Source organism: Mixophyes fleayi, chromosome 4 (genome assembly GCF_038048845.1).
Source record: "Mixophyes fleayi isolate aMixFle1 chromosome 4, aMixFle1.hap1, whole genome shotgun sequence".
Lineage (NCBI taxonomy): Eukaryota > Metazoa > Chordata > Amphibia > Anura > Limnodynastidae > Mixophyes > Mixophyes fleayi.
In genome coordinates this window covers 8614183-8686271 of record NC_134405.1, presented here as the reverse complement: position 1 = coordinate 8686271, position 72089 = coordinate 8614183, and the positions used below count along the sequence as shown (strand labels likewise).

Genomic DNA, 72089 nt, shown 5'->3' with positions numbered 1-72089 from the left:
GTGAAGGCTTTCTCTGTACATCCTTACAAGACACAAAGCTGTGATATATCCGCACAGGAGAAAATTGCCTCATCACCTACTCACTACTAATAAAGCAGTTTACATATTTAGTTGTAGGTGGTGCTTCCATGGACAAAATAGTCAATAAGTACACTTAAGAGGGCACTCTGGAGTCACATAATATATTATTTTATATATAGTATAACTTATATTATATACTATGTATATATATATATATATATATATATATATATATATATATATAAATAATATGTGGTAATTCCGCAATATAATGTTTGGACTTTAGAGTACATAATCATCTCTATTAATAGACATATCATATTATAAAGACAATTGGGTGCATGGTTTATAGTGAAGCAATAATTAAGCTATTTGCTGACATTTATCATATGATGGCCCTATAATAATTTATCCAGTTAAGTTAACCATTGATTTTATATTTCTTTACTGTGATAATTCTAAAATGCTTCCTAGTATAGGCAGATCTGTCTGTTGTTACCATTATTCAATTTAAAGCAAATATGTATTATTCCCACATGATAAAGAAACTACATCGGTATAAATACCAATGAATTATCCCAGTTATTCTCATCCTTTTTCCTTATTTTATATGTTTCTCTATGAGGAGCTCTCCCAGTACAAAGTGTTACTATTACAGGGAGGAAAGATAAATGATCTCAGTATTGAAGACTCTCTCAGTCCTCACTAATGTTGTGACAAGAACAAATCGTTTAGAACAAATATTTATTTATATCTAGTTTTCCCAAACAATCTTTTACAATGAAAATGAAGTGTGATCAGTAGTAATAGAAGATATATGTGAGAATGTAACACAGGGGGAAGGACGTCTCCCCTTAGGTCATTGTTAACTAGTTAGTGTTCTATATTTTTTAAACAATGTTGTATTACATTTACCTTAGTGGTGCAGTGTCTCCCACCAATAATCTCTTATATAATTATAGGGTTCAGGTCACTTCTTACTTTATATCACATCTGACAGTTTATACTATAGTAAGTAGAATGATTTCCATTTATTCCATAATTCCATATAATTAGCACTAAGATAACAATTTTCAATACAGTGTAAAACACTTCTCTATATAGTGCAAAATAAAACACTTCTTGCTCAGTCTATTAATTTGGTCGCACTCGTGGCCCCTTATGGCTGATATGGGGATGGAATCACTGATACAAATACATAGAATGTGGAAGTGATAACTTGGTAACTACCTCAGATTGTAGTGATACATTTTTTAATACTACATAATTATATTTTGGACACCTGAAGGGATATAGTTTGGACACACACTAATATACATGACTGTCAATGGGAATTTTCTGAGAATCTATAGGAAGATAAGAATATATAAAACAAATCTTCAGAACATTATCTGAGAAATAGTATTTCCTGTTCATATTAATTACCTCTTGGAGAAAATACACTATCTGGAGTAATCATAATGTTATGATATACAGTATATATATTACACAAATTACACAAGAGTATTGGTAGATATATATATATATATATTACACACACACGATACCACAGTACTGATAGAGAATATAGAAAATATTACACACATGATACCACAGTACTGATAGAGAATATATAGATGTATTACACACATGATACCACAGTACTGATAGAGAATATATAGATATATTACACACATGATATCACAGTACTGATAGAGAATATATAGATATATTACACACATGATACCACAGTACTGATAGAGAGTATATAGCTATATTACACACATGATACCACAGTACTGATAGAGAATATATTGGCAATTGTTTTTATTCTTGTATATATTGCCACACAAACATATATACATAAAAAAACTGTGGAGACTTATCTGTATACTCACAGATGACAAAAAGCTGTGATACATCCCTATAGGAGATTAAGTACTCTCCACATACTCACTATTACATTAGAAGAAAAACAGATCAAAATGAGGAAAGAAATCTTGTTTTTCAATATTTACTAATGATAATACAAATTACAGAATATAAAAAGAAGAAATGATTACCCTATTAATTATAGTTCTGTTAGGTTGCAGTGCTAACAATACAAACATTGTAAAGACATAGATGCACCACACATGTATAACAATACAATGTCTACAACATAATATATATGCAATTGTGTTTATGTATCAATAAAATTACCTTACTCTGGTGATTTCTGCTTCTATCATTTTTTTCCTGATCTTTCTAACTATTCCATCCTTCCAGCTCTGCAGCCACCAAATCACTAACACTGGGCTGATACTGCCTATTTATAGTCATTCCTCCCCATCTCTCTGCAATAGGTCCCAGGATGACCAAAACATATTCTCAGACTGTTTCTTTCCAGGTCTCTCACTTTCTTGGCATGTAAATGATGTACACACATTTCTAAAATCAATTACGATAAAAGAAATTTCTAATTATACCTTGACTCATGGTAAAATCTTGCATTCTAATTAGATTATCATAGTATCTGACTTCCTGTTATGACAACAAATGGACCTTTTGTTTATTATGTATGTATTGTCTAGGCAGCCCTAACTCTGATTTCAATGTGATTCACTGTTAAAAATAAGCCATAATATAAAGTATTATGCAATAAATACACGTTATCCTCAAGATAAAGCCTCAGATCTTGTACATCTTCGACCAGCCAAGAACAGATTTACAAAATCAGATGAAGAACACTGAGTAAGTCACTAATAATATGGGAAAGATACCAAGGTATTAAAAGTAGAATTAAAATTACCTACATACATTCTAAATAAACACTGTGAAGGCTTTCTCTGTACATCCTTACAAGACACAAAGCTGTGATATATCCGCACAGGAGATAATGGGCTCATCACCTACTCACTATCTGGAGTATTCATAATGTTATGATATACAGTACATATATTAAACAAATTACACAAGAGTACTGGTAGATAATATATAAATATATTACACACATGATACTGCAGTTCTAATAGAATATATTATATATATATGTGATATCACATACTGATAGAAAACATATAGATATATTACACACATAATACCACAGTACTGATAGAGAATATATAGATATATTACACACATGATACCACAGTACTGCTAGAGAATATATAGATATATTAGACACATGATATCACAGTACTGATAGAGAATATATAGATATATTACACACATGATAGAATAGTACTGATAGAGAATATATAGATATATTACACACATGATATCCCAGTACTGATAGAGAATATATATATATATATATATATATATATATATATATATATATATATATATATATATTACACACATGATACCACAGTACTGATAGAGAATATATAGATATATTACACACATGATATCACAGTACTGATAGAGAATATATATATATATTACACACATGATACCACAGTACTGATAGAGAATATATATTATTGCCAAACCATACTTATTATCTTGTAATCAATGGTTGGCTCATAAAACTATTTGAACCATAATCTTAAGTAATTGTGCAACAATAGTTGACTTTTATAATTATGGGAGATCTAAATGTTCCCGTCCTTACATATATGACTCATACAATTTAGGTGAAAATCTAGAAATGTCCATAAATATGTTTATGTATATATTACATATATAATGGTTCATGTATATCTAACTACACTGCAACCATAGGAGAAAGCAGATACATATAATGTACAGTGTATTATCAGGATATTTAAAGTTTAACACATGTAACCCAGCTTTGTTTTACAATATAATATTTACTAATAGATAATACAATGTGCAGAATATACAATGTACAGTAGTGCACTCTAATAATTATAATGCTGTTAGATTGTAATAATAACTATATAAACATTGCTAAGACAAAAATACATCCCATATGTACAATACAATATCTATAATATAACACCTATAAATGTTTATGTCGATATCAGTATGTTCTTATACATAATATAATTACCTTACTCTGAAGATTTCTCCTTCTATCTCTTTCCCTCCTGATCATTCTTACTGTTCCATCCTTCCAGCTCTCCAGCCACCAACTCACTAACACTGGGCTGATACTGCCTATTTATAGTCATTCCTCCCCATCTCTCTTCAATAGTTCCCGGGATGACCAGAAGGTTCTCAGACTGTTTGTCTCCAGATCTCTCATGTAAATCTCATTGACATGTAAATGAGGTATAAACATACCTTAGGACAAATACTATAGATGAAAATTCTAATTAGACCTTGACACCTGGTAAAATCTTGAATTTTAATTAGATCATCACAGTCTCTGACATCCTGTTATGTCAACAAATGGACCTTTTGTTTATTATTCATCTATTATCTAGACAGAGAGAGTGAGCAAAAGACCTGTTCCAACACAAAGCTGTATATATGCACAGTAGATAATGGACTTTTCACCTACTCACTATTAATGAAGCACTTTACATATTTAGCTGTAGGTGGAGCTCCGATAAACAAAATAGACAATAAGTTTAGTTAAGAAGGTTCATCTAAAATATGAATATTTATTGTATACCCAATTAAATCTACATGTTTGTCACAGTAACCAGAGCAGAAAACTATAACATTAACAAGTGAAAATTGCGCCTGTGTTTTCAAATGCAAATTGTGTTTGAAAAAGCAGAGATGGCTGCAGTAGTACAAATAATATGGAATCCTATGGATTAAAACTCAATATACTTTTTGGACTTTAGAGAACATAATCATCTGTATTACTAAAATGTCATAGTTTAAATAAATTGTGTGTGTGATTTAGTACGAAGAAAAAGAAAAGCAAAAAAATGTCTCACAGCGCTTGGTGGTCTCCCAAAATTAGATTTATTCCAGGGAAAGGATAATGATAATTGTAAAACATATATTAATACACAACATATGAGACCGGTCTTAGGTTACAACATACTAAGACAATATAGTAAATAAAATTAAATCACAGTAAAAAGCACCAAAGTAGCTGCAATGGAGCTGTAATTGATAAAAAAAAACACACACTATAATATAGTGGTATTACGATGCATTGGATCAGCTGGATATACACCCAAAGTGGGAGGAGCCTATGTGTAGATAATTAATATGGAAGACTCCACAAGTGATTAGTAAAATGTCTGACAGAAAAAGAAGGCATTAGATTAATGATAAAGATATATATAGCTCAAAGTTTAAGATGTCAGTATTACACTTTATAAGTGTTCCATAGAGCACCAAACCAATAAAGTGGATAATACCGCTTTCATACTGCCGCCCCGGCAATATCCCATGTTTTTCAAGCCGGGTTTATGCAGGGGCTCGGAGCGTCCCAGCTCAGAAACACCATTCATACTGCACCTCAGACCCGGGAATTTCCTGGGTTGACCCCATTCATACTGCACAAGTCTGTGCCCTGGCAATTTGTGGGAGTCATCACCAGAGCAGTTTTCATTGGCTGAAAAATGTCATTGAAAGGTGACTGGTGCTGTTAATACACACTTTTTCAGTGAAATAAAAGCAATTTTCTCCAACAAACTCCGATTCTGCTTCAGCTTGATCTGCACTCCACCATCCACCATTTCTCCTAAACTCCTTCTCGAATCTTCCACGGGCTCCCACCGATGACATCATCCTCCAGAGACAGGCAGACAGCCAATCAGCTTGTTTTCTGTGCAACCCGGGTTGAAAAACCCGGGTTGCACCATTCATAGTGCAGGCAACCCGGGTCCAACCCGGGAATTACCCCTCGATAAATCCCGGGTTGAAGACCCGGGTTTTTAGACCCGGGATTTTTGACTTGTACCATTCATACTGCACCAAGACCCGGGTCGTTTGAGCTCGCCCCGGCAAAAACCCGGGATTTTGGTTGAGTATGAATGGGGTATAGATCCCGTTAGTTTCTCAGAAATGAACCGATGTTCTAATGTTACAATCAGGTATAATGCATTTACTGACTCGACAGATATAGCTGGAGTCTTACACAAGTGGATTCATTACTTGATAGTAGCATGAGTCTGAGTTGTTGCTCACTGTATTGTATCAAAAACTTTTGTGGATGGCACAGGATAACAAAAGGTCCGGATACTAACCCCGATATATGGGAATAGATAGTCTTACCGTGCCGGTAAGGTATTGCACAAGCGTACTTAAAGTGAAGATAGGGATCCGTAGCCTTGATGTGTCTCGACGTGCTGGGCACACCAGGTGCGCGATTAACTGAGGCACGATCCAATCACACAGGCAGGTTTTCCAGATTATGCAATGTATGCATCGATGGGTGATCTTCCAGACAAGAGTAGGCTATTGCAGATAGCCAGGAAACGGAGCTCTGTTTAAAAAATATATATTGAGTGTCCAATTCGATAGTAGGTGGTTCTCTATAACAGGGTCCTCACCATCTGACACATTTCGTTCAGCTCAGCTGAACTTTCTCAAAGATATGGTGAGAGGGGAAATTATATGATTATATAGGGACTATAAAATTGAATATCAATTACTCCAAGCTGATATGCATCTCAGTTAATTTCTCCATTTAGGGGAGAATATATACACAAGTGGTACGTGTGAGACATCTTAAAACCCTATTACAACATAACTCATTAAAACATATCTCAATCCTATTGAACAATGAATGGTATAAATGGATAACAAATAAATATAAACAGTAAAATTAATTGGTAATATAAATTATTAGTGTTCAGTGTGTTTTGTGATTTCACTGAAGGATATTCATATCAAACTTGAATGTTTTCAATATAGTAAATGATCATCACAGCACATAGAAAACACAATGCTATTCTACATAATGCAACATGCATCAATGCAATTGATGGAAAAAGGGTAGATGTTTGAAAAGTTGGGGGGAATAAGATGGAAAAACACCCCACTAACATACTCATAGACTCAAAAGAACTGTAGGTTCTTGAACGGAAAAAATGCATTTGGTATCAAAAAACTTAAACAAGACAAACTATGAATAAATAAAATATCTAGATAACCACCTATAGTCGCAGATACTATTATTAAAATGAATATGAATAAATATAAAGTGGAATAAAAGAAAATAAAAATAAATGTTTATGAAAACAAAAATAAAAATAAAAATAATAATGAAAAATAAAAAGCAAAAAGAAAAAGAGCAAGTTTATGTCTCCAGAAATTCTAAAGATTCATTAAGCCCATCTGGGACCAACATGTGAAGTTGGAAAATCCAGAAGGTTTCCACTTTACAAAGCTGGCGAAATCTGTCTCCACCTCTCAATGTCTTGTTGTTGACGTGTTCAATCCCATAAAGTTTTAAACCAGAGGTGTTTTTATTGTGAACCTGTAAAAAGTGTCTAGAAACACTATTTGTTAGTACTCCCAATGTGATACTGCTTTTATGTTCTCTGAAGCGAGTCATGAGGCTCCTCGTAGTTCTTCCTATATATTGTAGTCCAAAAGGACACTGCAACATGTAGACTACAAATTGTGTTTCACAGTTGATAAAATGATTAATAGAAAAACTTTTTTGAGACACTGTTGAAACGATCTTATTGGTTCTATTCATCATAAAGGTGCACGTGACGCAAACATTCTTATTGCATCTAAAACAGCCTAAAGGTTTTGGTGGTAACCAACAGGTGGAGTCTGGATTTTAAGTCTTTTTTGGATTGTAAAAGCAAGGTGCCAATATGTTTTTTAAATTTTTATTCTTTCTAAATATAACTTTCAGTTTATTCCCTAAGAGGGGTCCCACTAAAGAGTCTTGTTTGAGTAAAGTATAGTTCCCAACAATAATTTGCCTAATACGCGATGATTTGGTGTTAAATTTCGATATGAACAAAGGGACATCTGTTTGTTCTACACCCACAGTATCAGAATCTTTTTTGGTCATAAGTTGTAACATTATAGTCCTATCTAGTTGTGAGGCCTCGTCTCTTGCATCTTCCAGGAGAGAACTGCCCTCTTCCCTCTCTCCTTTTCTTTTGTGCCCTCTGGAACTCCAGGTCCATCTGCAACAAACTTTCCTCCATCCATGACCTCTTTATCTCCAACTCTCTTAATCTTCTTGCCATCACTGAAACCTGGCTTACTTCTTCTGACACCGTTTCACCCGCCGCTCTCTCCTACGGGGGCCTCTCCTTCACCCACCAGACCAGACGAGCGTCCAGGAGGTGGAGTGGGCCTCCTCCTATCCCCTAACTGCACTTGTCATTCCTACTTTACCTTCCCTCTCCTTCTCCTCCTTTGAAGTACACGCCATCCGTCTCTTCTCCCCCATTCACCTCCGTGTCTCCGTCATCTACCATCCCCCAGGCCCCTCCTCACTTTTCCTTGACAACTTCGCTGCCTGGCTCCCCCACTACCTTTCCTCTGACCTTCACTCCATCATGCTTGGCGACTTTAATATCCCTATTGACAACTGTTCTGACCCCGGCACCATTAAACTTCTCATCCTTTCCTCCTCCCTAGGCCTTACTCAGTGGACCTCTTCCCCCACCCACTGTCAGGTGACTTCCTTGACCTTGTCTTCTCTCATCTCTGTGATCTCTCTGACTTCTCCAACTCTCCCTTCCCACTATCTGACCACCACTTCCTCTCCTTCACTCTGTTCTCCTCCCCTGCCTCGCCCAAAGCCACCCTCACTAGACGTAACCTGGATGCTATTGACCCCACCTCCTTCTCCTCCTCTCTCGAAACTCTCCTTTCACCCCTTCCCTCCCTGGCCTGTCCCAACCAGGCCTCCTCTCTCTACAATCACTCCTTCACCACTGCCCTGGACGCTGTTGCCCCGGCCTCTTCTATCCGCCAATGCCACATTATTCCCCAACCCTGGCACTCAAAACTCACCCGCTTCCTCCAGAGATAGTCAGACATGAGTCTTAAGGAAAAGAGGGCTCTGCCCATGATAGGTTACATTTTAGAGAGAGGGAGTAATGACTCTGATATGGCGGAGCCTTCTACTGTTTGTTCACTCACACACATGGAACTCATATTTGTATTAATACTATCTGTATGCCAGCACATGAGTAGCCATGTACATGTTGTTGTACTTACTTGTATTTATGGATCAATTAATATGTGTATTATATTCATGTTTGTCATATCTGTAAGATGTATGTCATATTTCTAAGCTGATTGTCCGGTGCTATGGAATCTGTCTTGCACTATATTTAAACGATGATGATGAAGATGAGGAATGTTGTCAGAAGTGTTAAAATCAAAGAAGTCTTTGATGGAGGCTGTCACTAGCTGTGGCGGTACGCCGCATCCTGGCGTGATCTAGCAGCCGAGCACGTGCATTGTCTACAATGTACTGTTATTTTTCCTTGGGCTTATCTTTGTGGCATAGAGTAGGAGGGTGTAGGGACGTCCTCCAACACCAGGGAGAGCTCTCCTATGATTTAAATTGGTTCATTTATATATTTATACATGTTCCTGGTTTATGTTATTATCTATGCCAGTTCTAAGCTAGTAAATTAATTAGCCCGCTACTGAGGCTGTTTGTCAGCCCTGTCCTCATCTTTTAAGGCAGGGAAGGCTTAGCCTCACTGCCGGTTATAGCGTCCAGTTTCCTTTTAGCTAACCTGCTCCTGTACTGTGTTTGGTGATAGCCTTTTGGATTGACTTCTGTGTATGACCTCTCCCTGTTTCCTGGATTTTGATACTTGCTTGTTACCCTGATCTTCTGCCTGTACCCGGACTCTGAACCATTGCCTGTGACCCTGACCTCCTGCCTGTACCCGGACTCTAAACCAGTGCTTGTTACCCTGACCCTTCTGGTATCTGACTTCTCCACCAGTGCTCTGTCCAATCCACAGACCCCCTGGCCTGTCCTAGTCTGTGCATTACCTCCTGTATCTGTGCACCACCGTGCAAGCATAAACTTTACTACTCTGAGCGAAAGTCCCAGGGGCATCCGAGTACCTGTGAGCATAACCAGTCTCTACGGGAACGGCGGCTGCTAAAGGTGAAGACCTCTTCCCCTTGTTCTACAAGTTTATGCTGCACTGGTGACCATAACAGAGGCTTCAATATCAAGAGCTAAAGATCAAATTGAAAGCTGTGATTAATCCAACAGCATCCAGTATTGTTGTGGGGTGTTAATGAAATGAAATGATAAGAAAAACCCCCAAAATGTGTCCATAAAATGGGAATGATCTATGGGAAGGTTGTCTTCTGCATGAAAAGGGAGTCCATAAAGGACATATCTATATGGGACTAGACTTGGTGGGTACAGAATAGTTATTGTTCATTTTTACTTTTTTAATGCAAAAAATGAAATTCTAATAGGAAATAATTTTATGTGGGGTGCCTGGAGGTGTTCTGAGGGAATTGGAGGGTATTGGAGCTGACGGATATATATATATATATATATATATATATATATATATATATTGGAGAGATGTTAGTTTATTTTTTTGGATGAGCCACCCTTACACATTACACAGTGAGTAGTTGTTCCTCTGGAGGACAGGAGACAAGGACAGACAGCAGCTATCAGCGAATACTATGTATCTTTCCTTCTACTCAGCAATTACTGATTGACAGTAAGACCATGGGTCTGATTCATCAAGTCATGCTTACTGAGAGTAATGTGGTTTTATTCTATATATATTTTTTTTCCAAATAAAATACATTTTTTAGGATGTTCTTAATGTTTAATGAACATAAAACACATGTTATATCATGCACATGAAACTGTCATCACTAGTAATCAGGACTTAAACTAGCCCTGTAGCTGGAGCAAGAGATACAGCTAAAAAACAAGCACCTGAGAGATGCCAAAAGCATAAATCAGACGTGGCTCCGTACGCTCATGTTTGGCACGTCCCTTATTGTACATAGAATAAAGGCAAACACTCCTTCTCCGTCCTGTTCTATGCCTGAAATCACAAACTGTTGTAAGTGTCATTTGACTAAGAAGATGATTTGAACATTGCTAAATTTAGTTGAGTTTGGTCCGGTTCTGGGCATGCAGAGATTAAATTTGCAGATTATACGCAAAAAAGTTACATTTATGTTCCTTGATGAGTCAGACCCCTGTGTTTATATTTCAGTTTAGGCAAAAAAAACCAGATAGATAATACATTTGCTATATGTTACTAATGTGTCCTTGTTGTGTTTTCATTATTGGTTGTCATACTGTCAGCATGGATGACCACCTAATTATCACCCCTGGTTCCATCATATAAAATGTTGCAGAGTGTATAATATTCATTACTACTGAAACAATCAAAAGCAGAATCTCCATGTTTATCAATATCAGATTTTATTAAACATCAAGGGCTAGATTTACAAAACTGCGGGTTTGGAAAAGTGGAGATGTTGCCTATAGCAACCAATTAGATTCTAGCTTTCATTTATTTTGTGCATTCTACAAAATGACAGCTAGAATATGATTGGATGCTATAGGCAACATCTCCACTTTTGCAAACCCGCAGTTTAGTAAATATACCCCCAAGTGTGATACATACAGTCAGTAACATAAATGGTAATTACAGATATTGTGTGAACATGGTCCTTCAGTCTATATACAGGTCAGTGCTGTCTGATGACGATCACTATAGAGTATAAAATAAATATTTTGAAGGTCCTTTACAGGTACCCTGGGAAACAATGTGTCCTCCTTGGGACTTATTTAATAACATGGTGTGAAGAACTGGGATATGCTGTAACACATAGCAACCAGATATCAGCTAAAGGCAACTGTGATTATCTGATTGGTTGTTATGGGATACAGCAACAGTTTGTTGAATTCATCATTTACCAAAAAAAACTTTCTGAACATATATTTATCAGAGGAAGATAAGACAATAATAAAAAAGTATGAGGTAAAGAACACAGAGGCTATAACATAGACCAATAGGAGCACATGTAGTGTAAAACAGGGCAGTGCGCAATGTACTTATAGGAATATTCAGCACTGATAGCTCTGTCTGTCATAGAAGTAATCCCAGTACTGAGAAGAGCTGCTGTAACTCTCTACTGGAAAGTTATTTTATATACTAGTCCCAGCACCTGCATGAGCAGAACAGCAGTATATTACAGAGCTCAGCAAGGGCTGCCACATCATCATTGTCTAGCTCTAGTTATATATAGCTCCCGTTAATATCAGGGAAATCAGGACAGTTGGGAAAATGCCCCCAAGCCCAGTTAACAGGCTGCTGTAGTCTTTTATATTTTATATCTCGTGTGAATCTTCTGATGTGCAGCAAGATTTGATTTATTGGCGAAACATTTGCTACATTCAGAGCATTTAAATGGTTTCTCTCCTGTGTGGATCCTGTGATGTCTAACAAGTTCTGATTTTTGGATAAAACACATGCTACATTCTGAACATTTAAATGGTTTCTCTCCTGTGTGAATCCTGTAATGTACAACAAGACTTGATTTCTGGGTAAAACATTTGCTACATTCAGAACATTTAAATGGTTTCTCTCCTGTGTGAATCATCTGATGTTTTACAAAAGTTGACTTGTGGGTAAAACATTCACTACATTCAGGACATTTAAATGGTTTTTCTCCTGTGTGAATCCTCTGATGTTCAACAATTTCTGACTTTTGGCTAAAACATTTGTTACATTCTGAACATTTAAATGGTTTCTCTCCTGTGTGAATCCTGTGATGTACAACAAGCTTTGAATTTTGGGAATAACATTTGCTACATTCAGAACATTTAAATGGTTTCTCTCCTGTGTGAATCCTCTGATGTTCAACAATTTCTGACTTTTGGCTAAAACATTTGTTACATTCTGAACATTTAAATGGTTTCTCTCCTGTGTGAATCCTGTGATGTACAACAAGCTTTGAATTCTGGGTAAAACTTTTGCTACACTCAGAGCAATTAAATGGTTTCTCTCCTGTGTGAGTCATCTGATGTCTAACAAGGTCTGAATTTTGGGAATAACATTTGCTACATTCAGAACATTTAAACGGTTTCTCTCCTGTGTGAATCCTGTGATGGACAATAAGCTTTGATTTACATGAAAATATTTTGTCACATTCAGAGCACAGATAGGGCTTCTCTTCTTTGAGATTCATCATGTGTTTGACAACAAATTAGTTTAAGAAAGTTTCTCCTAGCTGCTATAAAGAATAATTGAACAGTGTAGATGAGATGACGTGTAGGTGAGTCTTTTGGAACACTCAGATGCTCAGAGAACAAGGACCTTTCCAAGATGTCTTCTGTTATTAATGGGAATCCTGCTAATTAATTCACCTGTAAGCAAAAAGAATGTTAAGATTTAGCAGCCTAATCATTACATTAATGAAACTACTTGAACAATATTATTATTATATTGGATGAGGAATACAAAAATGTTTTATACAATAACAACTAAGACTCAGACATTGACCATTGTTTTTATTTTTGTGTACAGCGATAAGAAAACATTCTACTTAAATGAAAACTGTGAAGGCCTATCTGTACACTCAAACAAGCCAAAAAAATGTGTGATATATACAAAGGAGATAACGGACTCACCACAGACTCACGATTAATTAACAGTTTACATCTTTAGATGTAGGTGTTTCTCCTGTTAATAAAATTCACAACAAGAACACTAACGAAGAAAAACTGTTAAAAACTAGACTCTCTGTAATAATGTAATATATAGTCAGTAATTCTTGCAGCAGCAACCTAAATTGGAGTCCTACCCAGTATTAGAAAGGTTTATCTAAAAAAGTGACCACTGAGTGCTTATCTTTATATCTTTACAAGAATAAACTTTGTGGCGCTAACTGATTACACAATATTAGTGAAAACAAATAAAAATCAAATAAATTAACACCATACAGGAGGCTGCACTTTCCTTGACACCTGTTCCAGATATACATCTACTAAGAATCACAACAGAGAAAGCACCAAACAGGGTAGCAATATTTAACAAATTTAAATAAACAGTGATGTGCTCTAATCAATATCCAGTATACCAAAGGACATTAGATATAATTCTTATCTGAGATATCTGTTTGGATAAAGAATCTTTTCAAAAAGTTTTACTTAAACAAAGATAGGGATAATCATAGCACTGGTTTTGGCAATTTACATTGTGTGATTCTTACATATATATATATATATATATATATATGTATATATATGATATATAGATATGTATATAATTTTGTTTTTGATAGAATAATTGTACACATATATACAATTATTGGCTCATGAGAATATCTGGACCTTAGTCTTAAATGTAAAACAAATTTTAGCTTACACGATTATGGGAGAACACACTGATAGCAAACCAATATCTACAACATAATATCTACAAACATTTGTGTATCAGTATATTCTTATGTATAATATAATTACCTTACTCTGAAGATTTCTCCTTCTATCTCTTTCCCTCCTGATCATTCTTACTGTTCCATCCTTCCAGCTCTCCAGCCACCAACTCACTAACACTGGGCTGATACTGCCTATTTATAGTCATTCCTCCCCATCTCTCTTCAATAGTTCCCGGGATGACCAGAAGGTTCTCAGACTGTTTGTCTCCAGGTCTCTCATGTAAATATACTTGACATGTAAATAAGATATAAACATTCCTAAGGCCAATTACTACAATGGAAAATATGAATTGGACCTCAGCAAGAGGTAAAATCTACTAATTAGATCAGCACAGTTCCTGACATCCTGTTATGTCAACAAATGGACCTTTTGTTTGGGATTTGTCTATTGTGTAGGCAGAGTGTGAGCAGAAAGACCTGTTCTACATATCAGCAGTAACTCTGATATCAGTTTAATTCATTGTCAAAAATAAACTATAACAAAATATATAAGTAAACTATTTATAATAAATTACTTTGTTAAGGCAGATTATTAATGATATTTATCTAAATTAAGACAAAATGATACATATCGCAGAACCGCATTTAAAACTATTAAATCTATTTACTACACAATAAAATACTCCTTTTCAATTGTTAAAAAGCAGGTGATAGTAACCTTAGGAACATGATTCAAAGATTTATGTATACAATTATTAGATCTAGCCATTAATAATGATCACATAACTTAATGTCACCCGAGTTCACTGTGCAATGTCAATCATTCATAGAATCTGGGACCGTAAGCAGACAATCAGTTTAAAGATGAGCAACATCAGGCTGCTGACTACACAATAGAATGATGACCAAGGCTGAATAATTGTATTAGGACATAAGGATGCTGCAAACACAACCTTAGTATAGTAACAGAATGTAACAGTCTGCATACACTCACTAATAACTATGTACATTTTACCATCTTAGATATAACATTACACAACTAATAACTGTACTCACAGTCTGCCATTTGACTTACACATAACAGTTATTGAATACACATTGCCAACATGTTACATGTCACCCACATGGCGTATCTTAAACATTATGGGGCCTGATTCAACTAGGAATGAAATGTGAACGCAATTTACGTATTTAAAAGCTAAAACGTATCCTGTACATACACACGCCGATATTCAAAGACAAACGGATCTCAAGATACGTTTAAATACAATTAGATACAATTTAAATCTAAGTATAAGCACACTATGTCTAAACAGTACTTGTATGTTATACAGATAGAATACACTGCAGGATACACACATGTATATGTGCAACATAAAGTCCCATCAGAACACATGCAAAAAAATGTGATATAATAAATGTATAACACTTAATGTTATAATTATTAGTAAAAATGAATTAAAATAAGAATGAATTGCCTGCAATTGTGTTCATTGTTATAAGTCTCATCCAGACACATGCACAGAACAATTTTACACAAGATACGGTCCACAAATAGACCTGTGTTCCTGGATGAGTCAGACCCTACATCTCTATATAAAATAAATCATAAATAATATCACAACATGTAATATGACAGCCACACAATGCATAATAATAACGTATCAACCCTGTGACAGCACCAGCCGTGTCCTTTAATGGTTACAGGTATATTGGTGCAAGAGCCTAACATTGGGTAATGTTCATAGCAGATGTATAATGACTTCTAATTACTGGGTCCTTATGATCCTGCTCTCCTCACATATAGATATATTACACACATGATATCACAGTACTGATAGAGAATATATAGATACATTACACAGATGATACCACAGTACTGATAGAGAATATATAGCTATATTACACACATGATATCACTGTACTGATAGAGAATATATAGATATAATACACACATGATACCACAGTACTGATAGAGAATATATAGATATATTACACACATGATATCACAGTACTGATAGAGAATATATAGATATATTACACACATGATACCACAGTACTGATAGAGAATATATAGATATATTATACATGATACCACTGTACTGATAGAGAATATATAGATATATTACACACATTATACCACAGTACTGATAGAGAATATATAGATATATTACACACATTAAACCACAGTACTGATAGAGAATATATAGATATATTACACACATTATACCACAGTACTGATAGAGAATATATAGATATATTACACACATGATATCACAGTACTGATAGAGAATATATAGATATATTACACACATGATATCACAGTACTGATAGAGAATATATAGATATATTACACACATGATATCACTGTACTGATAGAGAATATATAGATATATTACACACATGATACCACAGTACTGATAGAGAATATATAGATATAATACACACATGATACCACAGTACTGATAGAGAATATATAGATACATTACACACATGATATCACAGTACTGATAGAGAATATATAGATATATTACACACATGATACCAGAATACTGATAGAGAATATATAGATATATTACACACATGATACCACAGTACTGATAGAGAATATATAGATATATTACACACATGATATCACTGTACTGATAGAGAATATATTGATATAATACACACATGATACCACAGTACTGATAGAGAATATATAGAAATATTACACACATGATATCACAGTACTGATAGAGAATATATAGATATATTACACACATGATACCACAGTACTGATAGAGAATATATAGATATATTACACACATGATATCACTGTACTGATAGAGAATATATAGATATATTACACACATGATACCACAGTACTGATAGAGAATATATAGATATATTACACACATGATATCACTGTACTGATAGAGAATATATTGATATAATACACACATGATATCACAGTACTGAGAGAGAATATATAGATATATTACACACATTATACCACAGTACTGATAGAGAATATATAGATATATTACACACATGATACCACAGTACTGATAGAGAATATATAGATATATTATACACATGATACCAGAGTGCTGATAGAGAATATATAGATATATTACACACATGATACCACAGTACTGATAGAGAATATATAGATATATTACACACATGATACCACATTACTGATAGAGAATATATAGATATATTACACACATGATACCACAGTACTGATAGAGAATATATAGATATATTACACACATGATACCACAGTACTGATATAGAATATATAGATATATTGCACACATTATACCACAGTACTGATAGAGAATATATAGATATATTACACACATGATACCACAGTACTGATAGAGAATATATAGATATATTACACACATGATACCACAGTACTGATAGAGAATATATAGATATATTACACACATGATACCACAGTACTGATAGAGAATATATAGATATATTACACACATGATATCACAGTACTGATAGAGAATATATAGATATATTACACACATGATACCACAGTACTGATAGAGAATATATAGATATATTACACACATGATATCACAGTACTGATAGAGAATATATAGATATATTACACACATGATACCACAGTACTGATAGAGAATATATAGATATATTACACACATGGTACCACAGTACTGATAGAGAATATATAGATATATTACACACATGATACTACAGTACTGATATAGAATATATAGATATATTACACACATGATACCACAGTACTGATAGAGAATATATAGATATATTACACACATGATATCACAGTACTGATAGAGAATATATAGATATAATACACACATGATACCACAGTACTGATAGAGAATATATAGATATAATACACACATGATACTACAGTACTGATAGTGAATATATAGATATATTATACACATGATACTACAGTTCTGATAGAGAATATATATTATTGCCAAACTATACTTATTATCATGTATACAATGGTTGGCTCATAAAACTATTTGGGCCTTAATCTTAACTAATTGTGCAACAAAAGTTGACTTTTATGATTATGGGAGAACTAAATTATTCCTGTCCTTTCATATATGACGCATACATTTTAGGTGTAAATCTAGAAATGTCTGTAAATATGATTTTGAATATATTACAAATGTACAATAATATTTGTAATGGTTCATGTATATCTAACTACACTGCAACCATAGGAGAATTCAGATAAATATAATGTACAGTGTATTATCAGGATATGTAAAATGCAACACATGTAAACCCAATACAATACTCACTAATATTCACTAATAGATAATACAATGTACAGAATATATATAATGCACAGTAGTGTACTCTAATAATTATAATGGTGTTAGATTGCAATAATAACTATATAAACATTGTTAAGACAAAAACACATCCCATATTTATTACAATACAATATCTATAGCCTAATATCTTGAACCTAATCTTAATTGTACAACAACATTTTGCTTATAACATTATGGAAGCACACATTTATAACAATACAATATCTACAACATAATATACACAAATGTGTGTGTATATATCAGTATATTCTTATGTATAATATAATTACCTTACTCTGAAGATTTCTCCTTCTATCTCTTTCCCTCCTGATCATTCTTACTGTTCCATCCTTCCAGCTCTCCAGCCACCAACTCACTAACACTGGGCTGATACTGCCTATTTATAGTCATTCCTTCCCATCTCTCTTCAGTAGTTCCCGGGATGACCAGAAGGTTCTCAGACTGTTTGTCTCCAGGTCTCTCATGTAAATATCACTGACATGTAAATGAGGTATAAACATTCCTAAGGCCACTTACTGCAAAGGAAAATTCTAATTAGATCTTGGCAGGTGGTAAAATCTTGCATCCTAATTAGATTATCCCAGTCTCTGACATCCTGTTATGAACTTTTTGTTTAGGACTTGTCTATTGTTTTGGCAGAGAGTGTGAGCAGAAAGACCTGTTCTAAGTTTCATCAGTAACTATGATATCAATGTTATTCATAATTAAAAATAAACTATAGCAATATATATAAGTAAATTATATATAACAAATTCATTTATAAAGGCAGATTATTAAGGATATTCATCTAAATTAAGCCAGAATGATAGATATAGCAGAACCTCATTTAAAACTATCAAATCTATTTTATACAATAAAAAACTAATTTTCAATTGTTATAAAACAGATGATAGCACCCTCATGAACATGATTAAAAAATGTATGTATACAATTGTCAGATCAAGCCAATAATAATGATAATGTATAAGATAAGTTAATGTCCCCTAAGTCCTTTTGCAATGTCATTCATGGGATCCGGGATCGTAAGGAGACAGTCAGTATAAAGGTGAGTAATGTTTCAAACCCTTCAATTACCAGTGTTCTGCCTTAAAATAACAGGGAAAAATAGTCTCACCATACATATCAAATTCCTCAGATCTTATGTCCCTCCTGGTACCGTGAGCTGACACAGCTCAAATGCTGAAAGCAGAGATCTACTTCTGAAAATAATGTGATCAATTGTTCCTTATGGAGACTGTAGTAAGAACCTGACACGTTTCTGTGCTGTTAGACCTCCAGCAGAGGGATGAATCCAGATATAACAGTCTAATGGGCATATTCACTTGACGGCGGGATCGCCGAAAATCCTGCGCTCAAAAAATATTATCGCTATTACGGTAATCCTGCGCAGGGAAAACCGTTAATACAGTAATTTACTCGCTGGATTTCAGCTAGCAGCTAAGGGAGCTGCGAGCTGAAATCCAGCGAGATATTACCGTATTAACAGTAATATTTTTTGAGCGCAGGTTTTTTGGCAATCCTGCCGTCAATTGAATATGCCCCTAAGTATTTATATGTGATGTATTCAATCACAACTGATCACTAATCACCTGTACAAACAGAAAGATTAATGTCCAAATATGTAAGGATTACTATAAGCCTCTATGATATTTAAGATATAAAATTTAGAACATATATTAGTATTAGATTTTTTTTTCTATATACAGTATGTATCAATGTATCTGACTTGTTTCTACCATCAAAGTATCAGCACTATCATGGAGTGAGATTGCAGTCACTCACACAATACAGACATTGTATGTCATCACATCCTGTGGTTAGCTGCAGATTCAGCACTATCATGGAGTCAGATTGCTGTAACTCACACAATACAGACATGGTATGTCATCACATCCTGTGGTTAGCTGCAGATTCAGCACTATCATGGAGTTAGATTGCTGTCACTCACACAATACAGACATGGTATGTCATCACATCCTGTGGTTAGCTGCAGATTCAGCACTATCATGGAGTCAGATTGCTGTAACTCACACAATACAGACATGGTGTCATCACATCCTGTGGTTAGCTGCAGATTCAGCACTATCATGGAGTCAGATTGCTGTCACTCACACAATACAGACATGGTATGTCATCACATCCTGTGGTTAGCTGCAGATTCAGCACTATCATGGAGTGAGATTGCAGTCACTCACACAATACAGACATTGTATGTCATCACATCCTGTGGTTAGCTGCAGATTCAGCACTATCATGGAGTCAGATTGCTGTCACTCACACAATACAGACATGGTATGTCATCACATCCTGTGGTTAGCTGCAGATTCAGCACTATCATGGAGTCAGATTGCTGTCACTCACACAATACAGACATGGTATGTCATCACATCCTGTGGTTAGCTGCAGATTCAGCACTATCATGGAGTCAGATTGCTGTCATTCACAAAATGGTGGAGCTGCTAATTCACAGATTTGTGTGATCACTGGAATACACACATACAGTACTATTACATTATCTTAGTTTAGCTTTTTCGTAGTTTAGGGCCTGGGTGTTTTAGAAAGAGACAATACAGCAACTTCATACTTCAGACTTATCTGCATAGCTACACTGCAGATGTCCGATTGCATTAGGATGTTGACTTGAAGTAAGTTCGACTATTGACATGTCAGTAGATTTTAACGTCGGCGCGACCTGTCTGACTTGTAATTTAAAGCAACAATGTCGGGTTAAGTGTTTAAACACTTAACCTGTGTGCTTTAAATTACAAGTCAGATAGGTTGTGCTGACGTTAGAATCTACAGACTGACATAGTCAAAATTTCACAGGTCAACATTATGTATATGTAGATAATAGTTATGTTAACATTAAAAGAGTGTAAACATTATGAATGTGTCAACAATGTTATGTGTCAACAGTTTAGGTGTCAACATTTTAAATGTAAAGACATTTTTACGATGTTGACATAATTTTGTACGTAGACATTATCTCAGTTGACATTATGGTTTAGACATTTTACATTTCAAAATTTCTACAGTTTCATTGTAGACATTTCTACTACATCCCTCTAATTCATTTGCTGTATGTTAATAATGATAACTGGTCTTTGCAGTGTTTTCATCATTGGTTTTCATATTGTCAGTATCACACAACCCCCTGGGATCCATCTTCTAAAATGTAGCAGAGTGAACAATATTTATTGATACTGAAAAAACATCTTAGTTCCACAATCAAACACAGAGTCTTCACATGTATCATAATCAGTTTGTATTGAACATCAAGTGTTATAGAAACAGCTGCCAGTAACATACATGGTAATTACAGATATTGTGTGAACATGGTCCTTCAGTCTATATACAGGTCAGCACTATTTGATTTGGATTCCTAAGAAATACATATGAAGGACCTCTACAAGTAGGTTGGGGAGCAATGTCTCCTTCTTGAGGCTTATTTAATAACATGGTGTTAAGAACAAGGCTGTGCTATAACAAATAGAAACCAGATATCAGCTATTAGCAGTCTGATGTCATCAAAACAACAAATGTGATGATCTGATTGGTTGATATAGGATACAGCAACAAAGCCAGCAGTAGAAAGGTGTGAGGGAAACAATAAGGAGATGTAACAGAGACCAATAGGAGCACATGTATTGTGGAACAGGGCAGTGTGCAGTGTTAGTTTAGATATGTTCGGTAGTCATAGCTCTGCCTGTCATATAAGTAATCCCAGTACTGAGAAGAGCTGCTGGAACTCTCTTCTGTATAGAACGTTCTTTATTCTACTAGTCCCTGTACCTGCATGAGAGAGCAGCTGTATATTACGAGCTCAGCAAGGGCTGCTTCATTGTCATTGTGTGATTGTGTACTGCAGCTCTAGATCATAACAGTTAGACAATCCCAGATGGAAAATGCCCCCAAGTCCCCTTGCCGGACCACTCTAGTCTTCTCTGACATATAAGATGGACTTGGTGTTATATATAACACTTTTCAGATAAAAAAAAAACTGCATATCCTCTGTATGGATATTATGATAATACAAAAAGATAACTTGTTTATGATACATATGCTACATTCAGATCCCCATGGTGACTCTTGTGTATAATGCTTCTGGTGAGTGACAAGTGCTTTTTTTTCAATTTAACACTTGCTGCATTAAGACCATTTAAATGTTTTCTCTCCTGTGGGAATCATCTGATGTTGCATAAGAGCTGGCTTGTGGGTAAAACTCTTGCTACATTCAGAGTGTTTAAATAGTTTGTCTCCTGTGTGTATCTTCTTATGTGCAACAAGAGTTGAATTGTCACTAAAACACTTAGTACATTCAGAGCATTTAAATGGTTTCTCTCCTGTGTGAATCCTCTCATGTCTTACACGATTTGAATTCTTGGTAAAACACTTGCTACATTCAGAGCATTTAAATGGTTTCTCTCCTGTGTGAGTCCTGTGATGTGCAACAAGAGTTGATTTGTCACTAAAACACTTACTACATTCAGAGCATTCAAATGGTTTCTCTCCTGTGTGAATCATGTGATGATTTACAAGATGTGAATTTTGCGCAAAACACTTGCTACATTCAGAGCATTTAAATGGTTTCTCTCCTGTGTGAATCCTCTGATGTGCAAAAAGATGTGAATTCTCATTAAAACACTTGCTACATTCAGAGCATTTAAATGGTTTCTCTCCTGTGTGAATCCTCTGATGTGCAACAAGAAATGAATTGTCACTAAAACACTTCCTACATTCAGAGCATTTAAATGGTTTCTCTCCTGTGTGAATCCTGTGATGTGCAACAAGAGTTGAATTGTCACTAAAACACTTCCTACATTCAGAGCATTTAAATGGTTTCTCTCCTGTGTGAATCATGTAATGATTTACAAGATGTGAATTTTGGGCAAAACACTTGCTACATTCAGAGCATTTAAATGGTTTCTCTCCTGTGTGAATCCTCTGATGTGCAACCAGATTTGACTTTTTGGTAAAACACTTGTAGCATTCAGAGCATTTGTATGGCTTCATTCTTGTGTGAATCCACTGATGTAGTTGTGATTTACAAGCAAAAACTTGTTTTCAGAGCAGAGATAGGACTTCTAGCGTATTAGTTACCAGCAACTTATTTGTAGAAGGTTTCTTTTTTAAAAAAATAAAATAAGATTGTGAGAATTTCGAAAGAGTTTATGAAGAACTGATGTTTGTAGTCTGTATGACATGTAGATGAGACAACATCCTTTTTGAACACTTATGTTCAGAGTACAAAGTCCTTTCCCAAAATGTCTTCTGGTTTTAGTGTGATCCTGTTCATTAATTCACCCAAGAGAAAAAAGTGTGTTAATATTTATAAGCCTATTACATTAATTAATCTACTATAACAGAAGTAATGTTGTGTACAGAAGACAAATATATTTTATACACAAGCAAATATGACCCAACCATTGGCAATTGTTTTTGCTCTTCTGTATATTGCCACATATATACATAAAAAAAATGTGGAGACTTATCTGTATACTCACAGAAGACAATAAGCTGTGATACAACCCTATAGGAGATAAAGTACTCTCCACATACTCACTATTACAGTAGAAGAAAAACAGATCAAAATGAGGAAAGAAATCTTGTATTTAAATATTGAATAATGATAATACAAATTACAGAATATAAAAAGAACAAATGATTACCCTAATAATTATAATTCTGTTAGGTTGCAGTGCTAACAATACAAACATTGTAAAGACATAGACGCACCACACATGTATAACAATACAATATCTACAACATAATATATGCGCAATTGTGTTTATGTATCAATAAAATTACCTTACTCTGGTGATTTCTGCTTCTATCACTTTCTTTCCTGATCTTTCTAACTATTCCATCCTTCCAGCTCTGCAGCCACCAAATCACTAACACTGGGCTGATACTGCCTATTTATAGACATTCCTCCCCATCTCTCTGCAATAGGTCCCGGGATGACCAAAATATATTCTCAGACTGTTTCTTTCCAGGTCTCTCACTTTCTTGGCATGTAAATGATGTATACACATTTCTAAAATCAATTACTATAAAAGAAAATTCTAATTAGACCTTGACTCATGGTAAAATCTTGCATTTTAATTAGATTATCATAGTATCTGACTTCCTGTTATGTCAACAAATGGACCTTTTGTTTTTTATGTATGTATTGTCTAGACAGCACTAACTTTGACTTCAACGTGATTCACTGTTAAAAATAAGCCATAATATAAAGTATTATGCAATAAATACACGTTATCCTGAAGATAAAGATTCAGATCTTGTACATCTTCGACCAGCCAAGAACAGATTTACGAAATCAGATAAAGAACACTGAGTAAGGCGCTAATAATATGGGAAAGATACCAAGGTATTAAAAGTAGAATTAAAATTACATACATTCTAAATAAACACTGTGAAGGCTATCTCTGTATATCCTTACAAGACACAAAGCTGTGATATATCCGCACAGGAGATAATGGACTCATCACCTACTCACTATTAATGAAGCAGTTTACATATTTAGTTGTAGGTGGTGCTCCCGTGAACAAAATAGTCAATAAGTACACTTAAGAAGTCACTCTGGAGCCACACAATATATAATTTTATATATAGTATAACTTATATTATATACTATGTATATATATATATATATATATATATATATATATATATATATATATATATATAAATAATATGTGGTAATTCCGCAATATAATGTTTGGACTTTAGAGTACATAATCATCTCTATTAATAGACATATCATAGTATAAAGACAATTGGGTGCATGGTTTATAGTGAAGCAATAATTAAGCTATTTGCTGACATTTATCAAATGATGGCCCTATAATAATTTATCCAGTTAAGTTAACCATTGATTTTATATTTCTTTACTGTGATAATTCTAAAATGCTTCCTAGTATAGGCAGATCTGTCTGTTGTTACTATTATTCAATTTAAAGCAAATATGTATTATTCACACATGATAAAGAGATGACATCGGTATAAATACCAGTTATTATCCCATTTATTCTCATCCTTTTTCCTTAGTTTATATGTTTCTCTATGAGGAGCTCTCCCAGGATAAAGTGATACTATTACAGGGAGGAAAGATAAATGATCTCAGTATTGAAGACTCTCTCAGTCCTCACTAATGTTGTAACAAGAACAAATCGTTTAGAACAAATATTTATTTATATCTAGTTTTCCCAAATAATCTATTACAATGAAAATGAAGTGTGATCAGTAGTAATGGAAGATATATGTGAGAATGTAACACAGGGGGAAGGACGTCTCTCCTTAGGTCATTGTTAACTAATTAGTGTTCTACATTTTTTAAACAATGTTGTATTACATTTACCTTAGTGGTGCAGTGTCTCCCACCAATAATCTCTTATATAATTATAGGGTTCAGGTAACTTCTTACTTTATATCACATCTGAAAGCTTCTACTATAGTAAGTAGAATGATTTCCATTTATTCCATGTAACTAGCACTAAGATAACGATTTTCAATACAGTGTAAAACACTTCTCTATAGTGCAAAATAAAACACTTCTTGCTCAGTCTATTAATCTGGTCACACTCTTGGCCCCTTATGTCTGATATGGGGATGGAATCACTAATACAAATACATAGAATATGGAAGGGATAACTTGGTAACTCCCTCAGATTGTAGTGATACATTTTTTAATACTAAATAATTATATTTTGGACACCTGAAGGGATGTAGTTTGGACACACACTAATATACATGACTGTGAATAGGAATTTTCTGAGAATCTATAGGAAGATAAGAATATATAAAACAAATTTTCAGAACATTATCTGAGAAATAGGCTTTCCTGTTAATGTTAATTACCTCTTGGAGAAAATACATTATCTGGAGTAATCATAATGTTATGATATACAGTACATATATTACACAAATTACACAAGAGTACTGGTAGATATATATATATATATATATATATATATATATATATATTACACACACAATACCACAGTACTGATAGAGAATATATAGATATATTACACACATGATACCACAGTACTGATAGAGAATATATAGATATATTACACACATAATACCACAGTACTGATAGAGTGTATAACTCTGCCCAGCAGGTGGCGCTGCAGCTTGTTGTTTTTTTCCATACACGCCACTAGGCATTTATATAGTAGATTATACACACATGATACTACAGTACTGATAGAGAATATATAGATATATTACATACATGATACCACAGTACTGATAGAGAATATATAGATATATTACACACATGATACCACAGTACTGATAGAGAATATATAGATATATTACACACATGATACTACAGTACTGATAGAGAATATATAGATATATTATGAACATGATACCACAGTACTGATAGAGAATATATAGATATAATACACACATGATACTACAGTACTGATAGAGAATATATAGATATAGTACAGGCATGATACTACAGTTCTGATAGAGAATATATATTATTGCCAAACTATACTTATTATCATGTATACAATGGTTGACTCATAAAACTATTTGGCCTTAATCTTAACTAAATGTGCAACAAAAGTTGATTTTTAGGATTATGGGAGAACTAAATTATTCCTGTCCTTTCATATATGATGCATACAATTTAGGTGAAAATCTAGAAATGTCCATAAATATGCTTGTGTATATATTACAAACGTAATGGTTCATGTATATCTAACTACACTGAAACCATAGGAGAAAGCAGACACATATAATGTACAGTGTATTATCAGGATATTTAAAGTTCAACACATGTAACCCAGCTTTGTTTTACAATGTAATATTTACTAATAGATAATACAATGTGCAGAATATACAATGCACAGTAGTGTACTCTAATAATTATAATGCTGTTAGATTGTAATAATAACTATATAAACATTGCTAAGACAAAAACACATCCCATATGTACAATACAATATCTATAATATAACACTTATAAATGTTTGTGTATATATCAGTATATTCTTATGTATAATATAATTACTTTAGTCTGAAGATTTCCCTCCTTCCAGCTCTCCAGCCACCAACTCACTAACACTGGACTGATACTACCTATTTATAGTCATTCCTCCCCATCTCTCTTCAATAGTTCCCAGGATGACCAGAAGGTTCTCAGACTGTTTGTCTCCGGGTCTCTCATGTAAATCTCATTGACAAGTAAATGAGGTATAAACATTCCTAAGGTCACTGACTTCAAAGGAAAATACTAATTAGACCTTGGCAGGTGTTAAAATCTCACATTCTAATTAGATCAGCACAGTCTGGACCTTTCGTTTAGGATTTGTCTATTGTGTAGGCAGACAGTGTGAGCAGAATGTCCTATTGTACATATCAGCAGTAACTCTGATATTAATTTTATTCATTGTTAAAATTACACAATAACAAAAGATATAAGTAAATTATTTAATATAAATAAAATTGTAAATGCAGATTATTGAGGATATTCATCTAAATAAAGCCAGAATCATACATATAGCAGAACCTCATTTATAACTATCAAATCTATTTAATACACAATAAAGAAAACTCCTTTCAATTGTTATAAAGCAGATGATAGCACCCTCAGGAACATGATTGAAAGATTTATGTATACAATTATTAGAACTAGCTGTTAACAATGATCATATATCAGGTAACTTAATGTCACCTGGGTTCACTGTGCAATGTCATTCATGGAATCTGGGATTGAAAACAGACAGTCAGTCTACAGGTGATAAATGTTGAGATCTAAAACCCTTCAATTACCAGAGTTCTGCCTTAAAATAACAGGGAAAAATAGGCTCATCATAGATATCGAATTTCATAAATGCTGAAAGCAGAGATCTACTTCTGAGAATAATGTGACCAATCCTTATGGAGACTGTAGTAAGAACCTGACACGTTTCTGTGCTGTTGGACTTTCATCAGAAGGATGAATCCAGGTGACACAGTCTCAGTATTTATATGTGATGTATTCATCCCAACTGATCACTAATCACCTGTACAACGGAAAGACGAATGTCCAACTTTGTAAGGATTGCTGCAAACCTCTTTGATATTTAAGATATAAAATTCAGAACATATATAAGTATTAAAAGTTTTTTCTTTACATGTATTAATGGATCTGACTTCTTTCTACCAGCAAAATATCAGTAAAACAGATAATCACGTATGGAATAATAACAGCTCAGAGTAAAGAACAGATTATCAGAGTATGTACAAATTTGTGAGAACAGAGAAACTCTGATTAGAATAATCAACCAATGTAATTTAAACAAGAATAGACGAAACAACTGTGACAAGAGGCACAACTAAATGTATCACATATATGTGTCACAATAACCTAAGTGGAAGCAACAATGTGTCACATTACATCACATAAATACAATGGGAGCGTCGATGTATCACATGTGTCAGATGAACTAAATAAACACGTAAATCAGCGGCAGCAGATAAACAGATGATCCTCATTCAGCCACAAGTCTACATTGGTAAAAGGCAACAGTTAGAGATAAAAAAAACTAACTACCAGTTAAATAATCTAAAAGATCTAATAAAAAGTAAAAATATTTATTGCTAAGTAATGGTTTTTCATTGTAATATTCAGAACACATTAATTGTTTGACTTTTAATACAGTTTGCTATTAATTACACTGAGGCAGATAGTTTGCTATACAATTGCTATCAGGACTAGCGGACCTCCTGTGCAGGGCCGGATTTACCACTATGCAACTTAGGCACCTGCCTAGGGCCCAGCAGTCTCCTGGGGGTTCAGCGCAAGTCGCAGGGGGTGGGGGGCACCAGCCAAAAACAACAAAATTGCTGCGGGTGATTGAAAAAAAAATTACCTGATTGCGGTGTCGCCCGGCAGCCTCCTCCCCTTCTCTCCGCTCCATTGCATTCCACTGATTGTCGGGCGTGAGTTGTGACGTCCTCATGCCTGACAACAAGACTCACAGAGGAGAGGCACGTGTGACAGTGATGTCATCATACCTGACAACAAGACTCACAGAGGAGAGGAGCGTGTGACAGTGATGTCATCATACCTGACAACAAGACTCACAGAGGAGAGGAGCGTGTGACAGTGATGTCATCATACCTGACAACAAGACTCACAGAGGAGAAGAGCGTGTGACAGTGATGTCATCATACCTGACAACAAGACTCACAGAGGAGAAGAGCGTGTGACAGTGATGTCATCATACCTGACAACAAGACTCACAGAGGAGAGGCACGTGTGACAGTGACGTCATCATGCCCGACAACAAGACTCACAGAGGAGAGGCACGTGTGACAGTGATGTCATCATGCCCGACAACAAGACTCACAGAGGAGAGGCACGTGTGACAGTGATGTCATCATACCTGACAACAAGACTCACAGAGGAGAGGAGCGTGTGACAGTGATGTCATCATGCCCGACAACAAGACTCACAGAGGAGAGGCACGTGTGACAGTGATGTCATCATACCTGACAACAAGACTCACAGAGGAGAGGAGCGTGTGACAGTGATGTCATCATGCCCGACAACAAGACTCACAGAGGAGAGGAGCGTGTGACAGTGACGTCATCATGCCCGACAACAAGACTCACAGAGGAGAGGCACGTGTGACAGTGATGTCATCATACCTGACAACAAGACTCACAGAGGAGAGGAGCGTGTGACAGACAAGAAAGAAAATAGAACAGAAGATGAGAAAACAGAAAATAGAAAAGAGATAAACAGAAGAGAAGAACACAATACAAAGGTAAGTAAACTAACGGAGGCAGTGACACACTATGATAAAGGAGAGCACAGTGTGAGGTCAGGGTTATCATATTCCCTTGTTCAACCAACAAGGGGGATTTATATATTTCTGTAATATGTCTCCTGTCAGGGGAGAGGGTCCTGCAAACTAAATTGTGTATGTAGGGACCCCCCATGAGGGGATAGAAAATAGAGTAAAAAGTTTACTGTAGACACACACAGTTTTGTATTTATCACACAGTGAGAAAGATTATATACAGAATGTAGTTTAGTTTTTTTATAAGCCATCCGGTATCTTAAGGTTATAACAGCTATGAGGGTGACTCGCCAGGGTAGTAGGGCCAACACTGAGCATAGTAGTGTGTTCTGTAAGGTGGGCACCAATATAATTTATATGTTTGTATTCTTTTTTCTGACAATATTGCACTACATACTGATCTCTCATTCATACTTATGAGAAACGGTCACACTTGGATGTAGTTTCAGGTATGTGCCTGATCCTAAGATTATTTTCCTTTTTTAAGATCTGAGTTGTTTAGCTCTTAGAGTTCTCTGTTCAAATAATCTATGTCCCTATCTGTGTCTCGTTGAAACCGCTGCAAGTCTTCAAGGAGATTCTCCTCTGTTGACCTATGAAATTCAAGGACAGATATGTTTGGTTTGATTGATGTGACAATCTATTGTATTTCAGCTTCAAAAACAATTGCTTAAGGTCTGTTATTATGTAAAACCTTGTAAGGTTAAGATATCTATTGTTAAAGAAAGAGAAAGATAAATTAGTATACAGAGGGCACTCTTTTGTACAAATACTTGTTTGTTGTAGTCTTATAATGAATAATAAAATCAAAAACTCTATTGATAAATTATTAAAAATGCCAAAGCAAAATATTAAAAAATGATTGAAATGTTTGCGAACCTAATAATTAATCAGTTAAAAGGTAAAACTCTACCATGGTGGCTTGTTGTTCATAATATTGTTCCAATTCTTCTGATAAGATAAATTACATATATTATACTTGCAGAAAATACTATTCAGCATGTAGGAGATCCTGTACTTACTCCCTGAATAGATAATCGTATCAAGGGGGACAGGAAGGGATCCGTGTGGTATATTGATAAATTAAAGTAAGCAGAGGTGAATATTAAGTTACATGTGGTCTATATAATAAGGGGTGTAATTGGTGCATAGCCATTCTATTTGCTAAGGATTGTAATGTGCTTATTGTACGTAGTATCTAAACAGGTAAGTATTAGTCTGGTTATAGGATACAATATAGCACGCTAGAACAACTGCTCGTCCCTGTAATAGTATCTGTGAGCAGGTATCTAATAATGATATATCCGAGTGGCTGGTAGTATCGTATTACCCCTTAATAGACTCCCTCAGTGTTAAGAAATATTATTGACTGGATCCTGCTCTCCTAAGCTAATATACAATAACTATCAGCCTAATAAATAACATAATGGACATAGAACAGCAGGTTCAGCGTAACGCCGACGCGCGTTTCACTTTTGAGCTTTAACAAGGCAACCCGATGGTCGGTTGAGATTGGCTCTATAAAGGGGAAAGATCCACCGCTAATGTGACGTAATTGTATCAGCAGGATTAGGGATTCGGGTGCTCATTTCTATTAAAGCTTTGTAATTGGTCCTCCGTGTCACGTGATATGTCACGTGGTACCGTGACATAGTTTGTTAGTATCGTTGTGTACACGGGGGCTCATTTATATTAGAGTTGTTCGATTGGTCCTACCTATCTTTCATTGTAAAAGTGTCACGGGCACTAGGAGTCTTTACCCAGGGATCACCAGGTGATAGGCTTACCAGAGCAGTATAGGTGGTAATATGGTACTCTGGTAGCAGGGTGATCACGGAACAGGAAATAGCAGATGATGAGATGCTCAGGAAAGTCTATGACTAGCAGCACTGGCAATATGGAGGTAGTAATACACGAGGAACTGTATGGACAAAGGACACGTGAAGGTAGTCAGTGGTCTGCGGTAGCAAGTTGTACCACTGCTATAGTGAGGAGGAATGTCCAACAGAAACGAGGAGGTGATGAGAGTCAGCGGTCTGCGGATAGCAAGTTGTACCGCTGTCTGAGTGAAGGAATGGAATCCAAGTGGAGGTATCCGGGGAGTCAGTGGTCTGCGTTAGCAAGTTGTACCACTGCTATGTGAGAGGATACTGGAACAGGTGAAACTGTAAACAGGAGTCAGTGGTCTGCTACTAGCAAGTTGTACTACTGAATATATATGTGAGGAGGTGCACGGGGAGAGACTGCAACACAATATATACACGGGCACCTTGACTTTGATCCACAGTAATATGCACAATATAAATGTATAAATGACTGAACAACACTGCCAATATAGAAAGTCTCTTGAAGTAATCCGGCATGAGATAACACAGTCAATGATGGCAGTAGAGTCAGCAGATAGTACACTCCAGAGGAGAACCAACACAGTCAATGATGGCAATAGACTCAGCGGATAGTACACTCCAGAGGAGAACCAACACAGTCCAGCAAGGTATGCAATACACAGCACAGTCAATGGGAAGTATGCATACCGTGGTTCAGGAGAAGGCAGTCAGACAGGAGTGCAGAGATACCTGAAGGGCAGGAGGCCAGCAGGATACAAGTCCCTGGATGGGTGAAGCAGGGGTCTAGCAGGTGCAGCGCACAGGTAGGTAGACCAGCAGGGAACACAGGAAGGCGTGGAGAGCGGATCAGCAGTAGATGGATGAGTAGCGCTGAGAAGTAACAGCAGCGGGTCTCTGCGGGAACACGGAGGTAACCAATAGCAACTAGCAGGTGCAGTAACGATGGGACACCGGAGCAGAGTTGAACTGGAACAGATGATCACGGAGAGTAGCGGGTAGCAATAGTGGCAGCAGACTCAAGGAAACACGGTAGAGTAGACAAGGACTGAAGACTGAAGCGCACAGAGGCAGCGGATAGGAATCAGCTAAACAGTCACGATGAAACACAGACGGGTTGCAGGTTGAAGACTGTAGTGCACGGAGGCAGCGGGTAGGAATCAGCTAGCAGTCACGATGATGAAACACAGACGAGTTGCAGGTTGAAGACTGTAGTGCACGGAGGCAGCGGATAGGAATCAGCCAAACAGTCACGATGATGAAACACAGACGAGTTGCAGGTTGAAGCCTGTAGTGCACGGAGGCAGCGGATAGGAATCAGCTGGCAGTCACAATCATGAACAGGTGAGTGGATGTGGTTGAAGCCTGTAATGCACGGAGGCAGCGGATAGGCATCAGCTAACAGTCCCAATGATACATGGTAGAGTTGAAGTGATTAGAAGACTGTAGTGCACGGAGGCAGCGGATAGGAATCAGCTCACAGTCACGATGATACAGTAGATGGTAGAAGTGGTATGGGAACCACAGCAGCAGAAGTGGTTTGGAAACCACAGAGGTAGAAGTGGTTTGGAAACCACAGGAATCAGCAGGGCTGAATAAACAAGGAAACACAGGAACACCTTCAGAGACTCATGGGGAATGAGACTCCAAGATCAGGCAACGTGGTGTTGACCACAGGTGCTTAATATAGGGAGGTTGCCTGATCTGCCAATTAAGTTAAAGGAACATACACTGAAGGTTTGGAAAGGGCTGCGCATGCGCAGACCCTCAGGATGGAGGACGGCCACGGTTCCTAAATGTCCGAGAAGAGGCACTCACGGTCCGGTGAGTGACAGTACCCCCCCTTTTAAAGGTGGGCACAGAACGCCTGGAACCGGGCTTGTCCGGATTTTTGGAATAAAACTTCTTCAGAAGAGCAGGAGCATTAAGATCTTCAGCTTTGATCCATGAACGTTCTTCAGGACCAAAGCCCTTCCAATGAACGAGGAAACGGAGGATTCCTCGCGAAATTTTTGCATCCAATACCTCAGTAATCTCGAAATCCTCCTCCTGATGAACTTGAACTGGCTGCGGTGCTGAGGGAGGAGTCGAGAAGCGGTTGATAATGAGAGGTTTGAGTAAGGACACATGGAAGGCATTGGAAATCCGAAGATTCTTAGGAAGAAGAAGTTTAACGCATACTGGATTGATAACTTGAATGATCCTATATGGACCAATAAAACGAGGAGCGAATTTCATAGATGGAACCTTCAAACGAATATTTTTGGTAGATAACCAAACCCGATCTCCAATTTTTAGTGGTGGAATAGCCCGCCTCTTCTTATCTGCGAAAGACTTATATTTGTTAGATGTCTTCTTTAAACAGGTCTTGACCTGAGACCAGATATTTTTGAAGGTCTGACAAGTAGTCTCCACAGCAGGAACTTGGGTGGGTGGGAGGGCAGGAAATTCCGGAAAAGACGGATGGTGACCGTAGACCACAAAGAATGGAGTTTTGGATGATGACTCATGGTACATGTTGTTATGGGCGAATTCAGCCCAAGGGAGCAATTCTACCCAGTTGTCTTGGTTGGCTGAAGAAAACATCCTAATAAAAGTCTCAAGATCTTGATTGACTCGTTCCGTTTGTCCGTTAGATTGCGGATGGTAAGACGATGAGAGAGCTAATCGTATGCCCAAAGTTTTACAAAGGGCCCGCCAGAATCTGGAAACGAATTGTACTCCTCTATCTGACACAATCTCAGACGGACATCCATGGATGCGGAAGATTTCTTTAATGAAGTGTTCAGCCAAAGTAGACGAAGAAGGTAAACCGGACAGAGGGACGAAATGAGCCATCTTCGAAAATCTGTCTACCACTACCCAAATAGTATTGTGATTCTTACTTGGTGGCAAATCAGTAACGAAATCCATACTAATATGGGTCCAAGGCTTGGACGGAATGGGTAGTGGTCGCAGCAACCCTGCTGGAGTTCTGCGGGAGGATTTGAACTGAGAACATAAATCACAGGAAGCAATAAACTCTTTGACGTCTCTCCTCATTGAAGGCCACCAGTAACTTCGAGAGAGCATCTCAAAGGTCTTATGTTCACCGGCGTGTCCAGAAAAACGAGAGGCATGGTACCACGAAAGGATTTTCCTCCTCAGGGTAGGAGGCACGAGGGTCTTCCCAAATGGTAGCATTTTGGTGGATGAAGCAGCCAGAGAAATACATTTGGGGTCTAGAATAGCATGGTTGGGAACCTCTTCTACATCAGAGGACGTCACAAAAGCTCGAGATAGAGCGTCAGCTTTCTTGTTCTTAGCGGCTGGTTTGAAGGTTATAATTAATTCAAAACGGGAAAAGAAAAGAGACCATCTTGCTTGACGAGGGTTCAAGCATTGAGCAGATTGCAAATATGACAAGTTCTTATGATCTGTGAAGATCGTCACCGGATGACGAGCTCCTTCCAACAAGTATCTCCATTCCTCTAATGCAGCTTTGATGGCCAGCAACTCCTTGTCCCCGATAGTGTAATTTCTCTCGGCGGGCAGAAGACCCCGAGAGTAGAAGGCACAAGGATGTAATTTTTGTTGCTCCGAGCGTTGGGAGAGAATGGCTCCTAAGCCCACATTAGAGGCATCTACTTCTAGGAAGAAGGGAAGTGTCACATCAGGCTGTCGAAGAATGGGAGCAGACGAGAAGGACTCTTTGAGAATTTGGAAGGCTTGGAGAGCCTCAGATGACCATTGCTTAGTATTAGCCCCTTTACGAGTCAGGGCCACAATAGGAGATGCAATGGACGAGAAGTCTTGAATGAAGCGTCTATAGTAATTGGCAAAACCTAAAAAACGCTGGATGGCACGAAGAGTAGTTGGCTGAGGCCAATGTAGTACAGCATTTACTTTGTCTGGATCCATCTTCAGGCCAACTCCGGAAACTATATACCCCAAGAATGGAATCTGGGGTAATTCGAATGAACATTTTTCCAATTTACAGAACAATGAGTTTTTCCGCAGTCTGGAGAGGACCTCTGCCACATGTTGGTGATGAGAAGGCAGGTCCTGTGAGAAGATCAATATGTCGTCCAGGTAGACAACGACACATACATATAATAAGTCCCGAAAGATCTCATTGATGAAACCTTGGAAAACAGCGGGGGCATTACACAGCCCGAAGGGCATTACTAAATATTCGTAATGCCCATCTCTGGTGTTAAACGCGGTCTTCCATTCATCACCGGAACGGATTCTAATTAAATTGTAGGCACCACGAAGATCCAACTTAGTAAATATCCGAGCTCCCTTGATGCGATCAAATAGCTCAGTGATCAGCGGAATGGGATACCGATTCTTAATAGTAATGGCGTTGAGTCCACGAAAATCTATACAAGGGCGTAATGATCCATCCTTCTTTTTGACGAAGAAGAACCCAGCTCCAGCGGGAGAGGTGGAAGGTCGAATGAAGCCACGCTGGAGATTCTCCTGTATGTACTCAGATGTGGCTTGAGTTTCAGGCAACGAGAGAGGATAGACCCGGCCCCTGGGAGGAGTCTTGCCAGGTAGAAGGTCGATCGGACAATCCCAAGAACGATGAGGAGGAAGACGTTCAGACTGAGCTTTATCAAACACATCGGCAAATAAAGCATACTGAGGAGGGAGTCCCGGGGAGGAAGATGTGATGGAAGATTGCTGTACTTTAAGAGGAGTCACTTGAGAAAGACAACGATGGTGACATTCAGACCCCCAAGACGTAACTTGAGGAGTGCGCCAGTCAATCTGGGGAGAGTGACACTGAAGCCATGGAAGGCCTAAGACAATCGGACTTGTCGTAACTGGAAGAATTAAAAACGAAATTTCTTCATGGTGTAGTACACCAATCTGAAGGGTTACTGGAGACGTACTCTGGGTGATGAGACCATTGATGAGACGTGATCCATCTATAGCCGTCACAGTAATGGGTGTTTTTAAAGTGATCACTGGTAGGGACCATTGATTCACTAGTGATTTAGAAATGAAATTTCCTGCTGCTCCGGAATCAATCAATGCCTGTGACTCAAAAGATTTGGTAGCAAGGGAGATAGTCACATCAAAGGCGCAGACTTTAGATTTCATAGACAATGGAGAGGACTCCAGGGACCCTAACTTCACCTCTCCAGAACTAGTTAGGGCCTGGCATTTCCCGATCTCTTAGGGCAAGAGCTGAGTGTATGCGTGGAATCAGCACAATAGATACAGAGTCTATTCTTTACTCTTCGTTTCCTCTCCTCTGAAGATAATTTGGAACGTCCTATCTCCATGGGAATCACAGAGGATGGAGCTGGACGAAATTGAGGATTTGAACGAAGAGGTGCTTTAACAGCCGTTGTTTTCTCAGACTCTCTTTCACGAAATCTCATATCTACACGGTGGCAAAGAGAGATCAAATCTTCTAGTGACGAAGGAAGCTCTTGGGTAGTCAGTGCATCTTTAATTTTATCGGAGAGCCCCTGCCAGAAGGCGGCAACTAATGCTTCAGTATTCCACTGAAGTTCAGAGGCTAAGATCCTAAATTGAATGACATACTGTCCTACTGTATTGGAGCCTTGTCGTAAACGAAGAATGCTGGAAGCAGCGGAGGTCACACGACCTGGTTCATCGAACACACTTCGGAACGTGGAAATGAATTTGGCACTATCTTGTAGAATTGGATCGTTTCTTTCCCACAGAGGGGAGGCCCAAGCCAGGGCTTGTCCGGAAAACAATGAGATAAGATAGGCCACTCTGGAACGATGGGTAGAAAAATTTTGAGGTTGGAGTTCAAAATGGACTGAACATTGGTTAAGGAAACCTCTACAAGTTTTGGGGTCCCCGTCATATTTTGACGGAGTAGGCAGGTGAAGCGTAGGAGCTGTAGACACCTGGGATGGCACTGGGGAAACGGAGGAAAGCACAGGAGCTTCAATATTAGCTGTAACAGTCTGTCCAGATGTTCCTTGGGAGGTTAACGATTGGTAACATTGAAGTAACAGCTGTTGGCGAGCATCCTGTTGCTCCACACGGCTGACCAGATGCTGCAGCATCTCTTTAGCAGTAGGTTCCGTATCTGGGTCTGTCATGGCCTGATCTTACTGTCACGGGCACTAGGAGTCTTTACCCAGGGATCACCAGGTGATAGGCTTACCAGAGCAGTATAGGTGGTAATATGGTACTCTGGTAGCAGGGTGATCACGGAACAGGAAATAGCAGATGATGAGATGCTCAGGAAAGTCTATGACTAGCAGCACTGGCAATATGGAGGTAGTAATACACGAGGAACTGTATGGACAAAGGACACGTGAAGGTAGTCAGTGGTCTGCGGTAGCAAGTTGTACCACTGCTATAGTGAGGAGGAATGTCCAACAGAAACGAGGAGGTGATGAGAGTCAGCGGTCTGCGGATAGCAAGTTGTACCGCTGTCTGAGTGAAGGAATGGAATCCAAGTGGAGGTATCCGGGGAGTCAGTGGTCTGCGTTAGCAAGTTGTACCACTGCTATGTGAGAGGATACTGGAACAGGTGAAACTGTAAACAGGAGTCAGTGGTCTGCTACTAGCAAGTTGTACTACTGAATATATATGTGAGGAGGTGCACGGGGAGAGACTGCAACACAATATATACACGGGCACCTTGACTTTGATCCACAGTAATATGCACAATATAAATGTATAAATGACTGAACAACACTGCCAATATAGAAAGTCTCTTGAAGTAATCCGGCATGAGATAACACAGTCAATGATGGCAGTAGAGTCAGCAGATAGTACACTCCAGAGGAGAACCAACACAGTCAATGATGGCAATAGACTCAGCGGATAGTACACTCCAGAGGAGAACCAACACAGTCCAGCAAGGTATGCAATACACAGCACAGTCAATGGGAAGTATGCATACCGTGGTTCAGGAGAAGGCAGTCAGACAGGAGTGCAGAGATACCTGAAGGGCAGGAGGCCAGCAGGATACAAGTCCCTGGATGGGTGAAGCAGGGGTCTAGCAGGTGCAGCGCACAGGTAGGTAGACCAGCAGGGAACACAGGAAGGCGTGGAGAGCGGATCAGCAGTAGATGGATGAGTAGCGCTGAGAAGTAACAGCAGCGGGTCTCTGCGGGAACACGGAGGTAACCAATAGCAACTAGCAGGTGCAGTAACGATGGGACACCGGAGCAGAGTTGAACTGGAACAGATGATCACGGAGAGTAGCGGGTAGCAATAGTGGCAGCAGACTCAAGGAAACACGGTAGAGTAGACAAGGACTGAAGACTGAAGCGCACAGAGGCAGCGGATAGGAATCAGCTAAACAGTCACGATGAAACACAGACGGGTTGCAGGTTGAAGACTGTAGTGCACGGAGGCAGCGGGTAGGAATCAGCTAGCAGTCACGATGATGAAACACAGACGAGTTGCAGGTTGAAGACTGTAGTGCACGGAGGCAGCGGATAGGAATCAGCCAAACAGTCACGATGATGAAACACAGACGAGTTGCAGGTTGAAGCCTGTAGTGCACGGAGGCAGCGGATAGGAATCAGCTGGCAGTCACAATCATGAACAGGTGAGTGGATGTGGTTGAAGCCTGTAATGCACGGAGGCAGCGGATAGGCATCAGCTAACAGTCCCAATGATACATGGTAGAGTTGAAGTGATTAGAAGACTGTAGTGCACGGAGGCAGCGGATAGGAATCAGCTCACAGTCACGATGATACAGTAGATGGTAGAAGTGGTATGGGAACCACAGCAGCAGAAGTGGTTTGGAAACCACAGAGGTAGAAGTGGTTTGGAAACCACAGGAATCAGCAGGGCTGAATAAACAAGGAAACACAGGAACACCTTCAGAGACTCATGGGGAATGAGACTCCAAGATCAGGCAACGTGGTGTTGACCACAGGTGCTTAATATAGGGAGGTTGCCTGATCTGCCAATTAAGTTAAAGGAACATACACTGAAGGTTTGGAAAGGGCTGCGCATGCGCAGACCCTCAGGATGGAGGACGGCCACGGTTCCTAAATGTCCGAGAAGAGGCACTCACGGTCCGGTGAGTGACAAAAAGTAATTTGATGACTTGAGACTATACAGGATTTCTTAGTAAGATGATTTTACTTTGTGGGTTATATATGGAAGAGCTCAGTTGCTTATAAATCCTGGATTCTTGCCAATCTATCAGGTTTATTTAACCTTCATAATGGATCTTGTATAAATAGCTGAGTGACAGTATACATAGAGTGTCTAATTTTGTTTTTATAATGATGTATAAGCAATCACGTTGCATTGCAAATTATGTTTAAAATCCTATAGATTGCATTTTATAATATATAGTGATGATGCGATATATGGTGTTGGAAGTGATATTTAATAAAAGCTATTATTATTGTTTGTTATTTTATTATTTAATATTTACTAATATTATTAAAGTGTTGTAAATTAAGTATTAAATCCATCTTATTGGTGTGGTACATGGCCAAAGTGAAAAACAAACTAAGTGAAACATAAAAGAAAAATATAAACAATTAAGAAATTAGTACTTTGTACTAAATTATGCTAAGAATGCACCCTATAAAGTGCAAAAGTGATAAAAACATGAATGAAAATTAGGACTGATTCTGAAACTCAGGCTGATTCAGAAATACGGCATAGGAAGTGCAAAAAGAAAAATGAATTGCATTACATAATGTATAGCAATGATTTATTATTCATGACAAAAATTCTCAGTGCAGTTTTTATACATGTATAGTGATTCTATATTTGAGTCTAACTATAAAAGCGTGCTATCACTCCTTATTAGGCAAACACCATATAGTTACTATTGTCATTCAAGCCATTAGGGATAAGACTCCCCATCAAGAAGATTTTTTTAGTTTCATGTTTGAGGAGCTCAGTTTGTATGTCTCCTCCGCTGAGACCTAAATTTATTTGTTCCATGGCATATGCCCTAAGATATTTAGGATCGTTCTTATTATGTTGTAGAAAATGTTTCGCTACTGTAGACAGTGGCCTCGAGTTGGCCCTGTCTTTAATGGCATTACGTTTATTCCCCACGTGTTCAAGAATTCTCCTCTTGAACGGTCTGCTGGTCATTCCTTTGTACTTGAGTTGGCAGGGACAAGTTAAACAATATATTATGTTGGGTGTGTTACAATTAATGAATTGTTCTATACTCCACCTCTGCTGTAATTTGTCTGTATATTCTTTAGTTGGAATCACATATTGGCATGCTTTACAGACTCCGCAACGAAAAAAACCTTTAGGTCTTGTTGATAATTGTTGCCACTGTGGCTGTAGTGAACTGTAAATAAGTGGTCCTTAAGGTTACTTGAACCTCTCCATGTAATTAGTACCTTATCATTAAGAATTTTGCGGAGGTCCTCACCTGACATGAGGACATGCCAATGTTTTTGGAAGATGGCTAATATGTTCTTCCATTTAGTGCAATAGGTGCCTATCATTCTGATATCATTATGTTGTATCCTCATCTTAATGTTGGGGGGAGGGTATATAAGAGATTCTCTATCTCTTGTTATGACAGCCTTCTCTGCCTGTCTAATCACCTTTTTGCTATATCCCTGATAAAGAAATCTTTTCTTCAATTCATCAGCTCTTTGTGTATACACTGTTTTATCAGAGCAATTTCTTTTGACTCCTAATAGCTCCCTATTTGGGACCCCACCCTAACCACCGGGGGGAAATGAGAACTTGTGAAATGTAGGAGACTATTAGTGGCTGTCTTTTTATGGTATATAGCCGTATCTAGTCTTCCATCATTAGTCTTCGTGATTGTAAGATCCAAAAAGTTGATTGCCATCTCATTGATTTCTGAGGTTAACTTGAGATTTATATCATTAGTATTAAGAGTCATTACAAGTTCCTGAAAGAGAGAGTCCTGACTATCCCATAATAATAAAACATCATCAATGTAGCGTAGCCACAGGCTTATGTGATTTGTGTATTTTTCGTTCTGAGCGTTAAACACATACTCTCCCACCAACCCAAAAGCAAATTGGCATAGGTGGGAGCACAAGCCAGATTCTCTTTATATATTTTTTCTCTTTCTATATATCATGACTGGGTAATGAACCAACAAGAGAATCTGTTGTGGAATTAATACCAATGAGTGGATTGCTTTTAGGCCATGTAAGTGATCCAGTTCATTTTATTTTTGTTTACTAAACACGTGTGGCGGTGTTTCTGACTGGTGCTTAGCGAACACACGGTGTTTGGTGTTTCTGGGTATAGAGTTTGTGATTGCTAACCCAATTGCTAACCCAGTTTTTATTTATTTTTTCAAATTGCATGTGACTATTACCGTTTGGAGACATCATAAGACAAGCAAAGTCCCTTCATGAGATATCTGTTTTGACAACAACTATTAAGAAAATTCCATTATTGGATTTAAAAGAAGTGACTTTTTGTGGTGGACATTATGGATGATTTTTTACAGTATTCAGTTTTTTCTGTGTTGAACTTGCTTTATGCGCCTTCCGTACCTTTATTGTATTATGTATAAGGTTAAATGAAGTGGCATTCTTTGAGGTAATTAGGCAGCTAAATTGCAGGGAGCGCCATTTTGGATGATTATATATATATATATATATATATATATATATATATATATATATATATATTTTGCTATGATACAGTTCTTTTCTGGGTCACTTCCTACCTATCATACTTCCCCTTAAGTGTTACTACCTCTGGCACATCATCCCCTCTACTCCCACTATCTGATGGGCTCCCATAAGGCTCTTTTCTTGGCCCTTTACTTTTTCATTGTACACCTCTTTACTTGGAGCACTAGTTTGCTCATTCGGCCTCTAGTACAACCTCTACACCGATGACACCTGAATCTATATCTCTTCCACTGACCTCTGTCATTTTGTACTTTCTTAGGAAACACACTGTCTTTCTGCCATCTACAAAAATAGAGCTTATCATCTTTCCTCCTGCCAGAGTCACCATCTCCCCTCAAAGCTCCCTCACTGTCAATAACAACAAACTTTCCTCAGTCTACCAAGACCGCTGCCTTGGTGTCACACTTGAACCGGTTCTCTGTTTTATTCTTCATACCCAGACTCTCTCCCAGTGTTGACTACTAAAACTCGTATCCATTCTCTGATAATCTCTGGTCTTAACTAGAGCAAACCTAATGCTATCTGACATTTCCAATATCCATGTATCCACACTTCAATTCCTTCTTAATGTTGCTGCAAGACTGATCTTCCTCTCTCACCGATCCACATCTGCTGAACCACTTTCCAAATCCCTATACTGTATCCCTGAGTCCTCCAGAATCCAGTTCAAATTACTCCCCCTTATCTACAAAGCCCTCAACAATACCACCCCATCAAACAACTCAAATTCCATATCAAAATACTCTCCCTCCTGCCTTCTTAGAGCTACCTCTGACCTGTTCTTTGTCTTGTCTCTGGTACCCTCCTCTCACTCCCACCTACAAGACTTCTCCCGTGCTGCTCCCCACTTATGGAATTCCCTACCATGCCCTATCAGACTTTCCCACAGCCGTCAAATCATTGACGGCTCTGAACGCCCATCTCTTTTTAGAGCTCACCTTATTCCCAATAATACTATTCACACTAATGAACCTTAACAACTGTCCCAATCTCCACTCCACATTTGCAATGTAAGCTCTATTTTGAGCAGGGTCCTCTAAACCCTTTATTTTCATGTCTGCGTGTATTTTGTCTGCCTTGTATGTCCCTGTTATATCTATGTCCTGTCTTCCGTACTGTACTGCACATGCTAATGGCAGACTGGAAAATAATCATAATTACAAAAAAATGAATTATGGGGTGTACTGTGTTTCATTGCTGTTAGTCCAAATAATAAAACTTTACATTCTTTACAGGTCATATGAGTTAGAAATATTTAATAGATGTATTAAACTAAAGTCAATACAGTATTCTTTGGTTGTCAATTACTTTACAGTAATTAGAGTAGCCATAGGATTTTTAGAGGAATTAAATGGTTGCGCTAGATTCTTTTTTTTTGTTTTGACATATAACAGTTGCAAACATTTGCTTCATCCATTTATACAATAACAGGGTTAGAGTGATTTTAATTTTGTCACATAAGATGCTATGACAACACATGATCATTAAGAAGATGGCTGACAATGAGCAGACATGACTGTATGAGCATCAGCTGTAATGAATTGTAGTTTGCAAAACATCCTGCACATTTTCCTATAAGTTAAAAAACTTTAAATTATTTGCAGGCCGTCCTAGTTATTACCTTTATTATATGCACTAAACTAAAGTCAATAAAGTCTTCTTTGGTTGTCATCTACTTTACAGTTATAAGGATAGACATGGTCGTGGCATTTTAGAGGAAATAAATGGTTGTGTTAATTTTTTTGCGACATATAACAGTCACATAGATTTAGTGCATTCATTTCTACAATAGGAAGAATAGAATGATTTTAATTTTGTCAATAAAATACCAGGACAACACATCATTAAGAAAATACAGAAAATATGACTGACAATAAACATACATGGCTGCATGTGTCTGCAATACAATGATTGTAATTTGCCAAATATCTTGTACATTTTCCTATATGAGGTTGACAATTTAACTATATAATGTCAACATTGTAAACCTGTTCGACATGTCATGTGTCAAAATTTCACAGGGCGACATTATGTATGTGTAGATATTAGTTATGTCGACATTACAAGAGTGTAGACATTATAAACATGTCAGCAACGTTATGTGTCCACATTTTAGATGTTGACATTTTGGATGTGTAGACATAATGTGTGTCGACATTTTAAATGTGAAGACATTATTACCGTGCTGACATTATTTTGGTCAACATTATAACAGTGTAGACATTATCTAAGTCAACATTATGATTTAGACATTTTACATTTCAAAGCTTCTTCAAATTCATTGTAGACATTTCTACTACATCCCTCTAATACATTTGCTGTATGATAATAATGATAACTGGTCTTTGCAGTGTTTTTATTATTGGCTCTCATATTATCAGCATCACACAACCCCATAAATATCACACCTGGTTCCATCTTCCTAATATATAGCAGAGTGCACAATATTAATTAATACTGAAAAAAGATGTTAGTTCCACAATCAAAAACAGATTTTCCACATGTATCATGATCAGATTTTATTCAACAACAAGTGTTATAGAAACAGCCGCCAGTAAAATAAATGGTAATTACAGATATTGTGTGAGCATTGTTCTTCAGTCTATATACAGGTCAGCGCTGTATGATTTAGATAACTAATAAAATACAAGTAGACTGGGGAGCAATGTCTCTTCCTTGAGGCTTATTTAATAACATGGTGTGAAGAACAAGGATTTGCTGTAACCCGTAGAAACTAGATATCAGCTATTAGTACTCTGGTGTCATAAAAACAACAAATGTGATGATCTGATTGGTTATTAGGGGATACAGCAACCAAGATAGCGATTGAACGGTATGAGGGAAACATTAAGGAGATGTAACAGAGACCAATGGGAGCACATGTAGTGTGGAACATGGCAGTGTGCAGTGTTAGTTTAGATATGTTCAGTATTCATAGCTCTGCCTGTCATAGAAGGAATCCCAGTACTGAGAAGAGCTGCTGGAACTCTCTTCTGTATAGAACGTTCTTTATTCTCCTAGTCCCTTTACCTGCATGAGCAGAGCAGTAGTATATTACAGAGCTCAGGAAGGGCTGCCCCATTGTCATTGTGTGATTGTGTAGTGCAGCCCTAGATCATTACAGTTAGACCATTCCAGATGGAAAATGCCCCCAAGTCCCCTTGCCAGACCACTCTAGTCTTCTCTGACATATAACATGGCCTTGATGTTATATATAACACTTGCCAGATTGAAAAAAAAATAAAACTGCATATCCCCTATATGGATATTATGGTGATAGAACAACATAACTTGCTTATGATACATATGCTACATTCAGATCCTCAGGGTGACTCTTGTGTATGAATCTTCTGGTGAGTGACAAGTGCTCTTCTTTCAATTTAACACTTGCTGCTCCTGTGTGAATCCTCTGATGCTGTATAAGAGCTGGCTTGTGGGTAAAACTCGTGCTACAGTAAGAGTATTTAAATGGTTTGTCTCTTATGTGAATCATCTGATGTGCAAGAAAACATGAATTATGAGTAAAACACTTGGTACATTCAGAGCATTAAAATAATTTCTCTTCTGTCTGGATCTTCCAATTGTTTTCAAGAGATGACGTTTGAATAAAACATTTGCTACATTCAGAGCATTTGAATGGTTTCTCTCCTGTGTGAATCCTCTCATGTCTTACAAGACTTGAATTTTTGGTAAAGCACTTGCTACATTCAGAGCATTTATATGATTTCTCTTCCCTGTGAATTCTGTGATGTGCATCAAGATTTGACTTTTTGGTAAAACACTTGTAGCATTCAGAGCATTTAAATGGCTTCATTCTTGTGTGAGTCTTCTGATGTATGGTCAGATGTGATTTATAAGCAAAACTTTTGAGACATTCAGAATATAGACAGGGCTTCTAGCACATTATTCACCAGCAGCTTATTTGTAGAAGGTTTCTTTTATTAAAAAAAAAAATAAGACTGTGTAAATCCAAAAGAGTTTATTAGGAACTGATGTTTGTAGTCTTTATGACATGTAGATGAGACTATACTTTTGGAACACTCATGTTCAGAGTACAAAGTCCTTCCCAAAATGTCTTCTGTTTTTAGTATGATCCTGTTCATTAATTCACCTAAGAGAAAAAATTGTGTTAATGGTTAATTTAAATGGGTTCTCTCATGTGTGAATCCTGTGATGTTTTACAAGATCTGATTTTTGGGTAAAACACTTGCTACATTCAGAGCATTTGAATGGTTTCTCTCCTGTGTGAATGATCTCATGTCTTACAAGACTTGAATTCTTTGTAAAACACTTGCTACATTCAGAGCATTTAAACGGTTTCTCTCCTGTGTGAATCCTCTGATGTGCAACAAGATGTGAATTCTGGGTAAAACACTTGCTACATTCAGAGCATTCAAATGGTTTCTCTCCTGTGTGAATCCTCTGATGTGCAACAAGATGTGAATTCTGGGAAAAACACTTGATACATTCAGAGCATTTGAATGGCTTCTCTTCTGTGTGAATCCTCTGATGTGCATCAAGATTTGACTTTTTGGTAAAACACTTGTAGCATTCAGAGCATTTATATGGCTTCATTCTTGTGTGAGTCCTCTGATGTAGTTGTGATTTACAAGTAAAAACTTTGTGACATTCAGAGCATAGATAGGACTTCTAGCGTATTAGTTACCAGCAACTTATTTGTAGAAGGTTTCTTCTATTAAAAAATAAAATAAGATTGTGAGAATTCGAAAGAGTTTATGAAGAACTGATGTTTGTAGTCTGTATGACATATAGATGAGACTATTCTTTTGGAACACTCATGTTTAGAGTACAAAGTCCTTTCCCAAAATGTCTTCTGTTTTTAGTGTGATCCTGTTCATTAATTCACCTAAGAGAAAAAAGTTTGTTAATATTTAGAAGCCTTATACAATAATTAATCTACTTTAACAAAAGTAATGTTGTGTACAGAAGACAAATATATTTTATACACAAGCAATTATGACCCAACCATTTGCAATTGTTTTTATTCTTGTGTATATTGCCACATATATTCATAAATAAAACTGTGGAGACTTATCTGTACACTCACAGATGACAATAAGCTGTGATACATCCCTATAGGAGATTAAGTACTCTCCACATACTCACTGTTACATCAGAAGAAAAACAGATCAAAATGAGGATAGAAATCTTGTTTTTCAATATTTACTGATGATAATACAAATTACAGAATATAAAAAGAACAAATGATTACCCTAATAATTATAATTATGTTAGGTTGCAGTGCTAACAATACAAACTTTGCAAAGACATAGACGCACCACACATATATAACAATACAATGTCTACAACATAATATATGCACAATTGTGTTTATGTATCAATAAAATTACCTTACTCTGGTGATTTCTGCTTCTATCACTTTCTTTCCTGATCTTTCTAACTATTCCATCCTTCCAGCTCTGCAGCCACCAACTCACTAACACTGGGCTGATACTGCCTATTTATAGTCATTCCTCCCCATCTCTCTGCAATAGGTCCTAGGATGACCAAAATATATTCTCAGACTGTTTCTTTCCAGGCCTCTCACTTTCTTAGCATGTAAATGATGTATACACATTTCTAATATCAATTACTATAAAAGAAAATTCTAATTAGACCTTGACTCATGGTAAAATCTTGCATTCTAATTAGATTATCATAGTATCTGACTTCCTGTTATGTCAACAAGTAGACCTTTTGTTTTTTATGTATCTATGTATTGTCTAGGCAGCCCTAACTCTGATTTCAATGTGATTCACTGTTAAAAATAAGCCATAATATAAAGTATTATGCAATAAATACACGTTATCCTCAAGATAAAGGCTCAGATCTTGTACATCTTCGACCAGCCAAGAACAGATTTACAAAATCAGATGAAGAACACTGAGTAAGTCGCTAATAATATGGGAAAGATACCAAGGTATTAAAAGTAGAATTAAAATTACCTACATACATTCTTAATAAACACTGTGAAGGCTTTCTCTGTATATCCTTACAAGACACAAAGCTGTGATATATCCGCACAGGAGATAATTGACTCATCACCTACTCACTATTAATGAAGCAGTTTACATATTTAGTTGTAGGTGGTGCTCCCTTGAACAAAATAGTCAATAAGTTCACTTAAGAGGGCACTCTGGAGTCACTCAATATATTATTTTATATATAGTATAACTTATATTGTATACTATATATATATATATATAAATAATATGGGGTAATTCCGCAATATAGTGTTTGGACTTTAGAGTATATAACCATCTCTATTAATAGACATATCATATTATGAAGAAAATTGGGTGCATGGTTTATAGTGAAGCAATAATTAAGCTATTTGCTGACATTTATCATATGATGGCCCTGTAATAATTTATCCAGTTAAGTTAACCATTGTTTTTATATTTCTTTACTGTGATAATTCTAAAATGCTTCCTAGTATAGGCAGATCTGTCTGTTGTTACCATTATTCAATTTAAAGCAAATATGTATTATTCACACATGATAAAGAGATGACATCGGTATAAATACCAGTAAATTATCCCAGTTATTCTCATCCTTTTTCCTTATTTTATATGTTTCTCTATGAGGAGCTCTCCCAGGACAAAGTGTTACTATTACAGGGAGGAAAGATAAATGATCTCAGTATTGAAGACTCTCTCAGTCCTCACTAATGTTGTGACAAGAAAAAATCGTTTAGAACAAATATTTATTTATATCTAGTTTTCCCAAACAATCTATTACAATGAAAATGATAATGTGATCAGTAGTAATAGAAGATATATGTGAGAATGTAACACAGGGGGGAAGGACGTCTCTCCTTAGGTCATTGTTAACTAGTTAGTGTTCTATATTTTTTAAACAATGTTGTATTACATTTACCTTAGTGGTGCAGTGTCTCCCACCAATAATCTCTTATATAATTATAGGGTTTAGGTCCCTTCTTACTTTATATCACATCTGACAGCTTCTGCTATAGTAAGTAGAATGATTTCCATTTATTCCATAATTCCATATAAAAAGCACTAAGATAACAATTTTGAACAGTGTAAAACACTTCTCTATATAGTGCAAAATAAAACACTTCTTGCTCAGTCTATTAATCTGGTCACAATCATGGCCCCTTATGACTGATATGGGGATGGAATCACTGATACAAATACATAGAATATGGAAGTGATAACTTGGTAACTACCTCAGATTGTAGTGATACATTTTTTAATACTACATAATTATATTTTGGACACCTGAAGGGATGTAGTTTGGACACACACTAATATACATGACTGTGAATGGGAATTTTCTGAGAATCTATAGGAAGATAAGAATGTATAAAACAAATTTTCAGAACATTATCTGAGAAATAGGCTTTCCTGTTAATGTTAATTACCTCTTGGAGAAAATACACTATCTGGAGTAATCATAATGTTATGATATACAGTATATATATTACACAAATTACACAAGAGTACTGGTAGATAGATATATATATATATATATATATATATATATATATATATATATATATATATATATATATATATATATATTACACACACGATACCACAGTACTGATAAAGAATATAGAAAATATTACACACAGGATACCACAGTACTGATAGAGAATATATAGATATATTACACACATGATACCACAGTACTGATAGAGAATATAAAAAATATTACACACATGATATCACAGTACTGATAGAGAATATATAGATATATTACACACATAATACCACAGTACTGCTAGAGAATATATAAATATAATACACAGATGATACCACAGTACTGATAGGGAATATATATTATTGCCAAACTATACTTATTATCATGTATACAATGGTTGGCTCATAAAACTATTTGAACCATTATCTTAAGCAATTGTGCAACAATTGTTGACTTTTATAATTATGGGAGATCTAAATTTTTCCCGTCCTTACAATTATACAATTTAGGTGAAAATCTAGAAATGTCCATAAATATGTTTATGTATATATTGCAAACATACTGGTTCATGTATATCTAACTACACTGCAACCATAGGAGAAAGCAGATACATATAATGTACAGTGTATTATCAGGAGATTTAAAGTTCAACACATGTAACACAGCTTTGTTTTACAATATAATATTTACTAATAGATAATACAATGTACAGAATATATAATGCACAGTAATATACTATATTAATTATAATGCTGTTAGATTGTAATAATAACTATATAAACATTGCTAAGACAAAAACACATCCCAAATTTACAATACAATATCTATAATATAACACTTATAAATGTTTGTGTATATATCAGTATATTCTTACTCTGAAGAGTTCTCCTTCTATCTCTTTCCCTCCTGATCATTCTTACTGTTCCATCCTTCCAGCTCTCCAGCCACCAACTCACTAACACTGGGCTGATACTGCCTATTTATAGTCATTCCTCCCCATCTCTCTTCAATAGATCCCAGGATGACCAGAAGGTTCTCAGACTGTTTGTCTCCAGTTCTCTCATGTAAATCTCATTGTCATGTAAAGGAGGTATAAACATTTCTAAGGTCACTGACTTCAAAGGAAAATACTAATTAGACCTTGGCAGGGGGTAAAATCTCACATTTTAATTAGATCAGCACAGTCTGGACCTTTCGTTTAGGATTTGTCTATTGTGTAGGCAGACAGTGTGAGCAGAATGTCCTATTGTACATATCAGCAGTAACTCTGATATTAATTTTATTCATTGTTAAAAATACACAATAACAAAAGATATAAGTAAATTATTTAATTTAAATGAAATTGTTAAGGCAGATTATTGAGGATATTCATCTAAATAAAGCCAGAATGATACATATAGCAGAACCTCATTTATAACTATCAAATCTATTTAATACACAATAAAAAAAACTCCTTTCAATTGTTATAAAGCAGATGATAGCACCCTCAGGAACATGATTGAAAGATTTATGTATACAATTATTAGAACTAGCTGTTAACAATGATCATATATCAGGTAACTTAATGTCACCTGGGTTCACTGTGCAATGTCATTCCTGGAATCTGGGATTGAAAACAGACAGTTAGTATACAGGTGATAAATGTTGAGATCTAAAACCCTTCAATTATCAGAGTTCTGCCTTAAAATAACAGGGAAAAATAGGCTCATCATAGATATCGAATTTCATAAATACTGAAAGCAGAGATCTACTTCTGAAAATAATGTGACCAATCCTTATGGAGACTGTAGTAAGAAACTTCATCATCATCATCAACATTTATTTATATAGCGCCAGCAAATTCCGTAGCGCTTTACAATTGGGAACAAACATCAATAAGACAATACTGGGTAATACATACAGACAGAGAGGTAAGAGAACCCTGCTCGCAAGCTTACAATCTATAGGACAATGGGAGTTAGAAACACAAGGGCACGTGCTACATCATATTGCACAATGGACCAGCCAGACTGCAAAGGTAAAAGTACTGAGTGGGCTGTGTGTGTTGCAATGTTGGTCAGAGGGTTGTTGTCTTGTGTTAGCAGTGTAGAGGATGGCAATAGGGTAATCTAGGGAAATTAAGATGATGGTTGAGGAATATCATAAGCTTGTCTGAAGAGGTGGGTTTTCAGTGAACGCTTGAAGGTTTGAAGACTAGAGGAAAGTCTTACTGTGCGTGGGAGGGAATTCCACAAAGTGGGTGCAGCCCGGAAAAAATCCTGTAACCGAGAATGGGAGGATGTGATGAGAGTGGAGGAGAGACGTAAATCTTGTGCAGAACGGAGGTGTCGAGTAGGGAGATATTTCGAGACAAGTGAGGAAATGTATGTCGGTGCAATTTTGTTGATGGCCTTGTATGTTAGTAGAAGAATTTTATATTGACACGTTTCTGTGCTGTTGGACTTTCATCAGAAGGATGAATCCAAGTGACACAATCTCAGTATTTATATGTGATGTATTCAATCACATCTGATCACTAATCACCTGTACAACGGAAAGACGAATGTCCAACTTTGTAAGGATTGCTGCAAACCTCTTTGATATTTAAGATTAAAATTCAGAACATATATAAGTATTAATGTGACAAGAGGCACAACTAAATGTATCACATATACGTATCACAATAAACTAAGTGGAGGCAACAATGTGTCACATTACATCACATAAATACAATGGGAGCGTCAATGTATCACATGTGTCAGATGAACTAAATAAACACATAAATCAGCGGCAGCAGATAAACAGATGATCCTTAGTCAGCCACAAGTCTACATTAGGTAAAAGGCAACAGCTAGAGATTAAATAACATCTACCGGTTAAGTAATATAGAAGATCTAATAAAAAATACAAAATATAAATAGCTAATCAATGGGTTTTTTTCATAGTAAGATTCAGACACATTAATTGTATGACTTACAATGCAGTTTGCTAGTAATTACACTGAGGCAGAGAGTTTGCTATTCAAATGCTATCAGTACTAGCCGGACCTCCTGTGCAGGGCCATTACATTAATATTACACTCATTATACCACAGTACTGATAGAGAATATATAGATATATTACACACATGATACCACAGTACTGATAGAGAATATATAGATATATTACACACATGATACCACAGTACTGATAGAGAATATATAGATATATTACACACATGATACCACAGTACTGATAGAGAATATATAGATATATTACACACATGATACCACTGTACTGATAGAGAATATATAGATATATTACACACATGATACCACATTACTGATAGAGCATATATAGATATATTACACACATGATACCACAGTACTGATAGAGAATATATATATATATATTACACACATGATACCACAGTACAGATAGAGAATATATAGATATAATACACACAGGATACCACAGTACTGATAGAGAATATATAGATATATTAAACACATGATACCACAGTACTGATAGAGAATATATATATATATATATATATATATATATATATATTACACACATGATATCACAGTACTGATAGAGAATATATAGATATATTACACACATGATACCACAGTACTGATAGAGAATATATAGATATAATACACACATGATACTACAGTACTGATAGAGAATATATAGATATATTACACACATGATATCACAGTACTGATAGAAAATATGTTATTGCCAAACTACATTTACTATATTATCATGTAATCAATGGTTGGCTCATGGAACTATTTGGTCTTAATCTTAAGTAATTGTGCAACAAAAGTTTCCTTTTGCGATTATGGGAGAATTAAATTATTCCTATACTTACATATACGGCTCATACAGTGTGGAAGAAAACCTAGAAATCTCCATTAATATATTTATGCATATATTACAAATTTACATTAATATTTAGTTATTCCTCCTTATCTCTCCTCAGTAGGTCCTGGATGACCAAAATATATTCTCAGCCTGTTTGTCTCTAGGTAATATTTAAATTATTGTTTCATTAAATGTGTAAGTTTTCCTTCATCAATGCACAGTCTTATGTAAACATCACTGACTTGTAAATGAGATATAAACATTCCTAAGGTCACTTACTACAAAGGAATCTTCTAATTAGACCTCAGCAGGTGGTAAAATCTTCTAATTAGACCTCACAGTTTCAGACATTCTGTAATGTGTAATGTCAACAAATGGACCTTTTGTTTAGGATTCACCTATTGTCTATGCAGAGGGTGTGAGCAGAAAGACCTGGGGGTAAATGTATCAAGATGAGAGTTTTCCGGCGGGTTTGAAAAGTGGAGATGTTGCCTATAGCAACCAATCAGATTCTAGCTGTCATTTTGTAGAATGTACTAAATAAATGATAGCTAGAATCTGATTGGATTTTCAAACTCGCCAGAAAACTCTCAGCTTGATACATTTACCCCCTGATCTAAGTATCAGCAGTAACTCTGATTTCAATATGATTCACTGATAAAAATAATACATAATACACAGACTTGTTTTATAGCACTGTAAGGACGCACATCTGGGACATGATTCAAAGGACACCCCTTTATCCTAATAATAATAATCATACTACTACTACTACTACTAATAATAATAATAATAATAATCATACTAATACTACTACTACTAATAATAATAATCATACTACTACTACTAATAATAATAATAATAATGTCATGTTTCTGAAATTACTACATTCATAGACTAGATCACATACTTCAGCAGATACTTGAATAAAAGTGACATAAAGAAACATTACTTGTAGTTTATTTAAGCATTTTATGTATGTGAAAATTGGTTTACAAAACAGCGTCTTGTGCACAGATCATACAGCTGCTCTTGATTCAATAACAAGTATTAAGGGGGAATCTAAGCAGCTTGGTCCTCTGTTGTTTGCTGACAGTGTACAATCCACATCCCCTCTGTGGACATTACCTGGATGGTGATGAAACCGGTCAGGACATTTTTATGACATATTGTTGGAGCTCATGAAAGGATCAAAGAAATTCATTGCCATTCACAGGCTGAATTGGACATTTATACCATTGTCATCGGTTGCAGTATAAACAACGGTGGATCTTCTCTGCAGCTCACTCCTAGGCTGGAGCTGCCTCCTTCCCACAAGGTGGAGACGGCTATCAGTGAGTACATTGGTGACGCTAATTACACCTATCTGTCGGCCACAGAAGAGACCCGTGCCCACCGCTGCTTACGGTTACATGGGATCCCTGCCAGACAGCTTACTTCAACTGTTCAGTTTCACATGCAGGAGGCTTCAGCCCTAACCTGGAATAAGGAACTTAATCTACACAATGCTGCAATTTAACGTTGGATAATAGAAAACTATAAACACTGTATTACTAGACGTGATCATCCTCCGTATTTCTTTATGACATTACAAGCAGCATAAAGTGGTTCTGAATATATTTATATTTGAATTGATAATAAAGAGAATATTTATTTTATTTTTACTGTGTTGGTGTTTTAATATCTAAAGGTTTGTCCATCCTTAGTACTGTGTTATTTTTATTAGCTTTATATCCTGCTGTAGCAATCTTCTCCAAAGTGAACTAAATGGTGCCATGATGTCTGTTCGTTAGCTCGTTAAGTCCCAGTGATTAAACAATAAGCCCACATTATCTATGGCTCACACCTGGCTGTATTATCAGGAACCACTAGGTAGACAATATACAAACATAAACATTGAATTACACAGAGTCAACTAGATAACTAACTTTATAACACAATAGTCAGTTTTATGTTCTTTATGGACAGAAGTGTACAATCATACGTGTGTACGCCATGTTACGTTACTGCACAGTGTATGTATATTTCGAGGTTATACGCAGAAAAAAGGAATTTTATTTGTTACCAATTGTATGTTGCAGCTCTCTAGTGGGGTCACCCTGTTTTGTCCACAGAGAGCAGAACCATTTTAGAAATCAATGACACCAAGACGTGCAGCCAGAACAATTAAGACCACTGTGAATGTGAAAACAAAAGATAATTTAGTCCAGCGCTCTAAAGAAATAATATACAAAACACCATGTTTCAGCATATACATAAATAGGAGAATTTTGTGCACACTATAGCTATATTGGGATAAGCTCAGGAGATGACTTGACGTTGGCAAGTAAACTTATCCCAAAATAGCTACAATGTGTAAAAATTTCTCCTATTTAAGTATATGCTGAAACATAGAGATTTGTATATTATTTGTTTTAGAGCTTCGGACTATATTTTTTTTTAGCATAACCATCTTGGTTGTGACATTTATTCTAACACATCTGGACGATATACGTCACCTCCTGGATTGTGATAGATATGAAGACAGTTTGATGAAAGAGGCAGATAAATATTCCCTCTATGGGGTACGGCCAAACACTATTTATTGGGATCCCCGGCACATGGATACAAAGGATCCGCTACTGTCTAATGATCGTGGTCACTGTACAGTACTGCAGCCGTCCATTCCTATGGCAGCAAAACATTCATAACCCTGTATGACCCAGACCAGCACTAACTCCTGACATCTTTTAAGGATATAGATTTTCATGGAAGCATAATATTAAACATCACAACAAGACCTATCTAAGCAGGTGTGACATGTGGTTGTGAAAGGGTTCATTAAAACAAAACTATCTGATCTGTCTAGAAATGATACAAAAAGAGAGAGGAGAAAAGTATTCTGATCAGAACATTCTATTACAGTATTTTGCCCTTGATGCATGGAAGTGAAAGGAGCGTTGGGCCACACTGGTCAACGTGTCATTGCCACTTTAGATAGTGCCCAATCTTAAGTAATGCCACCTTATTAGATTGGATCTAGATATACTGGGATATATTTTAATAGAGAGTGGGGAACATCATTTAAGATATAACTGGATACTTAATTAACTAAAAATAAAATAAAATCTATAAGAAATGTGCTATCTAATTAGCAACATATAGAGAGACTCTTTGCCTATAAAAATCATATGTGCTAAAGAATGCTGCAGAGAGACCTGTCCCTAGTGGTGGAGTAGAGGAATTACAAGAGGTTAATGACAAATTAACCATTAAATATAGAAATATAAAAGGTCATTTTGTGTCCTTTATTATAAAAACATAGGGTTTCGAACAACATTTTTTTATTAAAAATTGGTTTGGAGTAACAATTCGGTGAACACAGTGAATATCCAATTAACTACAATTACTTTTAAGTGGAATCACATTGTTAAATTAATTTGAAGAAATATAATAACAGGTTGACAAAATAAATGGACAAGGAACTAACGAGTAATAGTTTTAACAATTGTATTTAATGTACACAGAGAATCAATCACTTTTCACAAACGCTTATTGTCTTTTAATATTTCGCTTCCAAACTTTATTAACTTTATTTTGTTTTTAATGAATTAAATAAAGTAAAATTGTTTATTTTAATCAAAATTATTCTGAAAAACAGTGCCCTGATTAGAATCTTTTTCTCCTTTTTCTTTTGGTATCATGGTTAAAAAAATTGTGGGGAGAACCTCTTAGTTAGACAAGGTTAAATATATGTGAGATGAGTTATCAGTCAACACCTTAAATTGTAAATATAGGTGCATGTAATATTTAAAAATATATTATCAACATAATACACTAGGCGGTACAGAATTTGTCTGTGGTGTGGATGCCTCTTCTCTCTATCTATAGATGAGTAAACTACAAACATCTATCTCACACTCACTTTTACAAAACAAGGCAGTTACTAACACCAAGGATTGGTACCAGAGCTAGCACTCTTAGGAAGCCTTCAGCTACTCACAAACATACCAAAATACAATCAAAACACAATTTATCCAAATTTATTATCATTGAAATATTACTTGCAAAAATATAACATTATAAACAGAACAGTTGTTGGAGACATGAATGATTCTAAGAACAAAGCCAGAATGTTATTGAATGTAATTTAATATGACAACACACACAATGCTTAATTGTAAAATGGTTATTAGACTGTGACATACTGCAATAGTAAACATATACTTAAAATTAAATAGAAAAATCCACAGGAATGCAGCAGTGGACCCAAATACTTTATGGCCTAATTTGTGACATACTAAAAGGCTAGAAGAATTGAACAAAATCTCAGGTGAAATACTGATACCCAAAATGACAATTTTTACATGTAAAAATGTCACATATACAGTGTAAAGTATACAACATCTCATGATATTTATTGATTTTCAATGCATGAGACAGAATAAAACATCAAGTATCAAAATCCAGCATTGTACAACTCAGTTGTACAAATAAACTAGTTACCCATCAATATAAACGTCATCACTGACTGCTCAATCTGGTCCCATTGCCTTTGATGTTTCCAGTCTCCCCAGAGCATTGATTATTATCTCCAATATAACATTGTTTACATGATTTATCAACCTTTGAAGTTTTCTGTATCTGCCTATTTCAGGAACAATGGCTAATCCCTTCTGCTTATCTCTGCAGCCCCTCTGTGATAAAAATAAATGGCTGAACAATCAATAACTGTATGTCCCATGCGTGGAAATTATTTGATGTATATAGATAGCTAATTTATAATACATATGTTACATTCAGATCCTTAGAGTGACTCTCGTCTATGAATCCTCTGGTGAGTGACAAGTGCTTTCCTTTCAATTAAACACTTCCTGAATTCAGCAAATTTAAATGGTTTCTCTCCGGTGTGAATCCTCTGATGTACAACAAGATTTGAATTATGGGTAAAACACTTGCTACATTCAGAGCATTTAAAAGGTTTCTCCCCTGTGTGAACCCTCTTATGTGCAGAAAGATTTGCTTTCTCAGTAAATCACTTGCTACATTTAGAGCATTTAAATGGTTTCTCTCCTGTGCGAATCATGTTATGCTGAACAAATTTTGACTTTTTGGTAAAACACCTGCAACATTCAGAGCATCTTAAGCAAATAACCGGATATCGGTATAAGTATATGAATAAAAGGCACTCCAGCTCACTAAAAGTCAGAGAATTGTTTGATAATGATTCATGTATACATATAATATCTAAAAACCAACTATATAGATTCCTATTATTTGGCAATAAGCCTTTATTATTCGGATCACATATAGGCGAAATATTAAAATCAAATTTAGTTAAAAACATTTAGGAATAAGGAAAGATAAATTAAAATATAGGACCTTTATGGAGTACTGACTAATAGGGATATAGTATAGGGATGGATTGAGGCATAAAGTTATTATTAAGGAGACAAAACTGTGTTTACCCCACCTGGTACTGGAACCGTCAGTTGTTTAACTGATACCTGTAATGATTCATGGTGAATAATCACACCCATATAGCTGAAATGGTATATTAATGACATCACAGACGTGGAAGTACTGACCGATAGTGGCTGCATTGCCGCTGAGGGCGACTCGGTCACAATTGTAGAAGGGATATGCAGGTGCTCTGACCAATGACTGTCTAATGTTGGAGTAGATATATATATAGATTAGCGCTATACATACCATTGGAGTAGATATATATAGATTAGCGCTATGCATACCATTGGAGTAGATATATATAGATAAGCGCTATACATACCATTGGAGTAGATATATATATAGATAAGCGCTGTGCATACCATTGGAGTAGATATATATAGATTAGCGCTATGCATACCATTGGAGTAGATATATATAGATAAGCGCTATGCATTACATTGGAGTAAGTATATACAGATTAGCGCTATGCATACCCTTTCGGCTATATGAGTGTGATTATTCACCATGAACTGCCAGAACAGAGAAAAATATATATATATAGATAGATTAGCGTTATTCAAACTATTCTGGTTATAAGGTTGCGATAATATAAAATCCCTCATTACAAGTATCAGTTAAACAACTGACTTGGTTCCTGTACCAGGTGGGGTAAACACAATTTTGCCTTCTGATATCAATCTAATATTATAAACCAGAAGCAGTGGTGGTGTGAAGAACAAGGCTGTGCTATAACACATAGATACCAGCTATTAAAACTCTGATGTCATCATGCCAACAACTATGGTGTTATGATTGATTGCTATAGGATACAGCAACCAGTGCTTTACTTGCACCATTTTACTAAATAACCCTTTCTGAGTACATTAGTCTCATAACAGAGGGAGGTACATAGGAGCACATGTAGTGTGTAACAGGGCAGTTTACAGTGTTAGTTTAGATATGATCCGTAATTATAGTTCTGCCTGTCATAGAAGGAATCCCAGTACTGAGAAGAGCTGCTGGAACTCTCTTTCTATGTGGACATTTCTTATCCTACTGGTCCCTGTACCTACATGAGCAGAGCAGCAGTATATTACGGAGCTCTGCCAGGGCTGCCCCATTGTCATTGTGTGTTTGTGTAGTGCAGCTCTAGTTCACAACAGTTGGACCATCCCAGAGGGAAAATGCCCCCAAGTCCACTTGCCAGACCCCTCTAATCTTCTCTGACATTTAACATGGCCTTGATGTTATATAAAACACTTGCCACATTCAAAAATAATATTGCACATCCCTTGTATGGTTATTATGGAGATACAAAGTAATAACTTGTTTATGATACATATGCTACATTCAGATCCTCAGGGTAATTCTCATGCATGTATCTTCTGGTGAGTGACAAGTGCTTTCCTTTCAATTAAACAATTGCTGCATTCAGACTATTTAAATGGTTTATTTTCTGTGTGAATTGCCTGATTTTAAATTAGAGCTGACTTGTGGGTAAAACACTTGCAACATTTAGAGTATTAAAATAGTTTCTCTCCTGTGTGAATCCTTTGATGTTTTTTAAGAGTTGACAATTGGGTAAAACTCTTGCTACATTCAGAGCATTTAAATGGTTTCTCTCCTGTGTGAATCCTCTGATGTCTAAGAAAATGTGACTTGTTGGTAAAACACTTGCTACATTCAGAGCATTTAAATGGTTTCTCTCCTGTGTGAATCCTCTGATGTCTAAGAAAATGTGACTTGTTGGAAAAACACTTGGAACATTCAGAACAATTAAATGGTTTCTCTCCTGTGTGAATCATCTGATGAACAACAAGATGTGACTTTCTGGTAAAACACTTGCTACATTCAGAGCAATGAAATGTTTTCTCTTCTGTATGAATCCTCTTATGTGCAACAAGACTTGACTTGTGGGTAAAACACTTTCCACATTCAGAGCAATTAAATGGTTTCTCTCCTGTGTGAATCCTCTGATGTGCAACAAGACTTGACTTTAGGTTAAAACACTTGGTACATTCAGAGCATGTAAATGGTTTCTCTCCAGTGTGAATCCTCTGATGTTTTGCAAGATCTGCCTTTTGGGTAAAACACTTGAAACATTCAGAGCAATTAAATGTTTTATCTTCTGTATGAATCCTCTTATGTGCAACAAGACTTGACTTTTGGGTAAAACATTTTCCACATTCAGAGCAATTAAATGGTTTCTCTCCTGTGTGAATCCTCTTATGTGCAACAAGACTTGACTTTCGGTTAAAACACTTGGTACATTCAGAGCATGTAAATGGTTTCTCTCCAGTGTGAATCCTCTGATGTTTTGCAAGATATGACTTTTGGGTAAAACACTTGAAACATTCAGAGCACAGATAGGGTTTCTCTTCTGTACGATTCATAATGTGTTGATCAGCAATGACTTAGTTGAAGTTTTTTTTCTGTTGAAAAAATGAAATTAGCTTGTGTAGATTTTCCACAGGATAAGAAGAATTGGTGTCTGTAGTCTATAGTGAGGATTATTTCTGGAACTCTCAGCAGTTCAGAGGACAAGGTCCTTTCCCAGATGGCTTTTGATTTTAGTTGGAATCCTGTGAGAAAACAAAATGTTTATAATGATTCAATTAATGGATCTATGTTAACACTAGTAGTGTTATATTGTGTAATAAACACTCAAATATTTTATACACTAATAAATGTGACCAAGTCACTGACCACTGTTTTTATTGAGAAGACTTATCTGATCTGTGCACCCACACAAGACAAAAAGCTGTGATATATATCGAGACAGGAGGTTATGTACAAGTCACCAATTCACTTTGAATGAATTTTTAATAGTAAATACAATACATATTGTGCAACCTGATGTGTATTTAAACTTGTATTTTTTAATATACTTATTGCTTAATTTGGGAATAGTCTGTACAATGCTATTAAATGTTATAAACTATGTGAGCATCAAAACGGCTGCTATATATGGACAAGAATGTAGATCCATGAAACAATAGGGATTCTTCATTGCTTTGTTATTACCTTGCTGTGACTTCTTTGTATCATGTACTGAAACCAGGGTATGATGACATAATTTGTACAACACACCTTCCATTGTAAGTTTATTTATTGAACTGCAACAAGATCTCTGGCTCTCAGTCTGCTGTGGAATCTTTGGTTGTAGGTGGTATTGACACTGAACTGTGTACTTTTTGCAATAACCAAAAATGTAATAAATAAACCTCTATTTTTGTACAACTTCAACATTTGGTATGGGGAACATATTTATTTTACTTTTACAAAAGTAATTTACATATTTAGTTTTAGGTGGTGCTCCTATGACCAAAATTCAGAATTAGTACACTAAAGACAAAAAAGTGTTCAAAATGAGGCAGCCAATCATGTGACAGCAACTTAATGTGTGGTCCAACCTAGTAAAAGAGAGGTATACCTGATAAAGTGGCTATTGAGTGCATATATATATATATATATATATATATATATATATATATATATATATATATATATATATATATACTTTTAGAATTTATGCTACAAAAAATAATCTAAAGTAATTATGCAATTAATTTGGTTTATAAGATTATGGGAGAACTAAACTATTCCTGCACTTTAATATATGACTCATACGATTTAAGTGAAAACCTAGAAATGTCCATCAACATATTTATACATATATTACAAATGTATATTAATATTTTTGATTATTCATGAATATGAATAGTTATTATACATTATTATACTATTTATTATACTTTATTATAACATGAATAGTAATTATATATTATTATACTATTTATTATACTTTATTATAACATGAATAGTTATTATACATTATTATACTATTTATTATACTTTATTATAACATGAATAGTTATTATACATTATTATACTATTTATTATACTTTATTATAACATGAATAGTAATTATACATTATTATACTATTTATTATACTTTATTATAACATGAATAGTTATTATACATTATTATACTATTTATTATACTTTATTATACCATGAATAGTTATTATACATTATTATACTATTTATTTTACATTATTATTACATGAATAGTTATTATACAGGCAGATAGCAATACACCCCCTGTATTATTAGAAGGGATGGTGTTTTCTCGACATGGGATAATTGAAAGAATCAAATAGAAACATTGATCTCAATTAGAGGAACTGCCAAACATTTACAGGAAAATAGAATTGCACTAATTATTGAGTAAACATAGTAATAATTATCTGAAACCCACTTTATACTACAGATACAAATGTCAAATGAGATAAGTGGGATTAACAACTATATTCCTCCAATCCTATTTTCAGTATAAGCCCACACATCAAAAGAGAGGATTGTTTTGGTGCAGATAGCGTTTTTTAAATTAAATTTTATTTTAAAATTATATATACATAATAATTGGTTTTAAATTTTCTCTTTCTTTTAACTATTCTAATAAAAGTTAATTTGCATTTATTATTTTGGAGAATATCCCATATAGATAAAATAATGCAAGCTTTTTTCTTTATCCTATCATAAGAAGGTTTAAGATAGCATCCGAGTAGCAAAGAACTGGAAATATACATGAAAATCATTAGTATACATGAGATAAATGATATGAAATAGCCCAGGATACAGCTTTCTGTGATTAGTGCGACAGTCTTTCTCTCTTTTTTTATATTCATGAATATCTAACTACACTGCCAACCATATATGAATGTACTTACATATAATGTACAGTGTATTATCAGGATATTTAAAGTTCAAGACATGTATATCCAGCTTTGATTTACAATACAATATTTACTAATAGATACAACAAATGCAGAATATACAATGTACAGTATCATCATCATCATCATCATCATCAGTAATGTAACAGTAATGTACATTAATAATTATAATTCTGTTTGGTTACTAAACTAACTACATAAACAATGTTCTGAGAAAAGCATATCTCACATTTACAAATATACAATAACAAAGACATAATATCTCCAAATGATTGTGTATATATCAGTATATTCTTATACATAATATAATTACCTTACTCTGAAGATTTCTCCTTCTATCTCTTTCCCTCCTGATCATTCTTACTGTTCCATCCTTCCAGCTCTCCAGCCACCAACTCACTAACACTGGGCTGATACTGTCTATTTATAGTCATTCCTCCCCATCTCTCTTCAATAGTTCCCGGGATGACCAGAAGGTTCTTAGACTGTTTGTCTACCGGTCTCTCATGTAAATGAAGTATAAACATTCCTAAGGCCACTTGCTACATGGGAAACTTCTAATTACACCTTGGCAGGATCTTGCATTCTAATTAGATCTTCGCAGTCTCTGACATCCTGTTATGTCAACAAATGGACCTATTGTTTAGTATTCACCTATTGTCTATGTAGAGGGTGTGAGCAGAAAGATCTGTTCTACATATCAGCAGTAACTCTGATTTCTATATGATTCACCACAAGAAAATTAGACATAACACACACATATAAATCTCCAATGATTATGATAATATGTTTAGCACAGTGATGTATGTTTATATTTAGTGTAAGAACTGTCCAGAAAGGGCAGAGTTCGGTGTGAGTTGGTCATCTTACCATGTATTACATTATGTGGAACTGACATTCCCTGTTTTTCAATACAGATTACAGCTTGAATAGGATTAATAATGTCGTTGGTGATCCTATGTTTATGTAAAAAGATTATGTTTATTACTAGCAGGCCAGAGCTCAGAATGAGCACAAAATCATAGTTGTTAGGTTAATCCAATTGATTAATGAGTTGATACAAAAGACCACAACAAGTGACAAAAGGACGAATTAACTTGTTGCATAAATGGATTAACCTAATAAATATGATTTTGTGTACATTCTGAGTGTTGACCTGATCGTAATATACTATATTATGCTCCGTGTATCTGCCCCAGATCTTTACAAGATAGAAGTGGGTGCTGCTGCCCTTATTATGTGTATACTATATAATACATGGTATAATATATATATTAAGTGATATAAGGTTATCTGGGCTGTTTCCCCCACCTCTCCTATGTCCTATTACCTCTCCTTTGGTAACACTCGGAGTAGATAGTTTCACTTCAGAATATAATTCATACTCGATACCTACAAACCCCTCAACCACTCCACTCCGCACTACATATCCAACCTCACTTCCAAACACACCCTTCCACCTACTCCATCTACTTCCATCTACTTTTGAAGGACTTTTACAGGTACCCTGGGAAATAATGTGTCCTCCTTGGGACTTATATGATAACATTGTGTGAAGAACAAGGATGTGCTGTAACCCATAGCAACCAAATATCAGATACTAGCAGACTGCTATCATCAAACCAACAAATGTGATGGTCTCATTGGTTGCTGTGGGATACCACGTTCAGTATTTAACTTTCCACATTTACTAACTAACCCTTTCTGAGTACTAAAAAACAAAATTAGATCTAGGACGCTTCAACAACCACAGCAGCCTTGAACAAACTGAATGGAATATCACTAAACCACTAAATCAATTGGAACATACAATGGTTTGTACAATGGCGCTCAATAATTTTCCATACAAGGCGCAAAGTAAAGATCTAATTTCTGTTGAGCATTAATAGAACAAGTGATAAAGAAACATTGGAAACTACTTTGAAAAGATAATATTCTTAAAGATATAATTCAGAGAAAGCGATATTCATATATAGAAAAGCACGGAATCTGCACGATAATTTAGTTTCGAGTGTCCTACCAAGAAAAAGTGAAAGGCCACTTATTGCCACAAAGGGTTTTCACAGATGTGACGTATGTATGGGCTGTAGATGAATAAGAAGTGACACATCAAAAATTGTGGAAGTAACCTCTATGGTAGGTGAACAAAATTTCCAAATAAGAGATTTTATTACATGTAACTCAAAAAATGTAATATATGTTTTAGCCTACAATTGTGGGAAAAAAATATGTGGGTAAGACCACTAGTGCATTAAAAATGTGATTGAATGAACACATTCGCAATATAAAAAGAGGCAATCCCAATCATGCAAGATCTGCACACTTTAAGGAATATCACAAATGATCAATAGAAGATATGTCCTATTTTTGTGCGGTGAAACTTGTCAAAGAAAATTGGAGAACAAGGGATAATACTGTTATTTTAGCTAAAATGAAATAAAATATATATTTTGATTTGAAAACTCTTATCCCACGAGGACTTAATAGTGAATTCAAACGCAATTGGTTTTTAAAATAATTAATTGGTTTTCGAATATTCACTAGTCTATTGGGGGTTAAAAGTTTTTAAAGTGAATGGTAATTTTTTGGGTAAATAAGTGTTTTACTTTACTAAGTTAGTCACATTAGCCTGAATAGGCCTAATCTTCACTGATCTTGGAAGCTAAGCAAGTTTGGGTCTGGTTAATACTCGGTTAGGAGACCGCCTGGATATATGATATAGAGATGTGGTTGATGGTTGATTTATCAATATAAAAAGAAAGAGGATACAAGAGAAGAAAGAACGTGAAGACCCTTTATTGAAGTTGATTGTTGCCTGCCTGTTGATGTAAGTATAACACCTAGGGGGGATCATAAGACACCAATACTTTCTGAGTACATAGCTGTAATAACAAAGGTAAATAAGACAGCAATAGAAAAGTATGAAGAAAATAATACTGAAGCTATACTATAGACCAATAGGCGCTCATCTATTGTGAAACAGGACAGTGTGATGTGTTCCTGTAGAAAAGTTCAGTACTGATAGCTCTGTTCTTTTTACAGAAAAGCACTTGCTACATTCAGAAACTGTATGTATTTTATACTGTGTGAATACTTTGATGTAAAACAAGATCTGATTTATGGGTAAAACATTTGCTACATTTAGAGCATTTAAATTGTTTCTCTCCTGTGTGAATCCTCTGATGTCTAACCAGGTTTCCACTCAGGATAAAACACTTGCTACATTCAGAACATTTAAATGGTCTCTCTCCTGTGTGAGTCCTCTGATGCACAACAAGATATGATTGTTTGGTAAAACATTTGCTACATTCAGAACATTTAAATGGTTTCTCTCCTGTGTGAATCCACTGATGTTCAACAAGATATGATTTTTTAGTAAAACACTTGCTACATTCAGAACATTTAAATGGTTTTGTCACGGGCACTAGGAGTCTTTGCCCGGGATATCACCAGATGATGTTCTTACCAGAGTAATATAGCTGGTACTATGGTCCTCTGGTAGCAGGGTGACAACGGAACAGGAGAATCAGCAGATGGTGAGAGAATGCTCAAGGAAAGTCTATGACTAGCAGCAACTGGTAATGACTTAGATGTATGAACACGAGGAACCAGATGGACAAGTAAACGTGAGGAGAGTCAGTGGTCTGCGTACAGCAAGTTGTACCACTGCTATAGTGAGGAGGAATGTCCAGGAGTAGAGAGGAGGTAGTGAAAGTCAGTGGTCTGCATATAGCAAGTTGTACCACTGTCTATAGTGAAGGAATGGGTTCCAGGTGCAAGTAGGTAACGGGGAAGTCAGTGGTCTGCATACAGCAAGTTGTACCACTGCTTATGTGAGAGGATACTTGAAACTGGTGTCAATGGGAAACAGGAGTCAGTGGTCTGCGTTCAGCAAGTTGTACCAGTGCTATATATATGTGAGGAGGGGCACGAGGAGATGAATGGAATACAGAGGATACACGGGGGGCACACAGAACTTGATCCCACGATGATAACCACAATACAATAATAACTGACAAGCGCTGCTTGAAGTATACAAAGTCACTATAGAGACCCAGGTAATAGGAAACAAAGTCAATAGTAACAATAGCTTCAGTAGATCGAAGACTCCGGAGATGAACACAACACAGTCCAGATGGATATGCAATACAATAGCAAAGTCAATGGAAAGTATGCATACCACGGTTCAGGAGAGCAGGCTGTCAAGGAGAAGTGCAGGGATACCTGAACGGCTGAACGCCGGCAGGAGGAGAGACCACTGGAGGATGGAAGCGGTAATCAGGTTGGTGCAGTGCACGAAAGGTAACCGGTAATCAAAGGAGCAATACTCAGGAAGCAGTAGTAAGTAAAACTGGAAACATGATGAACACGGGAGAGTTGAGGCTGTCTGGTATCCGGCAGTAGTAGCGGAGGCAGCGGAGGGGAGACACGCTGAACACAGGAGAGTAGAGGCGGTCTGGAATCCGGCAGTAGTAGCGAAGGCAGTGGAGGGGAGACACGCTGAACACAGGAGAGTAGAGACGGTCTGGAATCCGGCAGCAGTAGCAGATAGGAATCAGTGGAGAGCTGACACGATGAACACAGGAGAGTTGAGACGGTCTGGAACCCAGCAGTAGTAACGGAGGCAGCGGAGAGCAGGCACACTGAACACAGGAGAGTTGAGGCGGTCTGGAATCCGGCAGCAGTAGCAGATAGGAATCAGCTGAGTGCAGACACGATGAACACAGGAGAGTTGAGACGGTCTGAGATCCGACAGCAGTAGCAGATAGGAATCAGCTAAGTGCATACACGATGAACACAGGAGAGTTGAAGTGGTCTGGAAACCACAATCGTAGTAGACAGGAATCAGCTGGAGCTGAATACACGAGGAAACACAGGAACACCTTCAGAGGCTCATGGGAAATGAGACTCCAAGATCAGGCAACTAGGTAATGATCACAGGTGGTTTAAATAGGGAGTGTTGCCTGATCATCCAATTAATTAAAAGCAACAGGTACTGAAGGTTTCATAAGGGCTGCACATGCGCAGACCCTCAGGATGGCGGACGGCCACGGTTCCTGAACACAGGAGAAATGGCACTCACAGTCCGAGGAATGACATTACCCTTCCTTTTAAAGGTGGGCACAGAACACATGGAACGGGGTTTGTCCGGAAACTTGGAATAAAACTTCTTAAGAAGAGCTGGAGCGTTGAGATCTTCTGCTTTAATCCATGAACGCTCTTCAGGACCAAAGCCCTTCCAATGAACGAGGAAACGAAGAACTCCTCATAAAATTTTTTGCATCTAATATGTGAGTAATCTCAAAGTCCTCCTCTTGATGAGCTTCAACCGGCCGAGGTGCTGAAGGAGGGACCGAGAAACGGTTGATGATAAGAGGTTTGAGCAAAGACACATGGAAGGCATTGGAAATACAAAGGTTCATAGGTAGTAGAAGTTTGAAACAAACTGGATTTATCACTTGAATGATCCTATATGGACCAATAAAATGAGGAGCGAACTTCATAGATGGGACCTTCAAACGAATTTTTTTGGTTGATAACCATACACGATCTCCGATTTTAAGTGGTGGAATAGCCCGCCTCTTCTTATCTGCAAAAGACTTATATCTGGCAGATGTCTTCTTTAAACAGGTTTTGACCTGAGACCAAAGGTCTGACAAACAGTCTCTGCAGCAGGAACTTGGATGGGAGGGAGGGCAGGAAATTCCTGAAAAGACAAATGGTGACCGTAAACCACAAAGAATGGAGTTTTAAAAGATGATTCATGATACATGTTGTTATGAGCGAATTCAGCCCATGGAAGCAAATCTACCCAGTTGTCTTGGTTGGCTGAAGAGAACATCCTTATAAAAGTCTCAAGATCTTGATTGACCCTTTCGGTTTGTCCATTTGATTGAGGATGGTAGGAGGATGAGAGTGATAATCGGATACCCAAGGTCTTACAGAGGGCCCGCCAGAATCTGGAAACGAATTGCACTCCTCTATCTGAAACAATCTCGGAAGGACATCCATGAATACGTAAGATTTCTTTGAGGAAATAATCAGCCAGAGTAGATGAAGAAGGTAAACCGGTCAAAGGAACGAAATGTGCCATCTTCGAAAATCTATCCACCACTACCCAAATAGTATTGCACTTTTTACTAGGAGGAAGATCAGTAACAAAGTCCATACTAATATGGGTCCACGGCTTGGAAGGAATGGGTAGTGGTTGAAGCAAACCCGCTGGAGTTCTGCAGGGAGTTTTAAACTGGGAACACAATTCACAAGCAGCCACAAAATCTTTGACATCTCTCCTCATAGAAGGCCACCAGTAACTTCGAGAAAGAATTTCAAAAGTCTTGCGTTCACCAGAATGTCCAGAAAAACGAGAAGAGTGAAACCACAAAAGGATTTTCTTCCTAAGAGCAGGAGGCACGAGGGTTCTCCCAAATGGTAGCACCTTAGTGGAAGAAGCAGCCAGAGAAACACATTTGGGGTCTAATATAGAGTGGTTAGGACTATCTTCAACGTCTGAGGACGTCACAAAAGCTCGAGATAGGGCGTCTGATTTTTTATTTTTTGCAGCTGGTTGAAGGTTATGATTAGTTCAAAACGAGAAAAGAAAAGAGACCATCTTGCTTGACGAGGATTCAAACATTGAGCAGACTGTAAATATGACAAATTTTTATGATCAGTAAAAATTGTCACAGGATGACGAGCTCCTTCCAACAAATATCTCCATTCCTCTAATGCTACTTTTATAGCCAGCAACTCCTTGTCCCCGATGGTATAATTCTTCTCTGCAGGCAGAAGACCCCGAGAGTAAAAGGCACAAGGATGGAATTTTTGTTGCTCCGATCTTTGGGAGAGAATGGCTCCTAAGCCAACATTAGAGGCATCTACCTCTAGGAAGAAGGGAAGCGTCACATCAGGCTGTCGAAGAACAGGAGCAGAGGAGAAGGACTCTTTGAGAAACTGGAAAGCTTGAAGGGCCTCAGAGGACCATTGTTTAGTATTGGCCCCTTTACAAGTTAGGGCCACAATAGGAGATACAATCGAGGAAAAATCTTGAATGAAGCATCTATAGTAATTGGCAAAACCTAAAAAACGCTGAATTGCACGAAGAGTAGTTGGCTGAGGCCAATGTAATACAGCATTCACCTTTTCTGGATCCATCTGAAGACCAACTCCGGAGACAATATATCCCAGAAATGGAATCTGGGGCAACTCGAATGAACATTTTTCTAACTTGCAGAATAATGAATTTTTTCGGAGTCTGGAAAGGACCTCTGCCACATGTTGATGATGGGAAGGCAGGTCCTGAGAAAAGATTAATATGTCTTCCAGATAGACGACGACACAAACATATAACAAGTCCCGGAAAATCTCATTAATGAAACCCTGGAAAACAGCGGGGGCGTTACATAACCCGAAGGGCATTACTAAATATTCATAATGCCCGTCTCTGGTGTTGAAAGCTGTCTTCCATTCGTCACCGGACCTGATTCGAATTAAATTATAGGCACCACGAAGATTAAACTTGGTAAAAATCCGGGCTCCCTTGATACGATCAAATAACTCAGTAATTAATGGAATGGGATACCGATTTTTGATAGTAATGGCGTTAAGTCCACGGAAATCTATGCAAGGATGTAATGACCCATTCTTCTTTTTTACGAAGAAAAAACCTGCTCCAGCGGGAGAGGTAGAAGGTCGAATAAATCCTCGCTGGAGATTCTCTTTGATGTACTCAGATGTGGCTTGAGTTTCAGGTAACGAAAGTGGATACACACGACCCCTG

The 72089-nt window shown here is 36.5% G+C and overlaps 2 protein-coding genes across 2 annotated transcripts; both read right to left on the bottom strand.

The window, feature by feature from the left end:
- Positions 1 to 22721: 22721 nt before the first annotated feature.
- LOC142149636 (uncharacterized) lies at positions 22722 to 47934 on the bottom strand. The gene is made up of 3 exons (XM_075204957.1): positions 47911 to 47934; positions 47018 to 47180; positions 22722 to 23521 (listed from the first exon to the last, which is right to left on the bottom strand). Exons 1-3 carry the CDS (start codon positions 47932 to 47934, stop codon positions 22722 to 22724), a joined length of 987 nt encoding a protein of 328 aa, XP_075061058.1.
- A 13159-nt stretch (positions 47935 to 61093) lies between these two features.
- On the bottom strand, positions 61094 to 61963 carry LOC142151026 (uncharacterized). Its single transcript, XM_075206279.1, has one exon. The coding sequence runs from the start codon at positions 61961 to 61963 to the stop codon at positions 61094 to 61096; it is 870 nt and encodes a 289-aa protein (XP_075062380.1).
- Between the last annotated feature and the right edge of the window lie 10126 nt (positions 61964 to 72089).

Excerpts from the sequence above, each read along its gene's own strand:
- LOC142151026 (XM_075206279.1), bottom strand. The coding sequence starts at position 61,963 with ATGAATCGTACAGAAGAGAAACCCTATCTGTGCTCTGAATGTTTCAAG.
- LOC142149636 (XM_075204957.1), bottom strand. The coding sequence starts at position 47,934 with ATGTATCACAGCTTATTGTCATCT. Across the intron at positions 47,181-47,910 it reads ATCACAGCTTATTGTCATCT|AGGATTCACACAGGAGAGAA; the intron begins GTGAGTGTACAG and ends GTTGCACATCAG. Across the intron at positions 23,522-47,017 it reads AAAATCAGATCTTGTAAAAC|ATCAGAGGATTCACACAGGA; the intron begins ATCACAGGATTC and ends ATCTGGTTGCAC.